This window comes from Dasypus novemcinctus, chromosome 9 (genome assembly GCF_030445035.2).
Source record: "Dasypus novemcinctus isolate mDasNov1 chromosome 9, mDasNov1.1.hap2, whole genome shotgun sequence".
In the NCBI taxonomy this organism is placed as follows: domain Eukaryota; kingdom Metazoa; phylum Chordata; class Mammalia; order Cingulata; family Dasypodidae; genus Dasypus; species Dasypus novemcinctus.
Genome location: NC_080681.1, coordinates 48,704,507 through 48,776,595, shown reverse-complemented (window position 1 = coordinate 48,776,595; position 72,089 = coordinate 48,704,507).

Here is a 72,089-nt window from a genome sequence, read left to right as displayed (position 1 = left end):
AAAAAGTAATTTCAAAACTCTCATCACTTGAGCAATCTTGGGATTCATTAGGGACACAGTGGTTAAATATGCAGCTAAGCAAGGGTAAAGTGCAGCATTACTAGACCTAATTCAGCATCCTTTAGACAACACTCTCTAAGGGTGCTGCTCACTTAATTGTGCTCTTTCTGGGCAATCAGAAGCTTAATTATGATACTTCCATAATGTCCTCTCTGTCCTGTTTTATATCCTGGGGTCCTGTAGCTCTGGACTTCATAAAACCTCTAAAGAGGTTTTTAATGAGAACAGTACATTTTAATCCATATATTATTTAAACATAAATATATGTAATAACTTAAAAATATGTCCTGTAAAGTTCTGATGTTGACTTTTAATTTCTCCTCACTGAGCCTCTAATGACGACTCCTAATAAGCATAGCTGAAGCCTCTGGTCTGACCTGACTTCTGAATTGTTTTGCTGACCATTTTCCCTGCCATTCCTGACCTCATCCCTGCGTGCAGTTTGGTTCTAGTTTCTTAGTCTTTGCACTGCAAATACTAAAGTTAACTTTAAATTCAATCTGTAAAGAATTTTTTTTTCTTTTTTCCTTTCCAAAAGGCTCAGAAAAAACTGGCTGCTTGTACTACTTGTTAAGTGGGAGGCTGTTTTTTGTCTCTGAGTTGGCCGGCCCTACAGCTCTTTCTCTCCAGCCTGCTCCCTGTCATCTGTGTTCCTTCTTCCACACTGAGGTGAGAGGAAGAAGTGATTTGATCCCTGGGGTGGAAGGAACACTTCCTTGTTAGAGATAACTGAAAACAGATTTCCCATTGAGGAGTGCCTTGTCACTTCCTATATAACAACATTAAACATGTATTGAAATAAGGGGCTTGGGATGTTAATGCTAAACCACTTCATACCCCAAATCATCTGGGACAAAGTATGGGTGCTTTGGCCACAGAATGGAGGGAGAGGTGATGACGTCAAAGGAAGCTGTGCAGGAAAATCTGAGATTACTTGTTTGTTTGTTTGTTTTTGATTGACTCAATATTTACTGAACAACACTTTTCTGTAATGAACAATGATAAGAAATGTAAGGAATTAAAAATGTACCAGGCATGAAATTTGTCTTCAGGGAACTAAAAGTCTAAAATGGAAGGGATCAGTCAGGTGCTTTAATAACTAAGGTACAAAGAAGAGACTTGATCAGGTTCATCATTGAGGGAACTTGTTGGTGCCAACTTGGGATTCTAAGAACAGACTTACTGAAAGAGGAGCCTTTGGTTTGGTCTTTAAAGTAAGAATCTGGATGTGAAAAACTCAGGAGGGACCTGAGAGAAGGAGAGGGAGGAATCTGAGGTTCAAACTGGTTTAGTGCTAAAATGGTCTTGCACATACTATGTGGTTCAGTTTACTTAGCATATATGTGTGGAAAGGGGATATTAGAAAATAAGATTTAAGAGATAAGCTCGAGAAAGATTGTATAAGGCTTTGAACACCTGGGAGAGGAATCTAAAGTTTATCTTCTAGGGCCTGCTCACTTCAACTTTAAACCTCTTCTATTAGAATTTCCTGGGATATTTTTAACCATATTCATAGGTCCCACTCTGCATACCCAACTAACTAAATCAGTAACTCTGGATTTGGTACTCTGGATTCTGAGTTTTTAACATATGGACATTATTATTATTCCCACTAAGGATTAAGAACTACTGATCTAGGGAGTATAATATATGCCAACTATATATTGGGGATTTATTGTTAAGCAAGACAACACATTCACTTTTCTGAAGGAATAAAGACATGCAGGCTGCTACAAACCTTAAAACTAAAGGAATGATTATAGTTCACCAGAATAGTCATAATAGTCAGTTAAGGTTTCTGTGCTTCATTTTCTGTGCTTGTATTAGGTGCTCTTGTAGAAATATCAGGAGTCACATGAACTTAAGCATACAATTGCAAGTTTCAAACAATAAATGCCATAGAATTTCAAAGAAGGGTGTCGGGAGGCAGTAAGGGGAGGGCAGGTAGGAGCAGTCCCCTGAGTGGTGGTACTAGGCATTGTGAACTAGTGTTCATTTTGGTGTTCATTTTGGTGAATTCTGAACATTAGACTAAAATTGGGTCAAATAAGAGGCAGGAGGAGGGGTTATTGAGAACCAAGCAAAATGATCAAAACTGTTACCTCCAAGGACAAACATTAAACCACAACACAATGAAAACATTATTAGAGGAAGTTAAAAGAATAGATTTCAGATCTCTTGCAATTTTACTTAGAAGACCCAAGACTGAATTCCATACTAAGTGACCAAGTTGCATATATTTTGCATTGTTGTTTACAGAAAGATCCATCCCCATGAGATGCTAAAAATTCAGACAGTAAGAATGGCATTTTGTTGTACCCATTAGGAGTCCGATATGTATACACTTACAGAAGGAAAATTATCCTTCCTCTGATTTGGAATCAATGATCCTTTTCCTAAGGAAGAGCTTTTAATACACTAGTTTGGACAATAATTCAATTAGCATGGAGTTCTGTATATAAAACAATTTATTTTCACCTAAAATATTTTGAGAGTATGAGCTGTCTTTTCATCAGAATGGTTCCTCGTTTTGAGTGGTACTACAAGTTGATTGCCCTTCCAGGATAAGTTGGCTGAAATGTATACTCCTACGTAATAGAAAGAATTGAATTGTTGGATGGAGTTATTTAGCACAGCCCATTTTAACACCTGAGAAGTCTGCCAAAGACAACAATTTTAGATTCAGTGGCGCTGACGTTAAGCTGTTCTGTCTGACAGTAATTAGTCAAAATATTTTATTGCTTCTTCAGTTTGCTCCTAGTTCATGATATAAAACCATGTCATCACATTGAAAGAGGCTTTTCTTCCTTTTTGCTATGGCAGGTGGGCTTGTATCCAATTCATCTAAAACAGAATCAGTTTATTTAGATGTAAGTTAAAGAGAAGAAAGCCATAGCATAAGCCCATTTTAAAACTGTTTAAAAAATTAGAATATGATCAGTCAATAGACTCTCTACTCCCTTAGCTTCTGGCAACAAGATTGTGATACAGGAATCAATAAATCATACATATTCCAGGTTCAATATTGAGATCAACATTTTGGCCTAAAGCAGTTCCTGCTTGCTTCCTGCCTGTTGCAGAAGCTGACCCGCAGGAAGATGACAACATGTAGACATTGATGTTATTATTCCAAGTTTCTTTGATCATAATTCAACAGCAATTGCCCATGACTTTGGCAAGCATCTATGGAATAAAATGTGAGTAAGAAACCAATGAAGGCTCTGAAGAGTGTTGCACTGTTTTTGACTTGGTGGGTTAAAAGAGGATAGAATGACTGCTAATGTAAAATTATTCCCTGTAATGTACTGCTCTAAGACAGAAGACTGAGAGACAGAGACAAGCTGAGGAAGCATTTTGAATGGATGTGTAGAAAACCAGTTTATATTCAAAGATAAATGAAGAACCCCATTATAAAGGTGGCATAAGCTGCACCTTGAGTTTATCCTGATGGAAGTAGATTTAAAGAATTAGTCTCACAGTTTTTGGGGCCTTCTGTTCAAGACAAAGTTTAAAGCATTTGACAGTTATCATTCTTCTCATGATGTTATTTAGCTTAAACTGAATGATCAAATGTTTATAGCAAGCAGAGTTTTCACATCCAAGAAGAAAATACATCTGAGTTTGCCAAATAAGGGGAAAATATTAAATAGAAAAAAAGTATTTTCTTACCTGGCTATCAATAATAATTGAGATATTCTAATTTCTCTCATAGAAGCACATCATGAATCACCATACTAAAATTTATAGTTATTGTGTAGACCTGGTAGCCTGAAAACTTTCCACTGAGACCCAATAACACTTTTTTTTGTCTTTATTGATTTTTTTAATATTACATTAAAAAATATTAGGTCCCCATATATCCCCAACCACCTTTACCCCACTCCTCCCCCTATAACAACAATCTCCTCCATCATCATGAGACATTCATTGGATTTAGTGAATATATCTCAGAGCACCTCTGCACCTCATGGCCAATGGTCCACATCATAGCCCACACTCTCCCATGTTCCATCCAGTGGGCCATCGGAGGACATACGATGTCCAGTAACTGTCCCGACAGCATCACCTAGGATAAATCCAAGTCCCGAAAATGCCTCCACATCTCATCTCTTCCTCCCATTCCCCACACCCAGCAGCCACCATGGCCATTTTCTCCACACTAATGCCACATTTTCTTCGATTGCTAATCACAATAATTCACGAATAGAATATCAGTAAGTCCACTCTCATCCATATTCTATTCCTCCATCCTGTGGCCCTTGGAATGGTTGTGGCCACTCCACATCTATATCAAGAGGGGGCTTAGATTCCACATGGATGCTGGGTGTAATCCTCCTGCTTTCAGTTGTAGGTACACTTGGCTCCATGGTGTGGTGGTTGACCTTCTTCAACTCCATGTTACCTGAGTGGGGTAAGTCCAACAAACCAGAGTGTAGGAGCTGAAGTCTGTTGAGGCTCAGGGCCTGGCTATCATATGGTCAGTCCAGAGATTCAGATCCCCTGGGTATATATTAAACTGCAGCACCAACTACAGTTCTGGTAAAAGTAACAGAAGAGGCTTGTGAAAAAAGATCACATCTGAGTCCAGCTCCATCACACAGACACACAAACTCCAAAGAAGGGCCAACTGACATGGCACTGAACTCCATCTGCCATGACCATAGAACCTGTGGGTCTCTGTAGCCCTCAGAAGAACCAATCCCAGGGTTGTATCTACTTTATCTGTCTCTGGGACTCTGCTGAGGTATGTATAAGGACAACCCCTCTGATAATTTCCCAGCTCTTTTTGGAGATTCATAGCGGTATAAACTCATTTGTCCTTTCCATTTCTTCCTTGATTCAGGTCAAAAAGCATATTAACTCCTAGTATTATATGTAGACTGAGATATTCTGCTGGTCCGAGTTGACCCTTTTATTCAAGGTCACTTTCTAGTTACATCATCAGCTGGTGCTTGGTAGTAATCCCTCAGCACCAGGGAGGCTCATCCCTGGGAGTCATGTCCCACGCTGGGAGGAAGGCAATGCATTTACATGCTGAGTTTGGCTTTGGGACTGGCCACATTTGAGCAACACGGAGGCTCTCAGGAGGTAACTCTTAGGCACCCTGCAACTCTAGGCCTTGTTCTTATTTCAGGTGTACAGGCTCACAAGCATAGCCATTAGTGTCAAAGGTTCATTGTTGGACCTTCATTCTTTTTTGGTTATTATCATTGCACTTGGGGGATTGTTGCTGTTCCTTTAGGGACTATGATAGAGCTCCCATGGCGAGGAACTCAACACTCCCTCAGTTGTTGTTTATAATTGTATCCACTGTGAAAATATCCCAACAATTTTATGTACCCTGGATATATGCCCTGTAGCCATGTGTCCCCTATCAATAACATCCCACACCAGTATTCCTCCACTGCCATTGTTTAACCTCTCTGTGATCCAAAACTTCCTGAAAAGTGAAGCCCAATATATTGCCAGGTTCCCTTATTTGTAAAATGGAATATAGCAATGAGTTTAAAGGTTAGATATAAAATACATATTAACTTGGAAAAATTAAGGTAAAAATAAATTGGGGTATCAAAAAATTAAAAAATGCAAAAGCTTTGTTTTTGATGTTTTGCCTTCCATCACTGTAATAAGTGTTGCCCTGTATGCAAATTGGCAAGGCAAATACTTCCGTCTTTTCCTCAGTGTCTACGTCCTATCTTTTTCTTTTCTCTTTTCTAATTATTAAGCTTATCTTCAAAAGAGTTTTAGATCACAGTAATTCTTATATACAATATAAAACCTTTTCCCTTTCACAGCAATAGTCTTTTTACATATTCATACTATATTTACTGGAACTGATGTGCAGATATTGAGACAACAGCTTTCAAACAAGGTAAAATTTGTGTTTACATTGTGGTTTATATTTTAGACCAAACAATTTTCTAAATTTTTAATTGTCTTATGTTTTACATTATGATTTACATTTTAGCCTATCAGCCCCTATATATTTTTGGTGTAATTTTACATGTCTTATGTCCATCCTTGCATACTCTTGTGAAACACTTCTGCTACCCACACAGTTACATTGGTTCCATCTATTCAGTACCTTTTTCCCCTCCTCTTAGGGCCCACAGTGACAGTCAATCTTCATTGCTTGAAGGGCCATGTTCAGAGATACTTGCAACAGTGTTGAGGGCTTGACATGCTCAACTGCCCTAATGCCCTGGGAGCCACCATTTCTCTTGAGAGATACAGTTCCCTCTATTTGATGGCATCAGTCCTCCCCAGGATGTGGGTATACCATCACTCTCATTTATATGGGTCTCTATCCAATGGTATAACCCACTCTGGCAAAATGAGCATTCACATATTCCCTAGGAGCCTGTCCTGTGTCAGATTATCCCCTTTAAGCATCTTAAACAGGTAACTTTCCTTATTATATTTTTGAAAAGGTTTTCTCAGCATTATACTCTTAACCAAATACCTGACAATCTCCTATGTTCATATGTTGCCCCACTCTCCTCCCAATTTCTTGGACAATATAACCCATCCTTCCCTTCCTCGGCCCCTCAAGCCTGCAAAGCCCCACCCAAAGGTAACCCTATGCCCCCATTTTATCCTTTCCTTGTACAAATACTTACCTCCTGCTTATCATAGATTTCACCCATGTAGGTGTCAGCTTACATCCTTCCTCTACCCCTCCCAATTTGCTGTCAGCCTATCATCCAGTCTCTAGCTCTCTGAGGCAGCTTGGTTTACTTATTTCATATCATTGAGGTCATGTAGTATTTGTCCTTCAATGCCTGGGTTGCTTCACTCAACATAAGGTTCTCAAGGTTCATCCATGTTATCACATGTGTTTGTAGTGTATTTGTTCTTAAAGCCGAGTAGTATTCCATTGTATGTATATACCACATTTTATGTATCTATTCATCTGTTGATGGGCATTTGGGTTGATTCCAACTTTTTGGCAATAGTGAACAATGCTGCTATGAACATTGGTGTGCATATATCGGTTTGTGTCCTTGTTTTCATTTCTGTTGGGTATATACCCAGCAGTGGAATTGCTGGGTCATATGGCGAGTCTATGGTTAGTTTTTTGAGAAACCGCCAAACTGTCCTCCAGAATGGTTGGATCCTTCTGCATTCCCACCAGCAGTGGATGAGTGTTCCCATTCCTCCACATCCTCTCCAGCATTTGTAGTCTTCTGTTTTTTTCATAGCTGCCAATCTTATGGGAGTAAGATGGTATCTCATTGTAGTTTTGATTTGCATTTCCCCGATAGCTAGAGATTTGGAGCATTTTTTTCATGTGCTTTTTACGCACTTGTATTTCTTCTTTGGAGAAGTGTCTGTTTAAATCTTTTCCCCATTTTTTAAATGGGTTGTTTGTCTTTTTATTTTCAAGATATAGGAGTTCTTTATAGATGCAGGTTATAAGTCTCCTATCTGATATATGGCTACCAAATATTTTCTCCCATTGTGTAGGCTCTCTTTTCACTTTCTTGACAAACTCTTTTGAGGTGCAGAAGGCTTTAATTTCGAGGAGGTCCCATTTATCTATTTGTTCTTTCGCTCCTCATGCTTTTGGTGTGAAGTTCATGAAGGCGTTTCCTATTACAAGGTCTTGTATATACTTCCCTACACTGCTTTCCAAAGTCTTTATGGTCTTGGCTCTTATATTTAGGTCTTTGATCCATCTTGAGTTGATTTTTGTATAAGGTGTGAGATGGTAATCCTCTTTCATTCTTCTACATATGGATATCCAGTTCTCCAGTCACCATTTGTTGAATAGGCCATTCTCTCCCAGTTGAGAGGGTTTGGTGGCTTTATCAAATATTATATGACTATATATATGAGGATCTATATCAGAACTCTCAGTTCGGTTCCATTGGTCTGTGTGTCTCTCCTTGTGCCAATACCATGCTGTTTTCACTACTGTAGCTTTGTAATATGTTTTGAAGTCAGGTAGTGTGATTCCTCCAATTTCATTTTTCTTTTTCAATATGTCTTTGGCTATTCAGGACGTCTTTCCTTTCCAAATAAATTTCATAGTTAGTTTTTCCAGTTCCTTAAAGAATGCTGTGTTGATTTTTATTGGGATTGCATTGAATGTGTAGATCAGTTTTGGTAGGATACACGTCTTAATAATATTTAGTCTTCCTATCCATGAACAGGGAATATTCTTCCATTTATTTAGGTCTTCTTTGATTTCCTTGAACAGTCTTGTGTAGTTCTCTGTGTATAAGTTTTTTACATCTTTAGTTAAATTTATTCCTAGGTATTTGATTTTTTAATTTACTATTGTAAATCGTATTTGTTTCTTGATTTCCTCCTGAACTTGCTCATTATTGGTGTACAGAAATGCTACTGGTTTTTGCACATTGATCTTATAACCTGCGACTTTACTAAACACATTTATAAGTTCTAGAAGCTTTGCTGTAGACCTCTCAGGGTTTTCTATGTATAGGATCATGTCATCTGCAAATAATGAAATTTTGACTTCTTCCTTTCCAATTTGAATGCCTTTTATATCTGCTTCTTGCCTCAGTGCTCGAGCAAGTACTTCTAAGACAATGTTAAAAAAAGGGGGGGGGGGGCGGGAGAGTGGGCATCCTTGTCTTGTTCCTGAACTTAGAGGGAAGGAATTTAGGATTTCACCATTGTAAATGATTTTGGCTGTGGGTTTTTCATATATACTCTTTATCATGTTCAAAAAATGTCCTTGTATTCTGATCTTTTGCAGTGTTTTTATCAAGAAAGGGTGCTGTATTTTGTCAAATGCTTTTTCTGCATCTACAGATATAATCATGTGATTTTTTTCCTTCAATCTGTTTATATGGTGTATTACATTGATTGATTTTCTTATGTTGAACCATCCTTGCATACCCGAAATGAATCCCACTTGGTCATGGTGTATAATTCATTTAATGTGTTGTTGAATATGGTTAGCAAGTACTTTGTTGAGGATTTTTGCGTATAGGTTCATTACAGAAATTGGTCTGTAATATTCCTTTCTTGTGGTGTCTTTGTTTGGCTTTGGTACTAGGGTAATGTTGGCATCATAGAAGGAGTTAGGTAATGTTCCTTCTGTTTAGATTTTTGGAAGAGTTTCAGCAGGATTGGTGTTAGTTCCTTCTGGAATGTTTTGTAGAATTCACCTGTGAAGCCATCTGGCCCTGGGCTCTTCTTAGTTGGGAGGTTTTTAGTGACTGATTCTATCTCTTTATTTGTGAGAGGTTTGTTGAGATCAATTTCTTCTTTCATTAATATAGGTTGTTTATGTGTTTCTAGGAATTTGTCCATTTCCTCTGAATTGTCATTTTTGTTTGAATATAGTTTTTCAAAGAATCCTCTTATGATAGTCTTTATTTCTGTGTGGTCAGTGGTGATATCTCCTTTCTCATTTCTTATTGTGTGTATTTGCATCTTCTCTCTTTTTTTCTTTGTTAGTCTAGCTAAGGGTTTGTCAATTTTTTGATCTTCTCAAAGAACCAGCTCTTGGTCTTGTTTATCTTTTCAAGTGCTTTCTTATTTTCTATTTCATTTAGTTCTGCTCTTACCTTTGTTCTTTCTTTCTTTCTTCTTCCTGAGGGGTTACTTTGTTTTATTTTTACTAATTCCTCCAAATGGGCAGTTAGCTCTTCAATTTTTGCTCTTTCTTCTTTTTTGATGTATGAATTTATGGCTCTAAATTTCCCTCTCAGTACTGCTTTTGCTGCATCCCATAAGTTTTGGTATGTTGTGTTATCATTATCATTAGTTTCAAGGTAGTTATTAATTTCTTTTGAGATTTCCTCTTTGACTCACTGTTTTTTTAAGAGTGTGCTGTTTAATTTCCATATCTTGGTGTGAAATCTGGGCCTCTGGCCCTTACAGATTTCCAGCTTCACTCCACTATGGTCAGAGATATTATTTTGTATGATTTCAATCTTTCTGAATTCATTAAGCCTTTCTTTGTGGCCTAGCATATGGTCTATCTTGGAGAATGATCCATGTGCACTTGAGAAAAATGTATATTCTGCTGTGTTTGGGTGCAATGATCTATATATGTCTATTAGATCCAGCTGCTCTAATATACTATTCAAATATATTGTTTCTCTAGTGATTCTCTTTTGAGATGTTCTGTCCAGAGTTGAAAGTGACATATTAAAATCTCTCATTATAATTGTAGAGGCATCTATTCTTTCACTTAGTTTTTCCAGTGTTTGCCTCACGTATTTGGAGGCACCCTTGTTAAGAGCATAAATATTTATGATTGTTTGTTCTTCTTGAGAGATTGTCCCTTTAATATGTAGTATCCTTCTTTGTCTCTCACAATTGTTTCACCTTTAAAGTCTATTTTATCTGATATTAACATAGCTACTCCTGCCTTTTTTTGGTTATTGTTTGCTTGTAAGATTGTTTTCCAACCATTCACTTTCAACCTCCATGAGTCCCTGAGTCTAAGATGTGCTTCTTCTAGACAGCATATAGATGGGTCGTATTTCCTTATCCAAAGTCCCAGTCTGAATCTTTTGATAGGTGAGTTTAAGCCATTGACATTCAGTGTTATTACTTTCAAGGAATTATTTGTGTTAGCCATATTTTGATTGGACTTGTGTTTGTCATATTTTGTTTGTTTTTTCCCTTCTCTTTTTGTCCTTTTTGTTGCTCTTACACTCTCCTCCAACTCTGCCTGTCCTGTTTTTTCCTTTCTTCCTGCCGAACTCCCTTTAGTATTTCTTGAAGGGGAGGGTTCTTGTTGGCATACTCTTTCAGTTTCTGTTTATCTGTGAATATTTTGAACTCTCCATCATTTTTGAATGCTAGTTTAGCTGGATAGAGTACTCTTGGTTGGAAAATTTTTTTTTTCTTTTAGTACCTTGACTATATCATACCACTGCCTTCTTGCCTCCATGGTTTCAGATGAGAAATCAGCACTTAATCTTATGGAGCCTCCCTTGTATGTGATGGTTTTCTTTTCTCTTTCTGCTTTTAGAATTTTCTCTTTGTCTTGAGCATTGGATAATTTGACAAGTATATGTCTTGGGGTTGGCCTGTTGGGGTTTATGATGTTTGGGGTGTGCTGTTCTTCTTGGATATGTACATCTATCTCAGTAGATTTGGGAAGTTTTCAGCCATTATTTCCTGCAACACTCCTACTGGCCCCTTTCCCTTCTCTTCTCCTTCTGGGATGCCTATAATACGTATGTTTGTGCGTTTTGCATTGTCATTCAGGTCCCTATGTCCTAGCTGGATTTTTTCTATCTTTTTATCGATCAGTTCTACTATCTGTTTGATTTCAGATGTACTGTCTTCCACATCGCTAATTCTCTCCTCTGCCTCTTCTAATCTGCTGCTATTTTTGATTTCTTGAACGGTGGTGTTCATTCCCATCCTATCTGTTATCTTTCTGTGTATGTCTGCAATTTCCTCTCCAAGTGTTTTCTTCATATTGTTAATCTCTTCCTTTACTTCATTAAGTAGGTCTCCAATATATGTTTTGATGTTCTGCTCCCCTTCCTGGTTTTTAGTTTGTTCATTGGATTCCACCATGTTTTCCTGATTATTGGTTTGGTTTCCAGTTTTTTTGTTGCTGTCTGGTCATCATTTTATCTTGACAGGTTTAATCAGTTCCTTAGCCTCTTTGTCTAGTCTTGGGGATTAATTAGTTGTTGTTCTTGCATCAGTGTTATGTCTTCTCTTTGTCGCTTTGTTCTTCTTACTCTAATTTCTTGTTGCTGGCTAAGTTCACTTAGAAGGAAAATATTAGGGCCAGGAAAAGGAAAATGTGTAAGAAAAGAAAATGTGTAAAGTAGTATTGATAATAAATGTTAACAGAGCAAAAATGTGAGATCTGGTAGAATGGATATTAGACTCATGTAAGTTCTGTAGATTTATAGCAGTAAGTAGAGTACCTACAGTGAGATAGTCAACTGAATATGAGAGGAATATAGTATGAATTAAAAAGCCAGTGTTTTCATGAGAGAGGGAAAGAGAAAAAAAGAAAGACAATAATATCAAGAGTGGATAAAAGAGAAAACAGCACAAAGGTATTAGAAATTAAAAGTTAGACAATTTGGGGGGCCAAGGAAAGGGAGATGGAATGTAAGAGAGAGTAGATGATGGAGGATAGCAAGATGTGGGGGAAAGGGGATAGTGTAGGTGGCCAAAATCAATTCACACAGAAACACGGAAATGGAGGATGAGAAAACAGCAAATGTGAAGCGCTCCCTGCAGCACCTATTATATAAATTAAATAAAATAAAATAAGAAGAAAAAGAGAGAAAAGATAAAATGAGAAGAAAAAGGGGGTGGGCAAAGAAAAGGGAGGGAAACAAGCAAGAAAAAGAAAAGAAGAAGAAGAAAAAACCCTAAATAAATGAAAAAGGACCTTGGGGGATAAAATGGGAAAAAAGACCAGGAGATAATGCAATATTATCAACCAAGGCAATACAAAAAAAAGAAAAAAGAGAAAAAAAAAAACACAAACTCTGAGGGCTAGGATAATCAAGGACCTCAGATGGACCTCAGAGCATGATGGATTCAGGGATTGGAAGTCTGTGATATTGCAGACTCAAGAGGTGTGAGTCTCTGGAGTGTGGGCCACCAGGGTTTAGGAGACACAGACCTGGGAACCACGCATCCAGCTAACAGGGAGCCTGGGAGCACCGCAGTGCAACACAGCCTTCAGGGATCCCTGCAGCTGGGTGCCAGCCCTAGGGGGAGGAGTCACACCCACAAACTCTGACCTCTGTGTCAGAAACCCAAAATTCCACCTCTCACAAAAATCTCTTCTGTCACTGTCTCACCAAATCGACTTCCATACACCTCCTACCCTGCAAGCCCCTGAAACAGCCTGTTGCAGGCGCTGCTGCACTACAAACAGTTCAGGGACTGCTGCAGATGGGCCGCCAGCCCTAGGGGGAGGGGCTCCAGCCAGAAGCTCTGACCTCCATGTCAGAAACCCAAAATTCCTCCTCTCACAAGAATCTCCTCCGTCGCTGTCTCACCAAATTGACTTCCAGACACCTCCCACCCTGCAAGCCCCCAAAGCATCCCACTCAGGGCTTGGGAACTCCGCAGTGCAGCAAAGCCTCCAGGAATCACCACCACCGGGCTGCCAGCCCCAGGGGAAAGTGTCCCGCATGCAGCCCTGACCTCCGTGAAAGAGACCCAAAATTATACCTCTTACAAGAATCTCCTCTGTCACTGTCCCACTAAATTGATGTCCAGACACCTCCTGCAAACTCCAGAAACAGCCCGGTCCAGCAGGACTCCAACCCTACTCAGCCGCTTCTTTGCAGGAGAGATTATAAGGGGCACTCACTCAGATACCATCTTGCCCCACCTCTCCATATACTTTCAAATGCATTTTTTATCAGAGTAGTTGTAGTTTTAAAGGAAAATTATGCAGAAAATACAGAGTTCCCATATATTGACCCTTATACACAAAGCTTTCCCTATATTAACATTTTACATTAGTGTTAACTTTGTTACAATTGATGAAACAACATTATTATAAGTATATTATAAACCATAGTCCATAGTTTATATTAGAGTTCAGTTTATGTTATATTAAATTTTTTCTAATAATTTATATACCACCTAAAATTTCCCCTTTTAACCACATTTATTTTACAAATTAATTTTGTTGATACATATTAATAAAGCATAAATCCATCCAAAGTGTATTGATATAATCACATTAGATATATGGTATTAGATATAATCACATAGTTGTACATTCATCACCGCAATCACATTTAGAGTATTTCATTATTCCAGTAATAACTAAAATAATACTAAAAAAACAAAAACCAGACAAACTCATTACCTCTCAATCTCTGTTTCATCTGTCATATATTGCTGCTATTCTGTTTCCTTCTCTCTAGTTCATTTGTATTTATATTTTGTAAAAATAGTCTTCTATTGTTGAGTTGTATGATCTCCTTTTATATTGCATGAATATTAAACATTTAGTTACATTTTAATATATAATTTGGTGTAATTAATTATATTCACAATGTTTTACCATCACAATCCATTACTAAAAATTTTCCATCACCTAAACCAGAAACTTTGTTCCAATTAAGCATTAATTCCATTTAAAAAATATAGTATTTATTCTAGTGTGTGTGAAATGATAGATTTAATTTTGTTTTTGATGTGCCTTTCCCTAATAGCTAATGATGTTAATAATCTTTTAATGTGTTTATTGGACATATGTATATATTCTCTGGAGAATGTCTATTCCAATTTGTTGCCCATTTGTAATTAGAGTTGTTTGCTTTTTTGTTGTTGAGTTGCAGGAGTTCTTTTTATATTCTGGAAATTAAACCCTTGTCAGATATGTGGTCTACAAATATTTTTCTCACATTCTGTAAGGTTTTTTATACTTTCATGATGAAGTGTTTTGATGCACAAAAATTTTAAATTTTGATGAAGTCCCAGTTAACTATTTTTTCTTTTGTTGCTCTTATTTTGACTCTGAAGTATAAGAAACAATTGCCTTACACAAGGTGCTAAAGATGCTGTCCTGTGACTTATTCTAAGAGGTTTTTTTTTTTTGCATGTGGTTGTTTGTTATTCTTACATATAGGTCATCGATCCATTTTGAGTTTTGATATATGGTGTAAGTTAAGGGTCCACCTCTATTCTCTTGTGTATGTATATCCAGTTTTCCCAGCACCATTTGTTGGTAAGACTATTCTTTCCCTGTTGAGTGGGATTGGCACCCTTATCAAAAATCATTTGGGAATAGATATATGGATTGATTTCTGAACTCTCAATTTAATTTCCTTGGCTTATATTTCTCTCCTTATGCAAATGCCATGCTGTTTTGATTGCTCTAGCTTTGTAATAAGTTTTAAGATCAAGGAGCATTAGTCATATAACTTCATTCTTATTTTTCATGATAACTTTGGCTATTTGACTTATACTTACAAATAAATTTGATAATTGGCTTTTCTATTAAGCAAAGAAGGCTGTTGGAATTTTGAATGGGATTGAATATAATCTAAATTACTTTGGGTAAAATTGACATTTTAAGACAATTTAGTCTTCCAAGTCATAATCACAGAATGTCCTTCCATTTATTTAATTCTCTTTGTTTATCTTAGCAATTTTTTTTTCAATTTCCTATGTAATAGACCTTTATATCATGGATAAAATTATTTCTAGATATTTTATTCTTTTGTTGCTCTTATAAATGCTATTTTCCTTTATTGCTCCTTCCAAATATTCACTATTACCATGTAGATGCACTATTTATTTTTGGATGTTCTTCATGTTTGCTGCCACTTTGCTGAATTTAATGGCTCTAGTAGCCTTGTGGAGTTTGCAGGATTTTCTATATAAAGGATCATTTCATCTACAAATACAGAAATTTTTATTTCCAACTTTTCAATATGGGTGCCTTTTATTTCTTTTCTATGCCTAATTTCCTCTGGCAAGAACTTCCAGTATAATATTGAATAACAGTGATAACAAAAGCATCATTGTGTTGTTCTTCGTCTTAGAGGAAAAGCTTTCTGACTTTCATCAAGTTTGATGTTAGCTGTGGGTTTTTTTTTTTTTAACAAGTCAGTTTTACTGATACATCTTAATAAATTCCATCCAAAGAGTGCAGTCAGTGGTATTAGGTATAATCATATAGTTGTGCATCCATCACCCCAATCATTCCCAGAGCATTTACATTATTCCAGTAATAATAACAATAACAATAACAATAAAAAACACAAACCAACCAAACAACAAATAAACAAAAGTCATCACTTCTCAATCTCTCTATGATTCCCCTGCCATACATAGATGCTATTCTGTTTCATTCTCTCTAGATTGTTTTAATATTTTGTAAAAACACAGTCTTGTACATGTACTATCACTCTTATTTGTATTTTACATAAGATTCCACTATGTTATAGAATCCCACGTTATATTTTTTAGCTTTCCTTCTGGTAACGTAAATGTCTTAGGCTTCCCTTTCAACTACTGTCATACTCCCATAGTAGCTCTGCTAGTCGCAAGCACCATGATGTACTCTCACTATTTCTATTCATTTCCAAATATGTAAAAACAACCTTTTAACCAATTCTGCACAGAATAACCATCAGCACCTTTCCATTCTTTACTCTCATTTTATTTTCTAGTGACCTATATTCTAATTATTAATTCCATAGGTTTACATAACATCTTTAGGTCATAAAACACAATCATACAGTAATTTATCCTTTTATATCTGTTTTGCTTCACTCAACATAATGTCCTCCAGGTTCATCCATGTTGTCACTTGATTTATAACTTCACTTCTTACTGCTGCTTAATATTCCATTGTACACACACAACACAATTTGTTTATCCACTCATCAGTTGATGGACATCTGGGTTGTTTCCAAATGTGGTTACCATGAATAATGTTGCTATGAATATCAGTGTGCAGATGTCTATTTGTGTTACTACTCTCTGTTCTTCTGGGTATATACCTAGTAATGGTATTCCCAGGTCACATTGCAAGTATATATTCAACTTCCTTAGGAACTGCCAAACAGTCCTCCACAGTGGCTGTACCATTCTACATTCCCACCAAGCATTCCTATCTCTCTAGATCCTCCCCAACATTTATAGTTTTCCAACTATTTCATAGCGGCCTGTTTAACAGGTGTGAAATTATATCTCATTGCAGTTTTGATTTACATTTTTCTAATCACTAGTGATGTTGAATATTTTTTCATGTGTTTCTTTATCATATGTATTTCTTTTTTGGATAATTGTCTTTTCAAGTCTTTTGCCCAGTTTTTAATTAGATAATTTGTCTTTTTATTGTTCAGTTATTTATAGGAGATTAAATATGATCTCTTGATATATGATCCCTTTATATATCATGGATATTAAACCCTTATCAAATAAGTAATTGCCAAATATTTTCTCTCATTGAGTCGGTTGCTTTTTCACCCTTTTGACAAAGTCCTTAAAGTGCAAAAGTATCTAAATTTGAGGGGGTCCCATTTATCTGTTTTTTCTTTGTTGCTCACACTTTGGGTGTAAAGTTTGAGAAACTATCCCCTATCCTAAGATTTGAAATTGTTTTCCTACATTTTATTCTAGGAGTTTTATAATTGTCGCTTTTATATTTAGGTCATTGATCCAGTTTGAGTTAATTTTATAAGATATGAGATGGGGTTCCCCTTTCTTTCCTTTGGATGTGACTATCCAGTTCTCTCAGCATCATTTGTTGAATAAATTGTTCTGGCCCAGCTGGATGGGCTTAAAAGCCTTGTCAAAAATCACTTGACTGTAGGTGTGAAAGTCTATTTCTGAGTTCTTGATTTGGTTCCATTGGTCACAATCTGTCTGTCTTTATGCCAGTACCATGCTGCTTTTTTACAAGTGAAGTGAAGTATATTTTACCACTGTAGCTAAGTAATATGCTTTAAGGTCAGGAAGTGAGAGTCCCCAACTTAATTCTTTTTTAAGACATTTATGGCTATTCAGGGCCCCTTACCTTTCCAAAGAAATCTGATTATTGGCTTTCCAATTCTGCAAAAAAAGGCTGTTGAGATTTTTATTGGGATTGTGTTAACACTGTAAATAAGATGGGTAGAATTGACACCTCAATGATATTTAGTCTTCCAATCCATAAAAATGGAATGTCTTTCCATTTATGTAAGTCTTCTTCAGTTTCTTTTAGCAATATTTTTTAGTATTCTGATTACAAGTACTTTATGTCATTGGTTAAATTTATTCCTAAATATTTGATTGTTTTAGTCACTATTATAAATGGAATTTTTTCCAGATTTCCTCCTCAGATTGCATATCAGTAATGTATAGAAATGCTACTAATTTTTGCATATTAATCTTTTATCCTGCCATTTGCTGAACTCCTTTATTAATTCTAGTAGCTTTTATGTGGATTTTTCAAGATTTTCTATATATAGGATCATATCATCAGTGAATAGTGAAGGTGTTACTTCTTCCTTTCCTGTTTGGGTGCCTTTTTTTCTTTATCTAGCCTAATTGCTTTAGCTAGACTTTCTAGCACAATATTGAATAATAATGGTGACAGTGGGTATCCTTGTCTTGTCCTGATCTCAGCAGGAAAGCTTCAGTCTTTCACCATTGAGAACAATGCTAGCTGTAGGTTTTTCATATATTCACTTTACCAAATTGAGAAAGCTTTCTTCTATTTCTATCTTTTGGAATATATTTATCAAAACAGTGTGCTATATTTTGTCTAATTCCTTTTCTGCATTGAGATGATCATGTCATTTTTATTCTTCAGTTTATCAATGTGGTTTACTAGCTAATTGATTTTCTTGTTTTGAACTGCCCTTGTATACCTGGGATAAACCTATTTGATTGTGGTGTATAATTCTTTTAAGATGCTTTTGGATTCAGCTTGCAAGTATTTTGTTCAGGAGTTTTGCATCAATATTCATTAGAGATGCTTGTCTGTAATTTTATTTTTATGTAATATCTTTATCTGGTTTTGGTATTAGGATGATGTTGACTTCAGAGGATGAGTTTGGTAGTATTTTTTCCTGTTCAATTTTTTGGAAGAGCTTGAGCAAGTTTGGTGTTAGACCATCTTTGAATGATAGGTGGTTTTCACCTGTGAAGTGATCTTTTCCTGGACTTTTCATCTTTGGAAAGTTTTTAATGATTGTTTCAATCTCTTCATGTGTAATTTTTTTTTTTTTTGGTAGAAATCTTCTATTTCTTCTAGGGTCAATGTAGATGGTTCATGTGTTTCTAAGAATTTGTCAATCTCATCTAGATTATCTAGGTTTTTTTGCATGCAGTTGTTCAGAGTATCCTCTTCTGAAATCTCTTATTTCTGCGGGATCAGTGGTGTATTAGTCAGGGATTTTTTCTGAAACAGAATCAACATGAGATATCTATAAATAGTATGAGATTTATAAGAATCTCTCATATGACCATGGGGATGGAGGTACAAGTTCAGGTTCTCCAGGGAGGCTGCAAACCAGGGGCTCCAATGTAAGTCTAATGAAGGTCCTTGATGAGTTTCCAGGAGATGGTGGCTTTCCAAAGATGAGCTGGGAAATTCTCCCTGAATGTTGAAATCACTTCCCCTTTTGAGGCATTAAATTGATTGGATAAAGCATCAGTCATTGCTGATGGCAGTCTCCCTGGTTAATGTAGATGTAATCAGCCATCTATGCATTAAGCTCACTGATGACTAAAACCCATAATTGTCCTTGTATTACAATTAGCCCAGCACTTGCTTGACAGAATGACTGGACACAATTACCTGGCCAAATTGACACATTAGCCTAACCATCACAGTCCACCCCTTGTCAACTCAGCAACCATACACATTACCTTAAACCATACTTAGTCTCTAAGTAAAAACAATAACAGACATGCATATATATTTTTCCACCTAACACTGTTCAAGTCACCTGCATACAACCGGAAATGCATTACTTCCCTACAGAATAGGGTGCAAGTCTTTGTGTAATATTTACTCCTAAACTTGACAACCTTAAATATTGTGACATGAAACTAATGCAACTTGTCATATGATAAGGGACAAGATTGGGGAAGATAACAAAGAAATTCATTTTGTGTACATATATAATCATACTCATAAAAAAACAAGGAAGAAAAACTCATAACTATTACAGTCTTCATTTCTGTAATTGTGGTTGAAGTTGGGGTGACCGAAATTTTTGTTCCAGAGGATTCTGGGCCATTGTTAGTTCTGCTTGGATCGGGTTGTTGCAATTTTCCATTAACTTTAATCACAGGGCATAGCAGTACTAGGAGATGCCCTAGAGGATCTTCTGCATTCCAGGCAAACTCTTCTTTAACCTCATTATGTAAATGCAGGATCAATCACCCCAGCCAGTATAGTACAAACCACCCCTGCATCTATAAAATCCTTGGTGGCATTAATCTCTGCAGTCCCTCCAGGAATCCAGTATTGCTTTTGAGTTACCATTTTGCTAGGTAGGGGTAGTTCTAGTGACTTCCACTTGGCCTTTCCAACCATAATAGCTCTCACTCTACAAGTCAGGGATCCAATGTGGGGATTCTGCCAGTTACTGAGTATATCTATTCCAATTATGCATTCTGGAACAGGGGAAATAACCATGGAATGGATCCGGGGGCCCACTGGACCCACTGTGAGATGGACCAGAACTAAAACTCCATCAATCACCTGACCTCCATAGCCCTTATTCTGACTGGTAGACCTCAGTGATGTTTTGGGTCTTCTGGAATTAATGTCACTTCTGAGCCAGTGTCTAATAATCCCAGAAATGTCTGTTCATTTCCTTTTCCCCAATGCACAGTTACTCTGGTAAAAGGCTATAGGTCTCCTTGGGGAAAGGTGGAAGGAAGATTAACAGTATAAATTTTTGGCAGTTTAACGAGTTCCTTCCCTAAGGGGACTTGACCTCTTCCTCATTCAAGGGGCTCTGGGTCTGTAAACTGTCTCAAGTTTGGGAATTGATTAAGGGGCCATCATTCTCTGCATCTGTAATTTGAGTTATGGTTTCGTTCATGCAACCAAGAACTCTTCTGCTTATACAGATCCAGAAGAAATTTAGTAGACTTCCCATCTATTTCACTTCTAGGTAGTTCATGATCTATTAGTCAAGGCCCTAACTCTATGTGACTCAGACTATTTTGAGTGCTCCTTTGAATCTGCCTTTCATTGCAGTAGCCATGCCCACCTTGTCTTTGTGATTAACTGCCTATACTTGACCTTTACTGGCCCCAGATGTGATAATCTCTGTAATGTGTTAAGGATTCTGATTCCATTACAGACTTCCCTACAATAATACTGGGATTACAGAGAAGAGCAACCACAGAGCTTTTCAGGGCAGATAGAGTTAGTCTTATAAAGTTATTCCTCACAGTCCTGGTTAAGGGTGTGTACTCTGGGCATTCCTGGGGTGGGTGGGTAGGTCTTAAATGGTAAATCCATTCTAGCGTTCCTATCTCTCTAAGCCTTTGAATTCCCTCGTCTACTGTATACCAGCATAAATCAGGCATCTCAACCTTAGGCATGCTAGGCCATATTTTGGTCCATGTTTCAGTCAGCCACCTGACTTCTTTCTAACCCCTTGCATTGCATGACAGTGTTGAATCCAGAATTTCTGCTTAGTGGGCCCATATCAATAAATTCAGCATGAAATTCAACTTTATATTCCCCTGATTTCTATCTATATAAGTTGGAAAACTCCTGCAGTTCTTTCAGAGTATAGTAAAATTCCTCATGGGTCACACTTTGTATTTCACCTCTGGGGACTTGTGATTTTAGTCTAGTAATAGGTCTTGAAGAGAAGAGGGGTGGTGGGGATGGGACAGGAGAAGGATTAGAAATTTCTTGCAAGCTATTGACCTTGGGGCATTCCTTTATATTTTCTTCTGGTGAGACAGGATTAATCTCTTCAGGTAGGGGTTGGAAGGTATCTGCCTTCCCCAGGACAGGGAGGAGATTGGGTAGTGCATGCTGGAATCAGACTGGTACCTGCCTCAGGGCTGGGAAGAGGTCCAGACTCCCTGGGGCAGGCCAGAGGCTGGACAATACAGGCTTCAGTTTGGCTAGTACCCACCTCAGGGCAGGACTCCCTGGGGAAAGCTGAAGGCTGAGTGATACAAGGTTGACAAAGTGTGGTCTCCACAAGGCAGACCATTGAAGGTTTATCTAGTAAAGTCTTAGCAGAATTTAGGGTTCCAATGGCCCCATCAATATTATCATTAACCCATATGTCTCCATCCCAATTCTTTGGGTTCCATTCCTTTCTAATCATTGCCTTCACTTTAACCATAGTTACACTGTAGAGTTGAGATTTTAGTTTTCATTTCTAACTCTGCTACTTGTACAATAAAAGCCTGAGTTTGGTCCTCAGGTATCTCAAGCCTGTGACTGCTGGAGAAAAGATTTTCTTTCAGAGCTCACATCGAAACTTTCACATCATTCATGCAGTGTATAAGTTTCAAGTTTGAAGCCTTTAGCTCATCCCTTTCTTTGGTAACTGTGTCCAGAGTATCTAGGAGGAGCCAGCCCACATCATTTTACCTTTGACTTACAAAATTCTGTTAAGGTGTTGAAAACACTCTCACCCAGATCCTTGCTTCTTATAAGCATGGAAGTAGGGGAATCCAGTGATGATATTTTGCTTGTCTCCATTGCCAGCTCACTCCATGGACTGTTAGTGGCCTCTTCATTATTGCAAAGGGAGCCATTAGTACCCTTGAGCCCAGTTAGAGTAGAAAGACAATTGCAAAACTCTCAGAATCACCTCAGATATCCCATGTTTAAGATTCTGTTCCTCAGGATCTACTCCCAGTACCAAGCTGTGTTGGTCAGGGGTCTTTTGGGAAACAAAATCAGTAGGAGATATCTCTAAGTAGTATTAGATTTATAAAGTTCTTTCACGTGACTGTGTTGTGCACAAGTCCAGGTTCCACAGGGAGGCTGCAAACCATGGGCTCAGATGAAAGTTGTAACTATTATAAGTGTCGGCGGTGGACTTGGCCCAGTGGTTAGGGCATCTGTCTACCACATGGGAGGTCCATGGTTCAAACCCCGGGCCTCCTTGACCTGTGTGGAGCTGGCCCACATGTAGTGCTGATGCGCGCAAAGAGTGCCGCACCACGCAGTGGTGTCCCCACATAGGGGAGCCCCACGTGCAAGGAATGCGCCCCATAAGGAGAACCGCCCAGCGCGAATGAAAATACAGTCTGCCTAAGAATGGCGCCGCCCACATGGAGAAATGACACAACAAGATGATGCAGACGGGGTTCACTGCCATGTCAGATGGCCCTTCTTTGGAGCTGGTGTTTCTGCGTGATGGAACTGGACTCAGATGGGATCTCTTTTCATAAGACTTTCATACTACTTTACTGGAATTGTAGTTGGTGTTGGGGTTTAAGATATATTTAGGGGATTTGAACCTCTGGACTGACAATATGATAGCCAGGCACTGAGCCTCAACAGACTCCAGCTCCTACAATCGGATTTATTGGACTCACCTCACTCAGCTAAGATGGAGTTGAAGAAGGACAACCACCACACCCTGGAGCCTAGAATGCCTACAACTGAAAGCAGGAGGATTGATCCAGTATCCATGTGGAATCTGAGCCTCCTCCTGACATAGAGGTGCAACGGACACAACCAATCCAAGGCCCACAGAGAAAAGGCGGCATTGGAGTGGGAAAAGTGGACATGGTGGCTGATGGATATGGGAGTGGCAGGAAGAGATGAGATGTGGAGGCGCCTTTGGGACTTGGCGTTGCCCTGGATGGTGCTTCAGGGGCAATCACCAGACACTGTAAATCCTCCCAGGGCCCACTTGATGGAATGTGGGAGAGTATAGGCCATGATGTGGACCATTGACCATGAGGTGCAGAGATGCCCAGAGATGTACTTGCCAGGTGCAATGGATGTGTCATGATGAGGGGAGTGAGTGTTGCTGGTGGGGGGAGTGGTGGGGTGGGGGGGGTGGGGTTGAGTGGGACCTCATATATATATATATTCTTTTTTAATGCAATATTTTTACAAAATCAATTAAAAAAAAAAGATGATGCAGCAAAAAGAAACACAGAATCCCATGCCACAGACAACAACAGAAGCAGACAAAGAAGATGCACCAAAATAGACACACAGAACAGACAACTGGGGTGGGGGGGGAGAGGAGAGAAATAAATAATAAATAAATCTTAAAAAAAAATTGTCAATGTCCCCCCTCTCATTTCTGAATTTATTTATTTTCATCTTCTCACTTTTTCTTTGTCAGCCCAGCTAAGGATTTGTCAGTTTTGTTGATCTTCTCAAAGAACCAACTTAGGTTTGTTGATTCTATTGTTTTTTTCTTCTCAACTTCATTTCTTTCTTTCTTTCTTTTTTAAGATTTTTTTTATTATTTATTTCTCCTCCCCCTCCCACTTGTCTGCTCTCTGTGTCCATTTGCTGTGTGTTCTTCTGTGTCCGCTTGCATTCTCAGTGGCACCAGGAATCTGTGTCTCTTTTTGTCACATCATCTTACTGTGCCAGCTCTCTGTGAGTGTGGCACCACTCCTGGGTGGGCTGCACTTTTCTCATGTGGTGTAGCTCAATGCAGAGCACACTCCTTGCATATGGGGCTCCCCTACATGGGGGACACCCCTGCATGGCACAGCACTCTTTGTGCACAGCACTGCTGCACATGGGCCAGCTCACCACACAGGCCAGGAGGCCCTGGGTTTGGCCCCTGGACCTTCTATAAGGTGGGTAGATGCTGTATCAGTTGAACCATGTCTCCTTCCCACAATTTCATTTATTTCTACTTTGATCCTTTAGTATTTCTTTCCTTCAGCTTGGTTTGGTATTAGTTTGCTATTCTTTTTCTAGTTCTTCCAGGTGTGCATTTAGATCTTCAATTTTAGCTTTCTTCTCTTTCAATGTAAGCATTGAGGGCTATAAATTTCCCTCTCAGCACTACCTTGGTGGTATTCCATAATGTTCCCATTTTCTTTATTCTCAGGAAGAATTCTCTTGCAATTTCTTCTTTGACACACTGATTATTTAAGAGTTTGCTATTTAATCTCAATATGTTTATGAATTTTCTCTTTTTCTATCCATTATTGATTTCCAGCTTCATTCCATTATGATCAGAAGAAGCGTGTAGCATAATTTCAATCTTTTTAAATTTATTGAGACTTGTCTTGTGACCCAGTATATGGTCTATGTTGGAGAAGAATCCATGAGCACTTGAAAAGAATTTATATCCTTCTGCTTGTGTGTGCAATGCTCTATAGATGTCTGTTAGGTCTAACTTATATGTCATATTATACAAACTGTCTATTTCCTTATTTACCCTTGTCCAGATGTCCTATTCAATACTGAGAGTGGTGTATTGAAGTCTCCAACTATTACAGTAGATATATCTATTTCTTCCTTCAGTTTTGCCAGTGTATGTATCTTGGGGCACCCAGGTTAGGTGCATAATTATTTAGTCTAGTTATTTTTTCTTGGTGAATTTCCCCTGTTATTAATATATAGTGACTTTCTTCATACCTTATAACATTTTTGCACTTAAAATCTATTTTGCCTGATATTAGTATCATTGCTCCAGCTCATTATTGGTTATAATTTGCATGGAATATTTTTTTCCAACCTTTCACTTTTAACCTGGTTTTCCCTTATGTCTGACCTGTGTCTCTTGTAAACAACATAGAGATGGCCCATGTTTATTTATGCATTCTATCATTCTATGTTTTTTGATTGGGGAGTTCAAACCATTAACATTCAATGTTATTACTGTAAATGTATTATTTACCTCAGTCATTTTATCCTTTGACTTTCTGTTGTCATAGCATACTATCATCTACCTTTTTACCCTTTAATTTACCCCTCCTAATAATCTTCATCTCTACACTCCATGTATCTTGTGCTTGTTTTTTCCTTTTAGGATGCAGCATTCCCTTAGTATCTCTTGTAATTCTGGTCATTTGGTAACATATTCTATCAGTTTTTGTTTGTCTGTGAAGATTTAGAACTCACCCTCATTTTTGAAGAACAGATTTGACAGATACAGAATTATTGGGGGCAGTTTTACTCTTTCTGTATCTTAAGAACATCATAACACTTTCTTCCCTCCTCCATTGTTTCTAATGAGAGGCCAGCATTTAATCATTTTGAGGTTCCCTTTTATGTGATGCTTTGCTTTTCTCTTCTCCTTTCAGAATCCTCTTTATCTATGGTATTTGTCATTCTGAATAGTAGATACCTCAAGGTAGGTCTATTTGGATTTAATCTGTCTAAAGTGTGTTGGCCTTTTTGGATATTGATATTTCTTTCTTTCATAAGGGTTGGGAAGTTTTCAGTCATTATTTCCTTAAATATTCTTTCTGCCTATTTTCCATTCTCTTCTTCTGGGACACTGATAATGCATATGTCTGTGCATTTTGCATTGTCATTCACTTTTCTGAGACCCTGTTACATTTTTTTTTTCTGAAACTTTTTATTTAGTGTGTGTGTGTTTTTTTTAATTGACTTTGTAATAATATTACATTAAAAATATATATGTGAGGTCCCATTCAACCCCACCCCACCCCTGTTACATTTTATGCATTCTCTTTGTTTCCCCTTCATTTCCAGTTCTGATGTCTCTCTTGGAAATCACTAATTCTGTTTTTGAGCTATTGAAATCTGCTCTTATGTGCCTATAAGGTATTTTTTAATGTCATCCATTGTGTCTTTCATTCCTATAAGGGCTGTTAACTTTACTTTGCAGACTTTCGAATTGTTCTTTATGCTCATCCAGTGTCTTCCTAATATCTTTTATGTCTTTAATCATATTTTCTTTTAATTCTCTAAACTGATTTAGGAGAGTTGTATGATCATCAGTGATTAATTGTCTTAAATCCTCTGTCTCTCCAGGATATTTGGCTTGTTCCTTTGGCTGAGTCATCTCTTCTCATTTCCTTGTATGGCTTATAATTTTTTGCTGATGTCTAGGAATCTGAATATGTTGGTGAATTTACTCTGATGGCCAGTTTCTCCCTTTTGCCCATTGACCCCACACACACTTGTTTTCTTTGATATTTGCTTCAATTTATTCTAAATCTTTAAAATTGCTGAGCTTAAGTTATCAAAATCAGACCAGGGACTCACTAATGGGGAGCAGGTTTTCTCCCAGGATTAACAGTACAGGGAAGACCAAAATCAGTTCTTGTCCATTGCAATTTCCAGACCAGCCTGCTGATGACTCTCACCAGCACACTTTTCCATGGAGATGTTTCAATCTCCATTTTCCTGTGTTTTGTTCTGGCCAAAGCTGAGATTCAAAGCAGGCTTTGCTGGCCAAATTCACTGAAGAAAAGTCCCTGACATCCCCTCCCTTCTCCCTTGTAACAACTGACATGGAAGAAGCAGTCTGTTCCCCTCTTAGTCACCTGCAGTGAGCCAGGTGTTTTACCCAAGCTTAAAATCTTGGGGTAGAGGAGGGGAACCATTCCTGTCCACCATGAGAGTTTGGTAACTCAGGTTTGTTGTTTCAGGTTCTTTGTCTCTCTGATCCCCACCCTCCTGGGAGTTGTGAAGCACTGACCTGGTCTGCTTTCCCCAAAACCACTTCCTTTGGAAAGCTTTTGGCTCTTTCTCTATTGTTTTTGTGAGGCACTTGAGCCTTGATTACCTAATCCAATGTCATTTTCCCACAATTCCAGCTGTGAGTTTTTTATATAAACTCTTTATCATGTTGATTATTAATGCACTATTTTTACTTTATCAATGACCTGTTAAGAGCTTTGATTTCTTCTTCTGTTAGTGTAGGTAGTTTCTGTGTTTCTAGGAATTTGTCCATTTCATCTAGGTAATCTAATATGTTGGCATGTATTTGTACATGGTATACTCTTAAATAATCCTTTTTAAATGACTCTTCATTTCTAATTTATTTGTGTCTTCTCTTTTTTTATTTTGTCAGTCTCTCTTATTTTTTTATTTGTAATAAAGTTTTTTCTCTTTATCTTCTTTAAAATGTTACATTCAAAAAATATAGGAGGTCCCCATATACCCCCTCCCACCCCTCTCACCCCACTCCTTCCACATCAACAAACTGTTTAATCATTGTGGGACATTCATTGCCTTTGGTGAATACATTTTGGAGCACTGCTGCACCACATGGATAATGGTTTACATTGTAGTTTACACTCTCCTCCAGTCCACCCACTGGGCCATGGCAGTACATACAATGTCCAGCATTTATCCCTGCAGTACTACCCAGGACAACTCCAAGTCCTGAAAATGCTCCCACATCATGTCTCTTCTTCCCTGTCCCTACCCTCAGCAGCTACCATGGCCACTTTCTCCACATCAATCCTACAATTTCTTCTATTACTAGTCACAATTGTTCTATAGTAGAATATCAGTAAGCCCACTCTAATCCATACTGTATTCCTCCATCCTGTGGACCCTGGGATGATTATGTCCACTCCACCTCTATATCAAGAGGGGACTTAGATTCTGCATGGATGATGGATGCAGTTCTCTTACTTGCAGGGGTAGGCACTCTTGGCTCCCTGGTGTGGTGGTTGACCTTCTTCACCTCCCTGTTAGCTGGCCAGGATAAGTCCAATAAACCAGAGGGTAGAAGTTGCAAGTCTGCTGAGGCTCAGGCTCTGGCTGTCACATGGACAGTTCAGAGATTCAGGTCTCCTGAGTATACACCAACCCCAGTGCCAAACACAGGTCCAGTAAAAGTGACAGAAGAGGCATGTGTAAAAAGGTCACATCTGAGTCCAACTCCATCTGACCTTGAATAAAAGGGGGAAATGGAAAGGACAAATGAGTTTATATGGCTATGAGTCTCCAAAAAAGGGTCGGGAGGTTCAGAGGAGTTGTGCTTATGCACGCCTCAGCAGAATCAAGTTTTCTTTTAATTTTATTGATTCTTTTCAAAGACCCATCTGTTAGTTTTGTGATTCTCACTATAGTTTTTTAATTCTATATTTCATTTGTCTTCACTCTAATCTTTACTACTTCCTCCCTTCTGCTTACTTTGGATTTAGTTTGCTATTCTTTTTATAAAACATCCACTTGTAAGGTCATGTCTCAAATTTGAGATATTTCATGTTTGTAATGTAAGCATTTAGAGCAATTAAGTTTCCCTCTCAGAACTGCCTTATCTGCAACCCCTAAGTTTTGGTATGTTGTGTTTCCTTTTTCATGTACCTCAAGATTTTTCCTACTTTCTTTTGCGATTTCTTCTTTGACCCACTGGTTGTTTAAGTGTGTGTTGTTTTGTTTCCATATATTTTTTGAAAATTTCCAGTACTTCCTCTGTTATTAATTTCTAGCTTCATTTCATTGTGGTCAGAGAAGTTACAATGTATGAGTTCAATATTTTAAAATATATTGAGACTTATTTGTGATAAACCATATGGTCTAACCTGGAGAATGACCCACATACACTAGAAAAGAATATATATTCTTCTGCTGTTGGGGGAAGTATTCTATATATGTCTGTTAGGTCTAGTAGGTGCATAGTATTGTTCACATCTTCTAATCCTTATTGATATTCTGTAGAAATGTTCAATTCCTTGTGGAAAGTGGTATATTGAGGTCTCCTACTATTAATGCTGAAGTATTCATACATTCAAAACTGTTAGTATTTGCTTCTTATATTTTGAGGTTCTGCTGTTAAATGCATGCATATTTATCTCTATTATTTTTTCTTGCTAAACTGATCCCTTTATCAATATATATTGTTCTGCTTTGTCCCTTGTAACAAATTTTTACTTAAAGTCTGTTTTATCTGATATTAGTATAGCTAGCCTAGTTCTCACTGATTTCTATTTGGATGGAATGTATTATTTCAAACTACATGTGTCTTTGAATTTCAGGTGAGTCTGTTATAAATAGCATATGTTTGGTTCATGGTTTTTAATCTATTTTGTCAACCTCTGCCTATTGACTGGGGAGTTTAATCCATTTATGTTTAAAATAACTACTGGTAGTGAGGGAACTTCCTTTGCCATTTTAGTACTTTGTCTTTAAAAGTCTGTGGCAGTTTGATATTATTTATGAATCCGCAAAAAGGAAAGGATTATCTGTAAATTGATATGTTCATTTGGGTGTGATACCCTTTGACTGCATTAGCTTCAGCTGACTTTTCTTGATTCACTTACCTGTTAAGATTAGGGCTTTGATTTGACCACATCAGTAGGGCATGATTCAGGGTTGAGTCCCTGACCCCTTGGTGAGCTGATATAAAGGGGCATTCACTCAAGAAGACACACAAGAGATAGAGAGCTCCAGAAACACAGCAGAGGAGACAATTTTGATCTTGTGCCCTGGGAAGAGATGAGTCATTTTCCTGATAGTTTGCCACTCTGAGAAAGTCCAGAAAGAAATAAGACTTATGTCAATCTGTAACTGAGAGAGAGGAAGGCCAAATCCTCAGAGATCAGCAACCATCTTGCTTCAACATGTGGCAACTGACTTTTGTGGGAAAACAGCCTTGAGTTGGACTCTTTAGGGCCCTGTGACTGTAAACCTTTACCCCAAATAAATACTCTTTATGAAAGTCAATATATTTCTGGTACTTTGCTTCAGCACCCCTTTGGCTGACTAATACAAAATTTTATACAATTTTTGGTCCCCAATTTTTCTATTAGTGCCTACTTTCTTTTTTTTTTTTTTTTTTTTTTTTGTAGTGTACCATTTTGAGTCTTCTGATTTCTTTCTTTATATACTTTTCAGGTATTTACTTTGTAGCTACCATGGGGTTTAAATTTAACCTCCTAAATCTATAACAATCACATTTTATTTGATACCAACTTCAATAACATGTACATATGCTGTTGCTATATCCTTCTTTCCCCCCACATTTTTGTTTTATTTGATTCAAATTATATCTTTATATATTATATTCCAAAAATATATATGTTTCTTAACTTTGTAAGCATTTACATCTTAGAACCTGTATGAAGTAGAGAGTGGTGTTGCTTACCAAATTCAAGATCATAGTGCTGGCAATTTATAATTATCTATATAGTTACCTTTACCAAAGATCTTTATTTCTCTATGCAGTTTTTTATTGCATTTTTTGAAGATACATAGATCACACACAAAAATGTTACATTAAAAAATATGAGGCTCCCATATACCCCCAACCCACCCACTCCTCCCACATCAACAACCTCTTTCATAATTGTAGCATATTCATTACCTTTGGTGAATACATTTTGGAGTACTACTGCACTGCATGGATAATAGTTTGCATTGTAGTTTACACTCTCCCCCTGTACATTCAGTGGGTTATGGCAGGATATATAATGTCCAGCATCTGTCCCTGCAATATCATATAGGACAACTCCAAGTCCCAAAAATGCCCCCACATCACTTCTCTTCTTCCTTCTCCCTGCCCTCAGCAACTACCGTGGCCACTTTCTCCACATCAATGCTACAATTTCTTCCATTACTAGTCACAATAGTTCCATAGTAGAATATCAGTAAGTCTAATCCATATTTTATACCTCCATCCTGTGGACCCTGTGATGGTGATGTCCATTCCACCTCTATATCAAGAGGGGGCTTAGATCTCACATGGTTGTTGGATGTGATTCTCCTGCATATAGTTGTAGGCACTCTCAGCTCCCTGGTGTGGTGGTTGACCATCTTCACCTCCCTGTTAGCTTATCTGGGTAAGTCCAATGACCTGGAGAGTAGGAGTTACAACTCTGCTGAGGCTCAGGGCCCAGCCGACACATGGCCAGTCCAGAGATTCAAGTCTCCTGAGTATACAACAACTGCAGCACCAACCAGTGTCTGTAAAAATGACAGAAGAGGCATGTGTAGAAAGGTCACATCTGAGTCCAACTCCATCACACTCAGGAACACACATTCCAAAGTAGGGCCCACCGTCAAGGCACTGAACTTCAGAGCCATCTGCCATGACCATAGAACCTGTGTGTCTCCATAGCCCTCAGGAGCACCAGTATGTGGGGTTGTATCTGGTTGGCTGTCTCTGGGATTCTTCTGAGGCATGTGTAAGCATGACACCTTGACCTCCTGACTCCTTTTGAAGACTCTTAGCCATATAAACTCATTTGTCTTTACCAATTCCCCCTTTTATTCAAGGTCTTTCTCTAGTTGCCTCACCAGTTAGTGATTGGTAGTAATCCCTTGGTGCCAGGGAGGCTCATCCCTGGGAGTCATGTCCCATGCAGGGAGGAAGGTAATGCATTTACATGCTGAGTTTGGCTTAGAGAGTGGCCAAATTTGAGCAGTTTTAATCTACTGATGGGTGTCCTTTCTCTAATTCTGAACAACACCCTTAAACATTGCATGTAGGGCAGATTTCCTGGTGACTAACTTCCTCTGCTTTTGTTTATCTGAGAAGGTCTTAATGTCCCTCATTTTTGAAAGACAGTGCAGTCAGATATACAAAATTGTTTTCTTCTAGCACTTCAAAAATGTCATCCCTCTGCCTTCTTACCTCCATGGTTTTGTATGAGAAATTGGCACTTAATTCTACTGTGACTAATTAGTGCATAATATTTTGCTTTTTTCTTGAAGCTTTTGGAACATTCTCTTTATCCTTGGTATTTGACAGTTTTAATGCTATTTGAATGGCATGGGTCTCTTCAAATTTATTCTGGTAGGCTTTCATGTGACTTCTTTAATTTGCATATTCATGTCATTAAATTTGTGAAGTTTTTTTGCTATTATTTCTTTGAGAATTCCTTCTTCCCCATTTTTATTCTCTTTCTGGACTCTCATAATGCTTATTTTGGTAGGTGGGATAGTATCCCCCATGTCTCTGAGGTGCTGTTCACTTTTTATAAAAACTATTTGTTTTGTTTTTTTTTGTTTTTTTTTTGCTCTTTAGCCCACGTCATTTCGATTGTCTTGTATTTGGGATAACTAATTCTTTCTTCTGCCAGATCCAATCTGCTGTTAAACCCTTTAAGAATTTTTTGTTTCAGATATTGTGGCCCTCAACTCCAGTATTTCTGTTTGGTTCCTTTTTAAAATTTCTATCCCTTATTGGGATTCTCATATTATTCCTTCATCATTTTCCTGATACCCTTTATTTCATTCTCTGTGCTTTCTTTTATGTCCTTGAGTATATTGAATATCATTATTTTAAACATCTTTGTCCACTATTTTTATCTTATTCTTTTGGATGTATCATCATTTCCTCTTTGTTTGTCTTGTAATCTTTTCCTGCACACTTTATTATTTTACTATTTTGAAGTGTTTCTTCTTGGTTTATTCACTTGGCTCTCTGTTCCTTAAGTTTGTATCTAACGAGTGATATGACAGAGATTTCCTTGATTGCAAGAGGTTAATACAAACAGAGAAACCAAACCAAAATATAACTTTCAGCCTTTTAAAATCCATTCTGAAATGGCTGCTGTTCTCTTTCAAAGTTTAGTCCTCATCTCAAGAACATCCAGAAGCATAATTGAAGTGCAGGGTCTTTTCTGTGTTATTTGAGTCCTCATTTTGTTCTGGACATCTGCTTGCTAATATGTCGCAGTGTGGGCTCGCCCGGAGGGCCGCTGCAGGGGCAGTGTGGGCTCGGGCGGAGGGCTGCAACACACGGAGGGGCCTTCCGAGAAGGCGCCCCGGGGCCAGCAAGGTGCGGAGGACGTGCGGTAGGAAGAAGACTACCGAGGAGACCAGGATCTGTGCGCAAGTCTGATTTATTCAGGAAGTACAGTGGTTAATATAGGGCGAAGACAGGGGAGGGGCAGGGGGCGTGGCCGGGGGGCAGCAGATGGCTGATAGGTTCATGCAGGGGTGCATCACTGGTTGCGGGCAGAAGACGGGGTAGCCAGGGTTCTCGGCGACAGCGAGGCGGGGCTGTCATGGCGCGGCGGTGGCCCTCGGGGGAGAGGCGGGGTTAGGCCACTGAGGGGGAAGCGGGTGCAGCTGGGCAGAGGGGCGGGCAGTACGCCCGAACCCCAAGCGGAGGGCCTTAACGCCCGTTCCCGCCACCCGGGTCCGACTCGCACCGGCGCCTGGAGACGAGCCGACCCTTGCTGTCGCCGCGCTCCCACATGGTGCCACCCTACATTTCCCCCTTTTCTTTTATTAAGCACCGAAGAAGGTGGAAGAGGAAGGGCCAGCGCTCATTTTGTTGGGGGGGCCTCGCCAGGCAGCACGTTTGAGAAGCCTGTCTTGGGGGGGGTGAAGGTGGGTGGCGGTGGCCGCCAGGCCCTTTCAGCTTGGGCTAGGTGGAGTAGCCGCAGAACTTGTTGGCGGAGAGGGTCGGGTTCGGCATTCAGGGTCATCAAGGCCATCCGAGGGGCGAGGTGTCGCTGGCGACGTTTCTCTCTCCGGGTCAGGCGGTTCGGCGGTGGCGGGCCGGATGAGGCATCCTGGGATCCAGATGGGCTGGGCGGCGTCATCTGGAAAGACACAAGCAAAACCCCTTCCCTGGGCAAGGAGGGGGGCAGGCCCTGACCAGATGTTAGTCTTGGGGTCTTTCCACTGAACAAGGGGGGCCTGTGTGGGCCGGTAGGACGGGCCCCAATGAGCATGTACTGGGGAAAGGCCATCCTCATCAAAGCAGAGGAGGTTGTGGTGGATTAAGGCAGAGGTGACAATTTCTCCAGGTGTGTGGCGGGGATGGTTGCTCCTTTCCTTTTGAATAAGATGCTTGAGGAAGAGATGAGTGCGTTCAACCATGCCTTGACCTTGGGGGTTGAACGGAATTCCAAAGTGATGAGTGATGTTGTATAGCCTCAGGAACGCGGCGAAGGAAGCCCTGCGATATGCTGGTCCATTGTCGGTTTTCAGGTCCCATGGGACTCCCATGAAGAGGATGGCTTGTCTGAGGGCCTGAATGCAGTGCTTGGATGTTTCTCCTGGGAGGGGAATGGCATAGCACAGGTGGGAGAAGGTGTCGATGGCCACATGGAGATACTTGAGCCTGCCGAACTGGGGCACGTGGGTGACATCCATTTGCCACCAGGCATTGGGGCGTGGCCTGTGCAGATTAACTCCTTGCCGCTGTAGCGGCCCAAGGGGCAGAAGGGGTGCACAGGTTCGGCAGCATCTGACCATGTGCTTGCAGGCCTGGATGGAAAGTTCCGGGAACAACTTGTGAAGGCTCCTGGCAGAGAAGTGAAATCGAGAGTGGAGTAGCTTGGCTTGGTTGAGGAGGTCACCAGGTGGAGGGGCGGGCGGTTGGCCTCCCGAGTGCTCTACTGAGGCTGGGAGGGCTTGGACAGCTTGATCGGCGAGGTTATTGAAGGTGGCGATAGGTCCAGGAAGGCCAGAATGGCTCCTCACATGGGCGATGTACCAGGGCACCGTGCGGTTTTCCAAGAGACTCTGGAGAGTTAGGAGTGCTTGGTCGATAGGCCTTTTGACAGGAAAAAACGTGGCGAAAGCCAAGACTTGGCAGACTTGCAAGGTGTACAGGCTGTCAGTGAAGATGTTGAGGGGTCTCTCGGGACAGGCGCGGAGAGCTAGGATGACGGCTTGGAGCTCTCCTACCTGGACAGAGTTCACGTTGATGTGGATGAGTATTTGAGGCTCTGACATACCAGGCGAGTAGATGACAGCTGCGAACTTGTGCTTGGAGGCATCAGTGAAGGCGGTGGTGGCATGTGGGTAGGGGCGGCGAGACGGGAAGGGGTGGTGCGGCGGAGGGATGAAGGATAACTAGGAGATGCCCTGAAGCAGCTGATGGCTGGGGTAGTGGTTGTCAAATTCGCCATGGAAGAGTTCCACAAGGACTTGCATGTCTGGACTGGACAGAAGCAGCGCGGTGGTTTTCTTGGCATCAAGCGGCCACACAATGGTGTCAGGGGGAGTACCATATGTGTGGGTGCATTGCCGGACGAGGTCAATGGCCAAGGAGATCCAGAGGGTGACTTGCGGGCCGATTTTTCTGAGCTTGCTTTTGGCGGTATGGAGCCAGAGAAGGGGCCCCTTCTGCCAGAGGAGCCCGGTGGGCGTACCCGTGGTAGGCAGGATCAGCGCCAAGATGGCTCGGTTGGGGTCGTGATGCTGCAGTTGGCATTTTCGCAGGGCATCATTGACAGCTCGGATGGCCTCCTGCGCAGCCGAGGTAATAGCGATTTTCTTTGTTACGGCCTGCGGAGGGTCTTGGTTGGTTTGCAGGAGGGCGAAGAGGGGTTGTAGTTGAGCGGTGGTGATCGGGAGAGCCGAACGGAGCCAATTGATGTGCCCACAGATTTGCTGTAGCTCTGTCAGAGATAGCTTCTGTGGAATGGCCAGTTGGAGGGCCGCAGGAGTGATGGTGTTGTGGATGTTGAAGCCTAGAAAGGTGAAGGGGAGCTCCATGCATACCTTATCTTGTTGGACTTGTAGGCCAAGGTCGTTGAGATGGCGCAGTAATGCCGTAACGATGGCTTGGAGGCCTCCGGGGGTTTCATGTGCCACGAGAAGGTCGTCCATGTAATGAACAATGTATGCAAAGTTCTTTAATGGCTGAATTGCCTTATTAACATAAAGCTGGCAGATGGCCGGGCTGTTTCGCATCCCTTGCGGGAGGACTCGCCATTGGTAATGCTCAGCTACTTCTTGGTGATTGGTGCATGGGAGCGTGAAGGCAAATTTTGGATGGTCTTTTGGGTGCAGTGGAATGGAGAAAAAACAGTCCTTGATGTCGATGGTGGCGGCGCACCAGTGTCTAGGTATAGCCGTGGGGTGGGGGCACCCCGTTTGGGGGGAGCCCATTGGGCGGATGTGCTTGTTGATCTCACACAGGTCGTGGAGGAGCCGGTACTTGCCTGACTTCTTCTGAATGACGAAGACGGGTGAGTTGTACGGACTGGTGGATGGCTCAATGTGTCCTGGTTCGAGCTGGTCATAGACAAGAGCTCGGAGAACTAACAGTTTCTGGGATGAGATGGGCCACTTCTCCACCCAAATGGGCTCCTCGGTATCCCATTCAAGAGGAGTGGGTGCTGGAGGTGTAATGCGAGCAGTGGAGTATATCATTGGGGGGGAGCCGTGGACAGAATGGCTCCGCAGTTCGAGAGGACATCCCGGCCCCAGAGGATATTGTCGATGCCGGGCAGGACAAGGGGGCGGAAGGTGCCTTGGCGGCCTTCCTTGTCCTTCCAAATAAGATCTCGGCTGGTTTGGAATGAGGGAGCTGTTCCAGTGGCTCCAATGACGCGGGGGGGGGCCGGGGAGCACACCCCAGTTGTGTGCGGCTGTTTCTGGGAAGCAGAATATTTCTGCCCCAGTGTCAAGGATTCCCTCGAACCATTGGCCTTCAACCTCTAACTCCATTATTGGTTTCTTGGTTCCCAGTGGAACGGTCCACATTACGGCAGGGGGTGGTGGCGTGGGTGAGCGGCCTCTTGCTGGCGGGGCTGAGGCCTGCCCCCTCTCGCGTTTAAAGGCTGCCGTTGGCTGTTGGCGGTGTGGCAGTCACGGGCCCAATGGTATCCTTTGCCGCAGCGGGGACATGGGGTGGGAGGCGCGCGTGGTCTGGCTCCTCCGGTGTCTCGAGGTGTGTTCGTGGATGGTCGTGGTCGGGCGGCATGAGGGCATTCGCGGGCAAAATGTCTGGTTTCTCCACATTTGAAGCAGTCGGAGGAGAGGGACATGGCCGTGGCTATGGCCTGAGCCAGCACGGTGGCCTGTGGGTCTATGTGGGAGCAGGCCAGGATCCAGTCATGTACTCCCCTTTCCTTCATTGGTAGGATGGCTTGTCAGCCAGCACTGGTGGCCCCTTCCAGAATGAGTTCCCGGGCGAGGGCTTGTTGCACATGCTTGCCAGGGACCTTGCGTTTGCAGGCCTCCTGAACCCGGGATACGAAGTCGGCGAAGTCTTCGTCTTTTTGTTGGACTAGCTTGGCAAGTGGCTCAGGTCTGGTGGCGGAGCAGCTGCGGAAAGTGCGTAAAGCCAGCTCGCGAAATTGGAGCCAGAACTCGGGGGTGGCGTTGTGATATTGGGCCAGATTGGCGAATTGGCCCGTGCCTGTGTAAGCGTCCGGGGGATGGCGAGCCCTGACACAGGCGTTGTGGGCCACTTGCTTTTCTGCCTCTGATGTAAAGTGAGCACGCCAGTCGATGAATTGGCCGGGGGTTAGAATGGCCCAAGCGAGGGAAACCCAGTCATACGGAACTGCGAGCTGAGTGCTAAGCTCCTCAAGCAAATGTTGGGCGTACGGGCTACCGAGGCCATCCTCTTTAACAGCCTTGCGGAGGTTTTTTATTTCGTCGCTGTAAAGGGGTACCAATCCTGCAGACGGTGCTGCGAGGGGGTAGCATTCAGCGGGTATAAGAGCGGCGTCTGATGCGCGGGGGCCTCTGCCCACGGGGGCCAAGTACCCATGGGCCCTCTGGCGGATGAGGGATCCGCGGCGGGGGGTGCCCAGGGGGTGGGGCGAGAACGTGGCTCGTCCCAAGATGGCGGCGCCTCACAAGATGGCGGACTGCCCTAGGGGGTAGGCAGCTTGTAAGATGGCGGCTGCTCCTCTTCCGGCGGGGGCCAAGATGGCGCCGTGGCTGGAGGGGGCAGGTATAGGGGGAGGGACTTCCCTTTATCCTCCCAAGAAGAAGGCGGAAGTTCGCCATCTTGGGGCGAGGTAGGTGCGTCCGGTTTGGGCGGGCAAGAGTCCAGGGCGTGGTTGAGGCGGCTGGACAAGGACTCGGTGTCGGAATCACTGTCTGACTGAGACCCCTCTCCCTTGCTCTTACCGCAGGTGCAGTGGAAAGCGTCCCGATTGACAGGGGTGCCCTGGATGCACGAGCGAATGGCGATGAGCGTGGGGAGAAGGCTGGGGGGGAAACGCTTGTTCTCATACTCCATAGCCGCTGTGACGTGGTCAGTGAGGTTAGTGTACGTGTCCGGGTCCCACAGCTGGCAAGTGGAGAGCCAGGGGTTGAAAGGCAGCAAAAGGTCCCAGTACGTTTGGAGCTGCTTTACTGAGACATTCATATGATTGGTGTCTAAAAGGCCGGCAAGGGCCCTAACCTGAGGCGCCTGGTGGGAGGAAAGACGGCCACCCATGGCGCCGACGGCGGGGCCTAGCGAAGACGGGGGTCCTTACCTTGCGGGCGAGGCGGGTGGGGGTCCGGCTGGGAAGTTGTTGCCCCCACGTTGGACGCCAAAATGTCGCAGTGTAGGCTCACCCGGAGGGCCGCTGCAGGGGTGGTGTGGGCTTAGGTGGAGGGCTGCAACACATGGAGGGGCCTTCCGATAAGGTGCCCCGGGGCTGGCAAGGTGCGGAGGACGCGCGGTAGGAAGAAGACTACCGAGGAGACCAGGATCTGTGCGCAAGTCTGATTTATTCAGGAAGTACAGCGGTTAATATAGGGCGAAGACAGGGGAGGGGCAGGGGGCGTGGCTGGGGGGCGGCAGATGGCTGATAGGTTCGTGCAGGGGTGCATCACTGGTTGCGGGCAGAAGACGGGGTAGCCAGGGTTCTCGGCGGCAGCGAGGCGGGGCTGTCATGGCGCAGCGGTGGCCCTCGGGGGAGAGGCGGGGTTAGGCCACTGAGGGGGAAGCGGGTGCAGCTGGGCAGAGGGGCGGGCAGTACGCCCGAACCCCAAGCGGAGGGCCTTAACGCCCGTTCCCGCCACCCGGGTCCGACTCGCACTGGCGCCTGGAGACGAGCCGACCCTTGCTGTCGCCACACTCCCACACGGTGCCACCCTACACTAATACCCTTAGGAACTTCCCCAATTATAGGTATTCAAATTACCACTCTATTTCCTTTGAAATAGATTTTACCTCACCCATCCTAGGTGATCTAATGTATTTCTTAAAGTAGTTGCTCCTTTGTCCCATGCTGCTTTTAATTAATTGGTTCTTATCTTGCTTTAGATGTCTGCCAGCTGCTTCACCTGCAGGATCATATTTTGGAAAATGAGCTGGAGAGGAGTTTCCTGGTTCAGTCTTTCAGCCTGCCACCTGATATATTGGCACCAACATAGAGACTCTCAGCATGCACAGAGTGGTTATTCTGCTTCTGTCCAAAAAGGGCCAGGGATTGGCAATAGACTACAGGATAATTCCATACTTTGCCAGGGAGCAAGAGGGTGAGGGACCAGCAAAGGCATATCAAGCTTCTGCTACTGTTTTTAAAGCTGAGTTTTCTTTTCAGCACTCTCAGAGTTGCTGCAACCCTTTAACTGTTTTCTGGAGCTTTGGAAAAGATGACTTTGCCAGTTTTTGCTAGTTGTTAAAAGATTCTGTAGAGGAATAGCACACTGGAGCATCTTTAGCCACTTTCTTGGTTGACTGTAATCCTCCATTGGAGATAAATATCCTTTACACGACTCTACAAAATTTATTATACCTTCTTTGACTGAAAAACTGCCCCATCCCACATGGAGAAGACATTTATAAATGTGGTCTCATTTCACCCTTTCCAACTGTGTTCACACTCCTAAAAGTGAGAAATATTTATAAAAAGCAAAATTCACTCAAGTTATAGAAAAGGAGAATATTCTGAGAGTGGAAAAGCACTTATTGATGTTATTAAGCCTTCAACCATGATAGGGGAGATACACTCAAGCACTGAGCATCAAACAAGAGGCAAAACTGATTTTATGTAGTTTTCACAGTGTTTACTATCTGAAACATGACAAATAACATTAACATGACTGTGGAGTTTTAATTTAGAAGGACTAGAGTTATTTTAATTTTTCCACAATCTTCTTTCTATAGTCACTGCTGTTGGAATGCCAAAACAATTTAAGACCAATGTTACCTACTTCAGGAAGGAAAGTTGAATATATAGTCTCATAGTCTTCATTCATAATCTTCTGTTAAGAAATCTGGGAAGTATGGCTCCCCAGAATTCTCTGTATTTATATGGGGAAAAAGCATCTCACCAGACACTGTTTACACAAGAAGTGCATTTTCCTTAGGATATTGCCACTAAACAGTCATGTGGCTTTGGTATGTTTGACAGTAATCTTTTGAAGCCATAATTTCATCATCTATAACATGAAGAGGTGAGATTAAATTAGTATTATGATTTTTACTTTATCTAATTTTTCCATGGTCTAAATACCACATCATAGCAATAGTATTAACACTTTGGGTCATTCAAACCTCATATCATGTCACTATAGTTTCTGTATTTCATTTGGGCTGAACATAGAAGAATCTAGCTTCCAGATACAGATCACTTGTCTTCAGGATGAATGGCAGATTGGATTTCCAAAGCTTCCATCTTTACTCTCCCTCTTCTCCTTAGGATAAATAGGTGAAGGTAATAATGAAGGACAAAACTGAGGAAAGAAGATATTCATGGTAGCCATAGTGAAATTCCTGTTGCAATATTGAATGTGTCCCAAATGATACTTCCCAATGTACAAGGAGGTTTGAGAATGATATTACCAAATACTTCTGGACTGAAAACAGCCTGATTAATAATATTAACCCTACCTGCTTTACATCCTTGATCTTATCTATAAATATCCCCCAAAATGCAAAACTTCATCACAAAATGCTTTTTCTATCCAACTTGAACTATATCCTTACACAGAACTTCCACATTTCTCTTCTCTGTAATTTCTTACCAACGTAAACTGAGTTCTATACTTTTAATCTGAAATACAGAAGCTATTGGTATGTCAATAAGAATAATTATTCACAAATTGTGAGAATAATGTACATATCAGTTAGGATCCAATCAGTGAAGCAAAAATACTTGTGTAAGTATATATATATGTATATGTGAGTATATTAGCTGCACACATCTGAATATGCACATATATAGGTGCATAAATTTATCAATGTAGCTCTGCTTACATATATTGAGTACACAATAAATAAAAATAAATTGAATATACTATATATAGAAAGAGTGTTTATGAATGTATGTATGAAGGAATATGTTGTAAGGGTTTGACCTTATATGATTGTGGGAGATTGTTAAGCTGTCTCTATAAAGTTGTTGGCTTTGCATCTGGTGCTGGATCTGGAAGTCAATAGAGCAGTTGGTGGGGAACAGAAATGGATGTAAAGTGGGAGGGAGCAAGAACAAGCTAGAGCCTACAAGCACATGTTGTAGCTAATTAGGATAGATTAAAATCCCTGTTATTTTTATTGCCTCTGGATTAAAATCCCTGTCAGTTTCATTGCCTCTGACTTTCTGGTGTGGCTGTTCTGCAGAAAGAGGAGCGCTTCATCATGGAGCTAAGACATATACCTGGCCTAGCTGTCAGAGATGCTAAATGAGACTGGAGGGGGGATTGGAGTAGTTACAGGCATAGTTGCTCCTGCCCCATTCCAAGAATGTGAGCTAGTAATAAGCACTAAAATGTGTTCTACAAAATGGTGTTTCTTCACTTCCACCCTACAAAACACTCAGAAAAATATCTCTTTTGACCCACCCTAAGTGGAAACAAACATGAAAAAATTTTCTAAAAAATACTCAGTCTGGTCAAGCTGACACATTACATATTTCATTGAGTTCTGGTATTACTATATAAGTATTCTTATCTCCATTTTAAAATGATGAACTGTTTAATCATAGATAATACAAACCATCTGACGTAGGGCAGGTACTAAAATTTTAGATCCTGAGTTTTTCTAACTCTAATATGTCTCTTTCATTATGTCATGAAGAGAATGACAATGCTGATGATGTGGTAATGATAGCTAATGTATCATCACAAGCGCTGTTGTGACAGGTACTGTGCTAATTACATTACATGCCCCACTTTATTTAATATTTATATTTCTATGAAGTAGATAGTTATTTTATTACACAGATTAAGAAGAAGAGGTTTTAAGAGATTAAATATGTATGCCTAATATTACAGAAGTAGTAAGTGGTAGAAACATATTATATATCCAAATTATCTAACTTCAAATCCAATGTCCTTAATGGGCATTGTGGTAACACATTGAGGCTTAAAATGCTTTTTTTAAATAAGTTTTCTGTACTTGAAACACCCATGTACAAATATTTAAAATACTAAATCAATGAATATCTATCTACCTACCTACCTACATACCTACCATGTAGGTTAAAAAATACAGAGTATTAGTATCTTAGATGTCCTCTGTGTACCCTTTCTCAAAAATATCACCTACCCTTCTCTGTAGAGGAAACTACATGCACAAATTTTACCCAAATCATTTGTTTTTTTCTTGTAATAAACTTTATTAAACAAGACGTTTTAGATTACAGAAAAGTGGTATCGAAAGTTTAAGGGAGTCCCATATACTCCACTGCTTCCCCTTCTTACATCTCCCCTATTAATCATATCTTTTAACAGTGTGATATATTTGTTACAACTGTTGAATAAATTTTGATGCATTGTTATACACCATGGTCTATAGTTTATACTGTGGCTTACGCTTAATACCAATGCCCAAAAAGTGCCCTATGTTCTACCTATTATTCAATTGCCCTCCCCTCAAAACCTCTGGTAACCTATATCTTTATATAAATGTTAGAGGTTCTTCTGTTACTAAACTATTTATACGTTTACATTGTCCATGTTTGCATTCCCCTTACATTTCTTCATTCATCAGACTTGAGGATTTGGGCATGGTGATATCTGTTCTGCTTCAGATTGAAAGGGTGGTTAAATATTATGGGACAGAAAGAAGGAAATGTTTTGGTTGCAGCGGTAGATACTCTGTATAGAATGAGACATGTCCATCATCACCATTTTGTTTGTTTTCCTGGATAAGTCCGATGAGCTGGAGAATAAGTGTGGGCCACAACTATGATTTGACTTATATCATAAATGGCATATGAGAAAATCAATAATTTAAGTCTCTGAGGCATATATTTAATGGTATAGTGTTAATTATAGGCTCAAATAAGGGGGGTAGAAGAATCATGTGTAGGGAAATTATAATAAGTCTAACTCTGCTACACTCAAGAAAATGGTTGTCATATATTCCAAGGTAAGGACCATTGACAGGATGCTGATTTCATGGGATTGTGAGCCTTGTATATACTGTCCAGATGGACCTAAAGCCCTCAGGAACACCCCTATTTGAGGTCTTGTTTATTGTGGAGTTAGTGAGATCTGCATGAGATATGAAAAAGTTTAACCTCTAGAATGACCTCCTGACACATTTTGAAATTTGTGAGCTGTAACAGCTCTTTTCTATTTAATGTTTCCTCCTTTTGGTCAAGGTCTTTTTACATATGCATTGCTGGTTGGTGCTTGGTACTAATCCCTTTGTGCTAGGAGGCTCATCTCCAGGAGTCATGTCCCATGCTGGATGGGAAGGTAGTACATTTATTTGCTGAGTCTGATTGGAGAGACTACATGTGAGTAACAAGGAGGCTTTCAGGAGGTAACTCTTTAACAACTGTTATTATTAAGTTAAGTTTCAATTTTACAAGAATATGGTGCATAAGTATGTGCATTAATATGAGGGCTTGGCATATTGTTGTATTTTCTTTTAATTATGCACTGTCTTTTTACTCAAGAGATTCTTCTGTATTTAAGAAAGTAGTAGGACTTCCTAGGATGGGAGTTTAATATTTTTGTTTATTGTGGGGTCTCCACCCACTGAGTTAACACCCCATGACAAGATGAACACATTCATATTCCACAGAAGCATGTATCAGATGCACCCTTCTCCACACATGCCCCCACTGCTGACATCCTGCACCAGTGATCCTCCCCTACCATATTTGCCTAAGGCACACTCCCACAATTGTATTCTCAATCACAGACCTCCACCTCCCCAGAGTTCACCTGTTTCTTTCACCAGCCCTTTTCCTGGTTCCATGGATAACCCAAACCATCCCCCAAACCCATTCACCCTCACACTCCAGCACCATTGACTCCACTCACATCCCTACATTAAAATCACCCCCATCACTGCCAAACCACCGTCCATCAACTTTATCATAGATTCTTCTCAGAGATTGAGCATTTTCTCACCTCTCTCTACTCCCTTTCTATCTCCTCATAACCTATTTTCCAAACTCCATCTCTGTGAGTCTGCTCAATATACTTAGCTCATATGAGATTATGCAATGTTTGTCCTTTAGTGATTGACTTACTTCACTCAACATAAGGTCTTCTTACAGTAAGTCATATTCCACTGTGGGTATATACAACATTTTGTTTATCAATTCATCCATTGATGAACTCTTGGGTTGCTTCTAACTTTTGGTGGCAATAGTGAATTATGTCACTATGAACATTGGTATGCATATATATTTTTGTACCCTGATTTCAACTCTTATGGGTATATACCTAGTAGTGGGATTGATGGATCATAAGGCAATTCTTTAGTTAGCTTTCTGAGGAACAGCCAAGCTCTCCTGCACAGTGGCTGCACCATTTTACATTCCCACCAGCAGTGGATTCGTGTTCCCATTCCTCTACATTCTCTCCCATGCTGATAGTTTTCTGTTTGTTTTTTTAATAGCTTACAGTCTACTGCATGTAAGATGTTATTTCATTGTAGTCTTTATTTGCATTTCCCTAATAGCTAGCGATGTTGAGCACCTCTTCATGTGCTTATAGACATTTATATTTCCTCTTTGGCAAAATGTCTGTTCAAGTCTCTTGCCCATTTTTCAAATGGGTTGTCTTTTTATTTTTGAAATGTAAGATTTCTTTGTACATGCTGGATTAGACCCCTATTGGAGAAGTGGTTCCTAAATATTTTGTCCCATTGAGTAGCCTGCCTTTTCACTTTCTTGACAAACTACTTTGAAGTGCAACTTTTTTAATTTTTAGGGGGTCCCATTTATCTATTTTTTCCTTTCACTGCTCTTGATTTGGGTGTAAAGTTTATGAAATTATTTCCTAGTTCTCATAGATGCTTCCCTATTTTATCTTCCAGGAGCTTTATGGTCTTTGCTCTCATATTTAGTTCTTTAATCCATATTGAATTAATTTTTGTATAGGACATGAGATGGTGATTCTCTTTCATTCTTTTGGTATGGATATCCAGTTTTCTCAGCACCATTCATTGAAGAGACCTTTCTCTACCAGTTGAGTGGCTTGGTGGCCTTCTCAAATATTAGTTGACTCTATATGTGTGGGTCTATATCAGAACCTGCAATTTGGTTCCATTGGTCATTTTTCTATTCTTGTGTCATTACCATGCAGTTTTGACTACTGTAGCTTTGTAATTTGCTTTAAAGTCAGGAAGCATGATTCCTCCAATTTTGTTTTTCTTTTTCGAGATGTTTTTGGCTTCTTGTGGCCCCTTACCCTTCCAAATAAATTTTATAATTGGCTTCTCGAGTTCAGTGAAAAATGTTATTGTAACTTTGCATTGAATCTGTAAATCAGTTTGGATAGGATAGACATTGTTTCAGTATGCCAAAGGGCTACTGATGCCAAGTACCAGAAATCTGTTGACTTTTGTAAAGGGTACTCATTTGGAGCAAAAGCTTATAGTCCCAAGGCTGTGGACAGTCCAACTCACAATGCCATAGGAGGCACTTTCATACCAAAGTCAGCTGCTATGTGTTGAAGCAAGATGGCAGGTGATCTCAGCCACATTTCAACCTTCGCCTTTTGACTTCCTCTTCCTCTTGAGGCTCTGTGGGCCCAGCTTCTTCCTGATATTAACTGTAGGGCTGGTGTAGGGCTTGTCTCTAGGGCTTCCTATTTAAGTCTTGGCTTTTTTCCCAATGTCAGTTGTAAGCTCTCAGGCAAATGGTCCATCTTTCCCTGGAGCATTAGCAGTTTGAGTTTTCTTCTTTCTGTCCTATAGCAGATCAAAATGACAAAGTTCTTTCCCCTTTGTGTCTTCTTGTGTCTCTTTGTCCATGTGTGTGTCTGTTTATCTCAGGCCCACCAAGGGGGTAAAAATTCAACCTCAGTCATGCCTAACTGACATGGTCAAATAAAAAAAAAAAACCTTACTCTTAACAGGTAATTTAAGCATGACACTTCAGGTGAATTCAATACAATCAAAGGGTAGCACACCCAGAGGAATAGATTAATTTACAAACATAATCTTTCTCTTTTTGAGTCATGAAATAAACTGCCACAGACATCTTAATAATATTTAGTGTTCCCATCTATGAACATGGAACATAGTTCCATTTATTTAGGTCTTTCTTCATTTCCTTTAACAATGTTGTGTGGTTTCCTGTATACAAGTCCTTTACATCTGTACTTAACTTTATTCCTAGATATTTGATTCTTTTCATTGCTATTATAAGTGGAATTATTTTCTTGACTTCCTCTTCAGATTGCTCATTGTTAGTATACAGAAATACTATTGATTTTTGCGTGTTGCTCTTATATTCCACTACTTTTCTGAACTTGTCTATCAGCTTTAGAAGCTTTGTTGTAGTTTTTTGGGCTTTCTATATAAAGTATCATATCATCTGTAAATAGCGAAAGTTTTACGTCTTCCTTTCCAATTTGGACTCCTTTTATTTCTTTGTCTTGCCTAAGTGCTTAAGTGAGTACTTCTAATACAATGTTAAATAAGATCAGTGGGCATCCTTGTATTGTTCCAGATCTTAGTGGGAGAACCATTAAGCTTTCACCATAGGGTAAGATAGACCTGTGGGTTTTTCATAAACACCTTTATCATGTTGAGAAAGTTTCCTTCTATTCCTTTCTTTAAAAATGTTCTTACCAAGAAAGGACACTGTATCTTGCCAAATGTGTTGTCTGTGTCAATAGTGAAGATCTGGTGATTTTTTTTCTTTCACTCTGTTAATGTAGTGTATTACATTGATCTATTTTCTTATGTCAATCCATCCTTGTACGCCTGGGAAAAAATTCACTTGAATGTGTGTAAATAATTTGATATGTTGTTAGATACAATAAGTATTTTGTTGAGGATTTTTGCATCAAAGTTCATCAGTGAAATTGGTCTGTAGTCTTCTTTTTTGTGGCATCTTTATGTGGATTTTGGTAATATGTGATGTTGGGATCATAATGATTGGGTAATGCTCCTCCACTTCTATTTTTTGGAAGAGTTTAAGCAGGGTTGGTGTTAGTTCTTTCTGGAATGATTGGTAGAAGTCAACCATGGAAGCCATCTCATCCTTGGCTTTTCTTGATTGGTAGGTATTTGATGACTAATTCAATCTCACTACTTGTGATTACTCTGTTGAGTTCTATTTCTTCTTTTGTTAATGTTGGTTGCTTGTGTGTTTCTAGAAATTTGTCCATTTCATCTAAGTTATCCATCTTTTGGCATACTATTTTTCAAAGTATTCTCTTCTTATTGTCTTTATTTCTGTAGGATCAGTGGTAATATACCACTCTCATTTTTTATTTTATTTATTTGCATCTTCTTTCTCTTTCTCTATTAGTCTAGCTAAGGGTTGTCAGTTTTTTTAATCTTCTCAAAGAATGAGCTTATGGTTTTGTGAATTTTTTCTAATGTTTATTCTCAATTTCATTGAATTCTGCTTTGATCTTTGTTATTTTCTTCCTTCTGCTTGCTTTGGGATTTGGTTGTTGTTCTTTTTCTTATTCCTCCATTTGTGCAGTTAGGACTTTGATCTTAGCTTTTTCTTCTTTTTAATATAGGCATTTTAAGGCCAAAATTTTCACTCTCAGGACAATTTTAGCTGTATCCCATACATTTTTATATGTTAGGCTCTCATTTTCATTCATTTATAGGTAGTTACTTATTTCTCTTGCAATTTCCTCCTTGACCCACTGAATGTTTCCAAGTGTTTTGTTTAACTTCCATATATTTGTGCCTAGTTTGGTTCTCTGCATCTTATTAATTTCCAGCTTTATTCCATTGTGGTCAGAGAAATTGCTTTGTATAATTTCAGTCTTTCTAAATTCATTGAGAACTTTTCTGTGGCCTAGTGTGTGGTCAGATCAGGAGAATGATCCATGTGCACTTGAGAAGAATGGTTATCCTTCTGTATTTGGGTATAATGTTCTGTATTTGTCTACTAGGTCTAAGTTCTCTAAAGTATTATTCAAAATCTCCATTTCTTTATTAACTGTATGTCAAGATGTTCTATCTAATGGAGATAATGGTGTTTTAAAGTTCCCTACTAAAATTTAGAGGCATCTATTTCTGCCCTTAGTTTTGCCAATGTTTGCCTCAAGAATTTTGGGGCATCCAGTTAGGAGTGTAAATATTTATGATTGTTCTTCTTCACTGAGCACTCCTTTCATTAATATAAAGAGTCCTTCTTTGTCTTTTACAATAGTTTTTGCATTTAAATTCTATTTTGTCTTATATAACTATAGCTACTCCCAACCTTTTTGGTTATTGTTTGCATGTAAAGTCATTTTCCAAACTTTCATTTACAAACTTCTTTCATCCCTGGGTTTTAAGGTGAGTTTCTTGTAGACAGTGTATACATGGGTCATATTTCCTTATTCATTCTTCCAAGGAGTGTCTTTTCACTGGAGAGTTTAAACCATTATCATTCAATATTATTACTGTCAAGGTAGTACTTACTTTAGCCATTTTTCGATAGTTTTATATATGTCATATTTTGCTTTTATTTTTCTTTTTATCTTTTTAGTTACTCATCCTTCCTACACTGTCCTCCAGCCTTCTCACTCCTTTTTTTTCCACTCAACCTGTAGAACTTCTTTTGGTATTTCTCAAAGTGCAGAACTCCTATTGACAAACACTCTCAATTTCTGTTTATATGAGAATATTTTGATCTCTCCCTCATTTTTGAATACCAGCTTTGCTGGATACAGAATTCTTGGCTGGAAGGTTTTTCCTTTTATCACCTTAACTATGTCATACCACTACTTTCTTGCATCCATGGTTTCAGATAAGTAATCAATACTTAATTTTATCAAGTGTCCCTTATATGTGATGGATCTCTTTTCTCTTGCTGCTTGTCTTGAGCATTTGACAATTTGATAAGTATGTGTCTCTGGGTAGACCTGATAGGATTAATTCTGTTTGGAGTGCACTGTGCTTCCTGGATATGCACATCCATGTGACTCATAAGAGTTGGGAAATTTTCAGCCATTATTTCCTCCAAAACTCCTTCTGTTTCCTTTCCTTTCTCTTATTCCTCAGGGATGTTTATAGTTCATATATTTGTGTGTTTTGTGCTTCCTTTCAATTTCTTGTATCTCTGTTGATTTTCTTTCTTTCTTTTTTTTTTTTTTTTTTTTTGGCTATCTGTTCTACTATCTGTATAATTTCAGAGGTCCTGTATTCAACATCACTAATTTTTCCTTCTGTTCAAATTTGTTGTTATGTGTTTCTAGCATATTTTTAATCTTTCACCATCAGATCTGTTATATTTTATGTGTGCTTACAAATTCTTCTGTGTGTTCTCCCAGATTCATTTGCTTTTGTGTATAGTTTTACCACATATATATTACGTGCTTATATGTAGCTAAATGATATCTAGTTGGCTTAAATTTTTAAGAAATGAATTAGGTTATATTGATTTTTCTGTTACTTTTTTCACTCAGAACTGAGAATTTAAAGTTCAGAGAGTTTGATTCCAATAGCTCTAATTCATTTATTTTCATTGAGTTATAGTTTTCCTTTGATGAATATACCAGTTTATTGATCTATTCTACTCTTAATTGCATTTGGGTTGAATGGGCTTTCTTGCTTCTAGGAACAATGATCCTATGCACAGTTTTTAAAGATGTCTACTGGTACATATTTGCAAGTGTATATGTATGGCACATTCCTTGGATTGTAGAAAATGCATGTTTTTCAAATGCACTAATTAGTAGCAAACTATTTTCCAAAGCGATTGAACAATTTCTTATTTTCAGTGCTTCAGAATTCCCATTATTCTGCATATGTTTTTAGCATGATAATTTTTGGGCCTGCCCCCTGCAGGTTTTGAACCAATTTTTAGTGAGTAAAATAAGGAAAATTTAAAAAGGGAACCTTTCTTTTTTTAAAGTAAGGGATCCAAGAAAAGCTAATATAAAGAGAATGTCTATATGTTCCCTCTAATAAAGTTTCAGTTGGATGCCTGGTAACCTGGTGGATCACTTCTCTAAGAAGAGCTGGGAATCAAACCAGGAACCTCATATATGTAAGGTAGGAATTCTTCCACTGAGCTAACTTGCCATATGATCCAGTGATCCCACTGCTGGGTATATACCTAAAAGAACTGAAAGCAGGGACACAAACAGATATATGCACACCAATGTTCATAGCAGCATTATTCACTATTGCCAAAAGTTGGAGAAAACCCAAATGTCCATCAATAGATGAATGGAAAAACAAATTGTGGTACATACATCCAATGGAATATTATTCAGCTTTAAGAAGGAATGCAGTTCTAATACATGGGATAACATGGATGAATCTTGAAGACTTTATGTTATGTGAAGGAAGCCAGGTACTGAAGGAAAAATATTATATGACCTCACTGATATGAATTAAGCAAATTGAGCAGGCTCACAAAGCTAGGGTTTGGAAGATAGGTTTACAGGAGACAGAAAGAGAGAAGAAGGTTGTGAGTCAATGTCCATATGGACAAAATATGATAAGATGGAAAGGTGTAGTTGTGCAGTAGATGGGCAAACAGTGGTGCAGTGATGTTATTGGGTTGGGTGATGATGATCTGTAAGTGGGTAGGGTGGGGAAGGTGAGTTAGACTGTCCAATGAATTGCAGAAGTGTTGGGGGAGGGAACATATGAATTCTGGGAATTTGTTGGTATGGGTTGAAACTACAATGCTGGAAATGTTCTTTTGGCAAATATGACAAGGGGGGATTACTGGTTTAAGGTGTTGGATGTGGGGGCACATGGGACTGGTTGCACCTGGGCAAGCTTCTAGGAACTGTGTAAGCATTCATCTTGTCATCTTGTCATAGTGTGTTGTATCAGGTGTGGAGACTCACATAATGAGTGGGAAAGTGTTGGAATCCTGCTATGATCTCAAATTGAGGGATGGAAGTCTTTTGAGAGCATAGGCAGTGCCTATTAGGGGAGGACAGGTTAGTACGTCAAGCCCTCAATGTTGTTGCAGGTAATTATGAATCTGTTCCTTCAGTGAGTTAATCTTGGTGATTATTGGGGATCTCAAGGGGAAAGGGATGGAGGAATAGCACAGATGGAACAGGGGACATTCTTGAGGCAATGGAATTCTTCTACATGATCTTGCAAGCATGGATACAGACCACATTAAAATTCATCAAAATCTATAAAAGTGTACAGTCTAAACTGTAAATCACAATGTGAATCATTGACCATGGTTAGTAGCAATGTTTCAATACTTGCACATCAATTGTAACAAATGTACCATCTACATGTGAAATGCGATTAATACAGGAAAGGGGGAAAGGTACAGGACATTGGGTATATGGGAATCACCTATATTCTGTATATGACTTTTCTGTAACCTACAGCTTCTTGGAACAAAATGAAAAATATTAGACTCTGGGTGAATAAAAGGAAACAATTGTCACTCTACATGCAAAACAACAGAGCTTACAGTGATGAAAGACATAATGTTAAAATTTTTTAATTTTGTATTTTTAATTTTATTTTTTATTTTTTATTATTTCAAACTTTTTAAGAAAAAGTTTTTTGTTTTATTCATTATTTTTAAAGCCAACATTATTATATTATTTATCTATTAATTGTATTTTGTTATTTTGTTGGCTTCTACTTTGAAGTGCTGGATCACAGAAGGGTTACAACTGTGGCAAGGGCAGATCTTTGGTATGGGATGTCAGAGAGATGGGATGCATGGGAAGAGGTTCACCTGGGGCATTCCTGTAAGGCATATGAATGTGTTCAAGTGTTCATGGGGCATTGTCAAATGGGTGGAGATCCACACAATAAATAAATAGTTATTGTGTGGATCTCTGCCACATTCTCTAATAGGACAGCAAGAATCCACTGAGTACAAGGGTAGAGACTAGTGAAGGAGGATGGGCCATTGATGGACCCTTGATTGTGATTACTGTTCTTAATGAAGTTACTTCTGAAATTGAAACTTAGCATAATATTAAAGGGTACCTAAGTGTTACCTCCTGAAAGCTTCCTTGTTGCTCAAATGTGGTCTCTCTCTAAGCCAAAACTCAGAGCATAAATGCATTACCTTCCCCGCAGCATGGGACATGACTCCTGGGGATAAGGCTCCCTGGCACCGAGGGATTGCTAGCAAGTACCAACTAGCAAAGCAACTGGAAAAAGTCCTTGACCAAAAGGGGGAAAGGGTAAAGACAAATGAGTTTATATGAGTAAGAGACTTCAAAGTGAGTTGGGAGGTCATTTCAGAGATTATGCTCATGCATATCTTAGTAGGAACTCATGGACTGCCAAAGTAAATATTGCCTCTACTAGCAGGTCTCCTGAGAGTTCTGGAAACATCCAGACACTATAGGCATGGAGACAGCTCAAGAGTTTGGTGCCCTGCCAGTGGGCCCTATGGAATTTATGCTCCTCAGAGTAATAGAGTTGGATTCAGTTGTGTTTTCCTTAGACATGGCACTGTTGCCCCTCTATCTGAACCTATGCTTAGTACTAGAGTTAATAGTTGTATGCCCAAGAGACTTAAATCTTTGCACTACCCATGTGCCACTTGGGTCCTGATGGGGAAGAGAGGGAAAAATAGGTGTAATTTGGGGGCATTTTAGGGATTTGGGAATTACCCTGAAAGATATTTCATTGACAGATGCAGGCCATTGTAGAGCATGTAATAACTTCAAAAATATCAGGGAGAGAGTATAAACTACAGTGTAAACTATAATCATCACTTAGTGGCATTGTCCCAAGATGTGTTCATTGATTGTGATGAATGTACCACAATAATGAAGGATGTTGCTGATGTGGGAAAATGTGGAAGGGCTAAGGAGTGGGGCATATGGGAATCCCCTATATTTTTTGTTAACATTTCTGTAATCTAAATTTCTTTTTAAAAAATGAAAAATAAAAAGTATAAAAATACGATTTTTAAAAACTTTTACATGTTTGTCTATCATGTGGATGTATGTTTTGTAGATTTAAACAGTTGCATTTTTTATGAAACTATTGATAATATTTCCATATATTATTAAAAATTTGTGTTCATCTGTGGAAAAACTCATTTTGTATTCATTTTTCTATAGGACTCTTTGTAAATTTGTTATTGATATATAATACATTGTTATATGTGTTGTAAATATAATTTCCTTGTTCATGAGTTTTTTTCTTCATGGTATCTGTACATGATAAGAATTTCTTAATTTGATAATAATCTGATTTTTCAAAATTTCCTTTATGATTTGTGTATGTATTTAATGTCTTTCTGTTTTAATTGTGACTTCTAGGATTATTCTACTATACAGAGTTTCTAAGAGGCTTATAGTTTTATCTCCAGTTCACCTGAAATTGTGTGATTTTTGAAATAGAAATTCTATTTATTTTTTCCATATTAAAAACCAACTTTTCCATTACCAATTTTTAAGTAGCCCATTCTTATCCTTCTGATCTGCAATGACTGCTCTGACATATATCAAGTTCCCAGATATGTGTGGGTCTTTTTATTGACACTATTCTTTTCAATTCATCAATTTGCCTATATGTGGTCTAACACCATGATGCCTTTATTAATATCAGTTTTGATTTCCTGCCCATCTTATTTTTCCTCTTTGGCTGTGCTTTGGTTGTTTCTTTGCAATACTTGCCATCTGCTTTTCCAGATGATTCTTAGAATTAGCTTGCTGAATTGAACATAAACACACATAAGCACAGAGGAAAAGAGATAGAATTTTATTCTGACTTATTTCAATTATGCTGATTTATAAATGATTTTCATAAAATTTGACATCTTTATAATATTGAGTCATCCTTTTCAAAGCATGTAATATTTCTTCATTTGTTAAAAGTTTATTCATTGTTTAATGTTTTATAATATTTTTACATAAGTTTCACTTCCCTTATTAGAATTGTTCCTACATAATTATTCTTGCTGCTTTAATGAAAGACATAAACAAGTGTAATCTATATTTTAATTTATATATTCCCACTGATTGTTACTAATACAGAAACTCATTTGACTTTTGTATAGTTATTTTATATACTATAAAACTTGTTAATTTTGTCATTATACTCATAATTTATCCATGGATTCTTTTTGCTTACTACATAAACAATGGCATAATAATCAACAAATAAAAGTTTGTTTCTTCCATTTTTCTTATGCATTTTATTTATTTTTCTTATTGTGTTGCTATAGCTAGGCAATAGAGTAAAATACTGAATTGAAAAGATAGATTTTTTTGTGTCTTTTTAATGATCTTACAGTAAATATTTTAAACATTTTAAAATTCATGATAAGGTTGACTTCAGTTATTTTTATAGCTTTAAGGAAGTTTCCCTGTATCCCACAATTCGCTGAATGTTTTTAGCTGTGAACACTATTTCTACTGTTGTTGAGATAGTTTACCCAATGTAATCTATTAGAATGATGAATTATATTTAACAATTTTAAAAAAATATAATATAAAAATAATATAAAATCAACTTTATGGAGTAAACCCTTCTGCTCATGATGTGCTTATTTTAAAAAAATACTTCGTTAGACTTGTTTAGTTAATATTATTTTTAGATTTGGTTTGTCAATATTTTCTTCAGATTTTAGTATTTTCACATTTAGTTATTTGGTCTATGTCTGGTCTCTTAATGTTTATCTTAGCTTTTTTAATACGCATAATTTAAAAATCAGGTCTGGAGAGATTAAAAAAATCCTTATCCACCTCCAAAACCATATAAGAAACAAAAGATTAATTAATCTAATCCTTCTCCAAATTGATATGCTGTTCATATTATTTTAGACATCATTGTTATTACATTTATTTCATACTAGTAATTTTTTAGATTCAGATTGTTTGATTTAAATATTTACCAATATCTTTGCCTAATATTCCTTCTTAGGTCATCTTTCAGGAGTAATTTCCAATGTTATTGAAATAAGTTTGCAGTTTTCTTTGGTGTGCAGCTCTTGTTGGTAAACTCTATCTGGTTTTTGTTTATTTTAAAATGCTTTCAAATATCAATTATTGCTTAAAGTTAACATATTTGGGCATAGTATCCTAGGTGACATTTATTTTCCATTAGCCCATATTATAAACTGCCCTCTGTCTTTCATACTACTTCAGTTTAATTGCTGTTCTTTTTCTTCTGCTTCCTTTAAAGATTTCTCTTTTTCAGTATCATATAGTGTTACCGTGTTGTCCATAGATGTGGAGTTCTTTTTATTAAGAAAGGATTGACAATTTGTAGGGTTTCTGTATCTGAGGATTGTTGTATTTCAACGATGCTGGTAAACTTTTTAGCCTTAATCACTTTAAATAATATTAAATCCCTTTTAATATTTTCTTTATTTTATTCTTTCAAAATTCTGTTCAGACTTATATCTTACTCTCTTCCCTGTTTTAGCTTTTTTAACATATTGTTACTCCTTTTGTTTCTCAGGGCTACATTCTGGATAGTTTATTCAAATATATCTTCCAGTTCTATCATTCTTAAGTTATGTCTAGTTTGCAGTTTAATTCATCAACTCAATTTTTAATTTCAATATAATATTGTTCACCTCTAGAAACTTTATTTGGTATAGTCATTTTCTTATAGTGTTTTTCTATGTTCATATTTTTAAACTTACATTTTATCTCCTAAAATGTATTAAATTTGTTACATATATACTGCATTTGATAATTTTAGTGTGTCCAGTGTTTGAAAGTATAGTTTTGTCATTAGTTGCTATTATAGATTGGATTCTCTAAAAAGAGACACTGATCTCAAAGATATTTATTAATGGTAAATACTGTGAAAGGAAGTTGGGGGAAGCAAGATTAGGATGAGGGAGAACTTGAACTGAAATGCAGGCTCAACAAAAACTTTAGCCACAATGACGGGGTGTTCAGGAGCAAATATTGCCCACTGAAGTTGCCCTGGGCAGAAATGGCTGGGCCATATGCACACTTTGCTCTGTTACCAGAGGTAAACTGCCTCAGGGAGGGCATGGCCTCCAGGCTGCTTTCTGAAGCAGGGGTGGACCCTGAAATAGCTGACAGTTGGAAGCTGGCCTTGTTTGTTGCAGTTAAGCAACGTCCTTTCTTACAGAGATTTCTGGACAGCACATCTCCAAGTCTTGCAGAGTTGTTTTGGGCAACTTGCACTCATGTCCCTTAGTTGCTTTATATTTGTGATTTGACTGTGAACTGTTCAATTTCCTTGTTTTGTTTTTTTTCAATATATTATTTCAGGTATACATAAAATTTGTTTTTCTCCATTGAGGGTTTGTATTTGCTTTGAAGAGTTGCCTGGGTATACTTGAAAACTGGGACCAGCTCGAGGTTTTACAAACCACTTAGTTTCCATGAATTTTAAACACAAAATCATTTGGCGAGACTTGAATTTTGGTTACATATTCTCACAGTAGGTAGGTTTTCTTTATTTTCCCTTCTGAATGGACGATTTATTTCTTGTTCTCATTGCAAGTATTATCCATTAAGATTTCAGATTTTTGTTGGGGTTGTCCTATTAGACTACCCCACCTTTACTGGCCCTAGGTTTTGTCTTCTATGTCAGTGACAGAAATTACGAAAGTAGGAGCTCAAGTCATCTAGGGTTTGTTTGAAATACCTGTTTCCTGTTTTCACATCATTTGTGGTCTCTGTGCATTCCTTTTTTCATGTTAACTCAATGTTGTGTATATTAGTTTTTCCCTTATCATTTTATTTCCAAATTACTTACCCTGGGTAGTTAGTTTACTATAATGCTAGAAACAGTGTCATCTATATAGTCTGTTCAAATATTGGTATCTCTCAGATTTCTACATAAAAAGATACAAGATAATATGTAATTCCAAAGTGTTGAATATGAACTTCCCATAATTTATAACTGAAAGAGTAAAGACCCTACTAGATTTTGATTAAAAGAGCAACTTCCGAATTGTAAAAAAAATATTTTATTTAAAAATTCTAGTACATTATCCACCAGGTCAATACCATTTAGTTTATAAAATTTCCGAGCTTTGACGTATTACAATCCATCTGCCCTACTTTAAGTCTCATCATTTCCAACTGCCCTATTTTAAATCTCATCATTTCCACATATTACCATTGAGACTATTCTCATAAAAGCACTCTTTTCTATAAATTATAAATGTTTTGCTTTTGTTTTCTTAGCAGGGAAATTTTGGAAAAGTCCTTAAGTGAGTTTTTGGAAAGAACCTTATTCAAAATGTAGAATGGCTTTTGTTTGTTTTTACACGTCACAACTATACACATGGCAAAAATCACACCACCACTTCATGAGCTTATACTAATTTTATTAAATAGAGCTATTTGCACAAACTTTCTCATAAGATTCAGAGCTCAAATTTTGCATGAAAGCTATACATTAGCCAAATAACTGTTCTCTAAAAGCAGTAAAGAAAGATAATAGTTACATAAACTGCAAATATGCAACTATTCATTACACCTCTACAGAATGATATTGCCTGAAGAATTCTGTCAGCTTTGCATATCATTTGGTATATAATCAAATCTGTGGAGTCTGTAGATTCTGTATTGTCCTTCTGCACACATATCCTTTTCCTTCCCTCCTAACTATTGACTGACCGTTGTTCTTTTTTCACTGAGATGAGAGTACCAAATATATATTCAGAATTTTTTTCACACTTATAAACTGGAACTAAAACTTAGAAGTCTCAGATTTTTAATTTATTATCTTGGCTGATTTTTCATTAGACTCCTTTCTTCCTTTTTATGAATTGTTTCCGAATATAATTCAGTAGGTAGTCTATTGGCAATTATTTTGGCCTGGTAGTAGAGTATTATTTTAATGCCATGCTCAGTTTTCTTGATCTTATATAAGAAGGGAAAACAGAGGTCACTTATTAGTCGAAGGTCAAGGCAGAGACACCAGGGGCATGTTGCTAAATTTTATGGAGGGTATTATTAGTTTTGAAAAATCACTTAACCTCTGCTTTAGTTTTTCTAGCTATAAAGTAGGGTGTTGAAGAGGTTATACAGTTAATATTTCTAAAGCACTCAAAATGAAAAATTCCATACAGGTGTTAATTATCTTGTCTTATTATTAATAGTAATTTAGGTAACAAATTTTAGAAACGACCATCATTTTGTGTTTTGCAGCCTTGTGTGTTGTTTTCTCAAAACAGCATGCATATTAGTAGAGTTTAGATTCCCAAATTTATAACACATCTCCTTTGTAATCTCTAGAGATAATCATATCTATACAAGTTTAGTTTACATTATGCTAAAAGGAAAAAAGTAAAACATACAAGAAAACTTGCAGATCTGTATTGTCGTAACACACATTGGCTGTGTCTGTGATGCTCATGCATGCTGTGCCAACAAAGAAGGGGTGGGCTGAAGGGATATTACTTTAGGCAAAAAGCTGGGCAGCAACCCTCAGCTTATTTTTAACAAACTGTTTTCATCTGTCGATTCTCTTCCTCAGGACTCTAAAGGTAAAATAAAGTCAAATGGCTTTACCCATCTGGGTCAGCAGTATAAGGAACATTCAGGAAGGTGGTACTACATACAGGGTGCTGACAGCCCATAGATCAAGTAAATGGATGGTTCCTATACATAACTTTGTTCTGGCCATTAAAACAAAGTGGTCATGTTTTGGTGGTATATAATGTTGTGCTTTCTATGTTATCTGAAAAGAAGAAAGACACCTTCTTAGAAACCTTAAAGACTTGTAGAAAATAGGCTATGTGAGTGAGCTTGGAAAGTTCATCAGACACCTGTTATCAGAGAGCTCCTCATTTGTGTATTTTAAGATAGATGTATAAATACTTCTGGAACGTCACCCAAGCCAAATATAGAATTTATACTGTCATTTAAGCATGCATCTATACTCATTTCTGCCTTTCCTGTCCTAATATCATTTATCTGAACCATGCATTTTGATTCCTAAGGATCTATTCTCTACTGTAAATCACTATGCTTGTCCTTATGGAAATTTCAAGGATGGCATGATAAGAATCTTGACTACAGGCATCTTTTTATCTGGAAATGGAGATGTATGTATAAGTAACTGGGAGACTCGTGTTTATTTTCATAAATGACCATATCAGGTAGCTTTTCCTGTGTAATAAATCACCTCAAAATGTAATGACTTAAAACAAAGACCATTTATTTAGCTCACATTTCTTAGAACCAACAATTTTAGGTTGGGCTCAGTTGATTCATATCTGGGGTCTTTCATAGTATATAGTTTGCTTTATACTAGGGACCTCAGTTCTCCTCCACAAGAAGTCCTGTCCTTCATCTGGCTAGCCCACACTTTTTCATGTGGTTGGGGGGCTCTTCAAGAAAATTAGGAGAGAAGAAGTTCCAGTGCTAAATCACATTTCAAACTTCTGAGTATGTCACATTGGCTGATGTCCCATTAGCCAAATCAAGATAAATGGGCAACATGATTCATCTGATGGGAAGAGCTACAATAGGAGGGCATAGATATATGTAGGAAAATAATTTGGGACCATTTTATAATCAACCCAAACACTGCTGGGCAAAAATGGCCACTCCTTGGAACATCAGATGCCACTTCCAAGTATTTTCCAAATCAAATGCATTTCTGAATAAATTAACATCATGTCAGATTCTCCTCTCTGGATTTCCTATCCCATGAGATTGAGAAATTTCTAGGACTTTTATTCATGTCTCAGGGGCCATTTCTTGCTATCTGTAAAATCTCCGTTGGACTCAGAACTAGAGTGTACTTCCTTGAATTTAGACTGTCTCTACATCTGTTTCCTTCAAAAGAGTTATTCTCCATCAATGTTGATCACCTGAAGTTTTAACATGCACAGAGTTTCTATGGCTTGATTGCTGGATTATATCATTGCAAGTTAGGTTTAATAGAGCCATTTTATCTAGTTGCTGTCTCTCTCATTCCTATAGACCTTCTTCAAGTTGCAATATAAAAGGATGTTTAAATCTAAATTTCCAAAATGGTGCCTGTACATTCAATGTTATATCTTTTTATAGTTACTTAAACATTCATATCACCAGAAAACTGTGGTGGTTTGGAACAGCAAAACATGTTGTTAAACTTATCCCATTCCTGTGGGTGTGAATACATTGTAAATAGGATCTTTTGATGAGGTTACTTCAGTTAAGGTGAGGCCCTTCGAGGCCCTTCGCAGTCAGAATGGGTCATAACCCTACTATGGGAGCCCTTTTATAAGGTGGGTGAAATTCAGTCAGACAAGTAAAAGACACAGAAAGCAAAAAGCTGAAATTCAGTGGTACCCAGAAAATAACAGAAAGACCAAATTAGAGGCTGCCATGTCCATTGCCATGTGCCCGAGGAGCCAAGGACCAAGGATAGCTGGCAGCCAGCCCCAGAATGCCAATCTTCAGAAAGAAACCATGATCTAGAGGATGCCATGATTTGGACTTTTTGTTATCCTCAAATAATAAATTCGCATTGTTTGAACTAACCCACTGCATGGTATTTGCTTGTGTAGTCCAGAAAATGAAAACAGATTTTGGCACAAAAATAGTGGGGTGCTGCTATTACAAATACCTAAAAATGTGGAAAAGGCTTTGGAGTTGGGTAATGAGAAGATGAAAGAAGTGTTGATGTGACTGATAGAAAAATCTTAGGTTACTTTGAAGAGGCTGTTGTTAGAATACGGGTGCTAAAGTTACTTCCAATGAGGCCTTAGAAGGAAACAATAAATGTGTCATTGGAAACTGGAGGAAGGGTGATCCTTGTTTTAAAGAGGCAAAGAACTTGGTGTAAGTAAGTTCTGTTGTATGGAAGGCAGAACTTGAAAATGATGAACTGTTATACTTAGCTAAAGAGATTTCCAAGCTAAGTATGGAAGATGGAGCCTAATTTCTCCTTGTAGATTATAATGAAATATGAGAAGAGAGGGATAAGCTAAAAACTGAACTCTTAAGTACAAGTAAACCAGAAAATTGATGGTCTGGACAATTCTGAGTCTATGCCTTTAATGTGCTCTGACACTAGAGCCAGAAGTGGCTCTATCAGGGATTTCCCTGAACTTCTAGATTTGGAAAATAGGGCTGCATATGAGGGTTTAATTAAGTGTGGAACCAGTTTGCGATTTCAGTGGAAGTCAGGATTGGAACTGCAGTTATCCAGGAAGGATCTATGGAAAGTTCTTTTCTCTAAAGGTTTGGATCCCTGTGATGTGTATGCAAAGCTGACAAGGTTTTGCAAATTTGTATGAGGGGAACCACTGCCAACTTAGACTAAAAGTGACAGAGAAGGGATGAATTAAAGGAAGAATGACTTCAAGGGCAGAACCATGGAAGCTGAGGTGGGGACTGAAAATATCTGCTTGGGTCAAGAGAGTTGATCTACCCATGTGTGTGGAATGGGTGGATGCACCTCAGCGCTTGGAGGGGGAGACTTCCAGCTTGTGCAGGAAAAATGCTGCCATCCCAACACTCAAAGTTGGTGAAGTCTGTGCCCCAGGGTTCTTAGAGAGCCTGGCCACTATCCCAGTGATCAGAGAGAGTGGGCCTGTGCCCCAGGATTTAAAGGAAACCTGCCCATCACCCCAATGCTTGGAGAGAGTGAAGTCTGTGCCCTGGCATTTATGTAGAGATTGGCTGCCATACCCATGTTTGGAGAGGATGGGGCCTTTACCTCAGTGTTCAGGGAATGCATGGCTGTTGCATAAGCTCTTAGAAGGGGTGAGGCTGCCACTCCTTTAGGCGTGTAGGACAGAAAGTTGTCCAGATTTGACTTTTGGACCTTGAAATCTAATGGAGTTTGCTTGGCTGGATTTTGGAATTGTTTCAGAACCACAGTCCCTGCTTTCCTTCCAATTTCTCTCAGTTGGGATGTGAATGTTTAGCCTATTCCCATTCCTTCATTGTGTATCAGAAACACATAACTTTTCTATGTTTCCCTGGTCCACAGACAGTGGAATTTTGCCCCAGGAGAGATCACATTGATAACTGAATTTGATGAGACTTTGTACTTAGCACTGTTACTGAAATAACTTAAGGCTTTCGGGATGTTGTGATGGAATGAATGCATTTTGCATGTAGAAAGAAGAACATATCTTTTTGGGGTCTGAAGGGGGAGGTGTAGTGGGATAGAGCCATATATACCCTTGACACACATGTTCTTAAACTTAATCCCATCCTGTGTGTGTGAATCCATTGTAGTAGGACTTTTTGATGAGGTTACTTCAGTTTAAGTGTGAACCCTCTCAGTCAGGATGGGTCTTAATTCTTTTACTGGAGTACTTTATAAGCAGAATGAAATTCAGTCAGTAAATAAATGACTTGGGAAGACAGAAGCTAAAATTCAATGGAAACTCGGAGAGAATGGAGAAACCAAGAGAAGTCACCATGTGCTTTGCCAAGAGGAGGCAAGGACCAAGAATCACCAGCTGCCTGCCTAAAATGCCAGTATTGGGGAAGAAACCATAGTTCTGATGACACCTGGATTTGGACTTTCTATTGGCCTCTGTGGTAGTTTGGAATTGTATGTGCCCCAGAAACTCATGTTCTTATATCTAATCCATTCTTGTGGGTGCAAACCTTTTGTACATAAGACCTTTTGAAAAGGTTACTTTAGTTAAGGTGTGGCCCAGGGTTAGTCTTAATTTTCTTACTGGAGTCCTTTATAAACAGGATAAACACAGAGATTCTGACCATGGAAGCCAGAAGCTGAAATTAATGAAATCCAGAAAGAAGGGAGAGACCAGCAGACACTGCCATGACCGGCAGACACTGCCTTCCCATGTTACAGAAGGGCTGACGACCACAGTGCCATTCTTCAGAAAAAAAGCATCATCTTGACTATGCCTTGATTTGTACATTTTTCTCAGCCTCAAAAATGTATGTTTGTATGTTAATAAATTCCTCTTGTTAAAGCTAACCCATTTTATAGTATCTGCCTTGAGCAGCCTAGCAAACTAAAACAGCCTCTAAACTAATAAATTCCCATTGTTTAAACCAACACATTGCATGTTATTTGTTTTAGTAGCACAGGAAGTCGCAATAAGAATTTTAAGGTCTCAAAAAATACTTGAATGAAAACACACACTCATAAATTACATTCCTGCTTTATGGTAGAAATATCTATAATTTGACACTGACTCAAATTATTCAAATTATGAATACTATGTCCTTTAACATTTTCATCTTATTGTCTTTCTATTCCACTAACAGATTTTCTAAACATTCCTTTATTGTTGCAAGTATCTTAAAAATCCATAGGTTTTTGAAATATGAGTGGATAGTGTCAGATGCAGTCTCTTAATTACCTCATTCTAGTACCAAAACACAATTCAGTTTCTAGTTTTATCCATTTCATACCTGGCTTTTCTATATATTTAGCCTCCCTGCCCATTACCAGCTCTCTATTATCCAGCACATGTCTAGAAATAATCTAATCTCTGGCTTTAGGCTTTCTCTTCTATTCTGACTTTTGAGACTTCCTTGGTTCCTTCAGGCTTATTAAGTCTTTATATTCTTGTTTGGGTATGTTTATGAGATATTGTCCTTAGTTATTTTACCTGGATACCATTTAGCACTCATTCTCTTTTTCTGGGCATCACAGCTACTATTCTCATTTCCATCTGACACTTCAGATCTACAGAACCATTACTGGCTGAGCTATCCCTATGTATTAGTCAGCCAAAGGGATGTTGATAAAAAGTACCAGAGATCTGTTGGCTTTTATAAAGGTATTAATTTGGGTGGTTAGGGTGTCCGTCTACCACATGGGAGGTCCACAGTTCAAACCCCGGGCCTCCTTGACCTGTGTGGAGCTGGCCCATGTGCAGTGCTGATGCGGGCAAGGAGTGCGGTGCCACGCAGGGGTGTCCCCCATGTAGGGGAGCCCCACGTGCAAGGAGTGTGCCCTCTATGGAGAGCCACCCAGCGCGAAAGAAAGTGCAGCCTGCCCAAGAATGGTGCCACACGCACACAGAGCTGACACAACAAGATGATGGAACAAATAGAGACACAGATTCCCGTGCCACTGACAACAACAGAAGTGGACAGAGAAGAAGACGCAGCAAATAGACACATAGAGCAGACAACCGCGGGGAGGGGAGAGAAATAAATAAATCTTTAAAAAAAAGAGCTTATTTTTACAAGGCCCTAAAGAGTTCAACTCAGGGGTTATATCCTCACCAAAATCTGTTGCCATGTGTTGAAGCAAGGTGGTGGGCAATGTCTGCAAAAGTTCAGCCTTCCTCTTTCCTCTTAAGGTTCAGTGGTCCCAGGTTCTTCTGATTTCAGCTGTAGGCTGGAGGGTTCTTTTCTTTCTGGGCTCAGCTGCTCTGTTGTCTTCACAAGGTCAGCTGTAAATCATCAGGCTAATGACTGATCTGTCTTCCTGGGGCCACAGGATCTTCTTCCCTGTCTATGGAGATCCTTCCTTTGTGTATCTTCTGTCTCCTTGAATAAGTATCTGTTTATAATAGCCCACAAAGGGGGCAGGGACTCAAACTCAGTCACCCTAATGATATGGTGAAATCAAAGCCTTAATCTTAACATAATTTAATCAAAGCCATCTCAGCTGAATCTAATACAATCAAAGGGTATCATACCCAGAGAAATGAACCAGTTTGCAAACATAATCATTACCTCTTTTTGGAATTCATAAATAATATCGAACTGCCACATGCTATTTACCTTCCGACTGGAGTAGGGGAATCGGAGACTGTGAGGTACTTGGTACCATGTTATAATAAGAAATATGAAAAGCACTTCAATTGAGCCAAGGCTATGTGTTACTGTCTCTGTCAGTGTATCTTTTAGGTTGCATCATACTTAGGAATAAGCCTGGCCCAAGAGACATACAACAAAGGATTTTGTTTATTAGGTTTGCATCTTCAGGGCTCTGGAGAGTTGATTAAGATTGTAATTCGGTGTCTATTCAGGTCACATATCACTGTATAAAGTTGTGTGTGCAGGCTAAAAATGTTTAGCAGACTCATTTGCTTAAAGAAGGTATGAAGTTATCATTAATAAACAAAATTGTGTCAGAGAAAAAATAAGTAGAGAGGATGGCCTGTGGAAAGCAGCCAGCCACTATTCAGCTCCAATTAATTGTTACATGAGGAAATGCAAAAAGTTACAAGAAGAATATATCTAATTAGCTGATTTTTAAAGAGAGGATAGAAATCTGTAGTTAAAAAGGCTTTAGTCGATTTAAGATATTGTAAGACTATTATTCTGTAACCTCTCATCTAAAATACTAATGGAAGGGAGTGTGATTTTACAGAGATGATTCTCTATTAAATTAGGGATATTAAAATTAAATTACATAGAGTTTACTTAATAGCTTAAGCATGAATAGTTTTAAAAATGTATATAAATGTTACACAATGGAATTTGGTTATTATTGTCAATCCTTTTATAACATAATGGGATAATATTTGGAAAATATTAACCTTATGTAGTTTTTTATGCCCCATACATAATTTTTCCCTATAGACATCTCTTAAGGCCAAAATAAGAGGCTTAACTCTAAGAAAGATGGATATACCAATTAGAGCAGTAAAACCATTACTAGGTTTTGGTGAATTAGTCACTAAAGTCAATAAGATTTTCTGAGTCTTTTTTGAGACAATATTCTGGAAAGCCAGAATATTACTGACAGGAAAGAGGATTTTCTAAATTCCTTAATCTCCTATTAACATATCAAGAGTCAGTTCTAATGGAGTTGAGCTTAAATAGGCAGTTTTTATTCTTAGTCAGGTAAAGAGAAGTAAGGATGTAATGTAAATAGAAATTCCATCTGCCAAAGTATGATATTGGGAGTTGTCTGATTTATAAGCAAGAAATATTTTGCAAAAGAAAGTTTTAAGGAAAGGCATTAGATTCAAGTTTACCATTTCTCCCTCAAAGGGAATCCTCAAGGTGGTATATGAGAGAAATATCTAGATTAAGATGGGGTAACCTGGGAAAAGCCAAAAACCCCCTTCAATGGACCACATCCTATATGGTAAATCATTTGGAAAGGATCAGGCAAATGATCAAAGCATAGCATCTCTATTATCTTTAAATGCATACATACAGAGTTTTTATGCAAAGGACACGGGAGAATCAGAGATTGGCATCTTCTTGAGGTCTGGATGAAGAAATCATAGTGTATGAGGGCTCATGACTAGAGGCAAATGGCTAAGATCTTCAAATTCCATAGCTGGTGTCATCATGGCACTCCTTTTTGCTGCCAGGCATCTTAGAGAGATGGAGGTTGGGTTGGTAAAAATTCTGAAAGGCCAAACCTTTACCCATAAAAGATGGAAACTACCCAAAGAGAATGATTAAAACCTGAAGAGTCAGAGCTATCTTCACTTGGTAATCTTACCTAACAGGTTAGGGGTTTAAGAATCAGATTACATCATTTAACACTGACTGGAAAAAAAGTCTGCAACAGCTCAAATTACAGATTTCAATTGTTGAGTCCTCATTAGTATTTTTTATAGTTCAACATATTCCTGTTCTCAATTGTAAAGAATGTAAGGATGTCTCATTTCTTCAAATATAAACCTCTTGGATGGTAATTGTTCAATATCCTGAGTTTTCTGTTCTCTTTGTCTTTCATTTGCCTCAACATTACCATATGATGAGAGTCAGGGAGCCTGTATCTTTATTGGAAGCATAAAGACTAATTTCATATGTAATACCGATACACAAGTCCCTCTTTAGCATTTCCTTTCACCCTGTGGAAGTGACTCACACATAGTGATTGTGTAAAAAGACTCCTCTAATAGCAGATTAGGAAGTTTCTATTGTATCAGTCCCTAACAATATTATATAAACTATGCTAACAAGACATGTGACTTCAGAGGGTGGGGAGTTGGTGGGGAACAGTAGGATGTTTGGGATGTTTGAGAAGAAGTACCCCTTCAGAACTAGAAAATTGTCATGGTAGAGAAAGAATTTTAGATACCTGGCAAAGTCACCATTAAACGTGACAGACTGTATACATTCTTAAAACTTGAGTGGAGAAAGGAAAAAAAAAACAGTGGGCAAAATATATGAACAGGCAATGTACAGAAAAGAAAATGGCAAAAGATGATAGAGAAAAGAAAGTCTTAGACATTGATGGGGCTAGTGTTGGTACAATCACTCTCAAGAGAAATTTTATTGAAAAATAGTGCATTTGAAAATGTGTATACTCTATGACACAGAATTTCCACTGCTAAGTACAGATATACTCTAAAGATACACACACATGTGAACAGGGAGACATGTACAGCATTGTTTAGTAATTGTTTTTATTAATAAGGAATTGGGTAACAAAATACAGGGTTAAATTTACAAAGGAAAAATTAAAGCTTAAAAACAAACTCTAAAGATATAGAGAGATGGATAGATACATTTTTTCTTTCCATATGTGTGTTTATATGTGTATGAACTTCAACATGGATAGAAACTTTCAGAATGGTACATAGGGTACTCTGTGACACTATTTAGTAATTTAGGAACATGTAAAATGATCCATAATATATATTGTTCATATCTACATGTATAAGTGTATGGAAACCTCTGCTCATGGGTACATATACAGGTGTAGGAAAAATCATAATAGCACTAACCTCTCTGACAGTGAACAAGAAGATATGCTTAGGAATATAAGTGAAAGAGCACTACAACCTTATCTGTATTCTTTCCTTGAATTTGTACTTGAAGCAATTGACAAAATGGCAACAATTGTCATTTCTGGATTGCTAGAAGATAGGTATTCAATATATAATTCTTTTTAATTTCTGTATTTTTAAAAAGTTGATAAGTGATTGGTGAAGCCAAAAATGGCTAATTTTTTTAGCCTTGGAAAAAAGAATAGGATCTGGGTTATATAATTAGTGTCTTCCAGTTCTTTCTAAGGAAAATTAATCTCAAATTATTTTACCAGATGGATAGTAGTAATGAGAATTCTGCTCCTTTTTCCCTTCCTCCAAAGAAACATATCCCTAACTCTTCAAAAAGCATGAGGAAGAAAATAAGGATGGTGGCTTTATTGACATGCCTTATTGCAGATGTGGGTAGCTGCTGGTATTCTCATTGGTCAATAATTAGCTAAAGCAGTTCCTGCAAAAATGAGGCAGGCACTTCCAAGTGACTACGGCTCTGGGTGATATATCCCTGCCAATTGCCATCAAATAGCTTACAAAAAAATTCTCTCTTTTGCTATATTTTAAGAATACACCCTTTCTTACTTTCATGATCTCTATAAATACAAAAAATTAATGCGGATTTTTTGGGTAATATCAGTTTGAGAATTGAGTATGTGTACACACTTTATGTGCTTCTTTAAAATACTTTAGGACTAACTGAGAGGACTAGAGTTCAGTTGCTAAGCCCCATGAGGGCAAGAATAGTGTATGATATCTAGGGAGTAGTTAATAAATATTCATGGAAGAATGGAGGGAAAAAGGTAGGTGAATTTGGTGTGAATAAATGGCTTATTCCAGGTTAGACGTAGTTCTAATGAAATTAAATGCAGTTTAGTTAGCTTCACAGATATGCATTACTTCTTAGTGGTAAATAGTACCACATATGCCAAACAACCAATAATTTGTATGAAGTTGTTCTCAAGGCATGAACCTAGACAAATTTGACCATGAGATTGTTTGAAGAGGACTTGTTGGAGGAGATGGGGAGGAAAGAAAGGGCCGTCGAGGGGCTTCCTTAAGGCTGGTTAATTTGCAATTCTTGCTATATGGTTTATTTTTTATAGTAAGTGGCCATCACCTTATCTTTAACAGAAAAACTGATTTTGATTGCACCCCTGATGTATGCATGTGCATGTATATACATGCATATATTCAAGTTTGAAGTTTTGGGTAAGTGAAGAGGGAAATCCCTTGTAAGCAAATGACACATCTATCTAGGGATGGAGTCTTTTATTATCTTCATGTGACTTATTGTATTTTTCCCATTGTGTTGTACATGAGCATGATGTGAGATGGCTGTCTTCAGGGAATGGAACATTCACAAAGTCAATTTTCACAGCTCTGTTAATTTCTTCATTTTCACTTTTTAATCAACATTATACTTAGGAGAAAAGAATAAGGTTACCAATATCATTTCATTTTCTCTTTTATTATAATTTCTTACTTAGTCTCTAACCTGTTATTAAAATGAACTGAAATTACACATGGATATAACTGAATAGGAAATTTGGGAGTGAAAAATGAATAAAATAAAATTGCTTTTATTTCTTTCTATGTTTTATTTCTCAGAAAGAAGAATATTTTTATATTTATATGTTCTTTATAGCATTCTTTTCTTTCTATTTGCTAAGTTAGTGGACAGGCATGATACTGAGGGCTAAAGAGATAGGCAGTCAAGTGATCAAATTTTTCTATCCAAAATATAGAAATAATCTGAGATTCCTAGTCATCAATTCTGCCTGCTCCAGTGTTATGAGATTTAAAAAGTAACCTACCTTAGTGGTAATGCTTCAATATGTATTCCTCAACTGTAACAAATGTACCACACTAATGAAGGATGTTGTTAATGTGGGAAAGTGTTGGAGAGGGAGCAAGGGGGACATATGGGAACCCCTTGTATTTTTTATGTAGCATTTATATAATCTAAAGTATCTTTAAAAAGCAAACAAACAAACAAATAAATAAATAAATGGTAACCTACCAGTAGAGATGAAAAGCTGAGTGTTAATCTATGCAGAATTGTTAAAAAGGTTACTTGTAATTCTTTGAAAATGAAAAGAAATGGTGAAAGCATATCATAGTGTTTGTAACTAGCAGAGCTATTTTATGAATATGACAGTAGTTAAAAAGGAAAGTCTAAGGTCATGTATATTACTAGAAGGAAAGCTAAAAATTGTAACATGGAACTGTATAAGATAGTAAAACCTTATGTAAAACATGAATATGAGTGATATTGCATATGACTTTTTACAAAATATAAAAACAAATATACTAGAGAAAAGGAAAAATAATAGCAGCTATGTATGTAAGGCATAGAGAGATTGAGAGGTGATGAGTTTTGTTTTTTGTTTATTCTTATTATTGGAATAATGAAAGTGCTCTGAGAGTGAATGGGGTGATGAACAAACATGATTATACCGAATGCCATTGATTGAACTCTTGGATGGATTTATGCTTTATTAACATGTATCAATAAACTAGAAAAAATAAAATTTTAGAAAAGTAACCTCCATTAACAGTGCATGTTCCATATTAACTTTTATATAAATTAAGTTCCCCTTATCATCTGGTTTATTGGTTGCTTGAATTTAGATTTTTCAACTTGTCCTCCTAATTTACCTATAGTGGAACCAAATTTTCTCAGTTATTTTTTTATCAATTCCCTGCATATAGCCAGTCCAGCAAATTCCCTGCTATTGCTCTGTAATGTGGCACATACTTTTAAACTTATATATTCATGCATTAAACTTCACAAGGAAGTGTGTTCATCTCTAGTTTTGTCCATTCAAATAAATTGGGAAATCGTTCACTTTTCAGAAAATTTACCTAGCTGGAATTTGGTGTGACTTTGAAGTTAATCCCTATTTTTCTTTTGGTTATATTTATTGTCTACAAGGAATCTCTGCCATATATGTTATAGAAGGCCTTCATTTATACTTCAAATTCTAAAGAACTACTTCTCTTCTATTATTCATCCACAATGCTGTTTTTTTTTTATATGCATGGAAAGAGGGAAAATACCTACATTTCTTTTAAGCTTTTATTTTAGAAATATTGTTTAGGTTATCAAATTGAGGTAAACTATCCAAATTCAAAAACCGAATTGCTTTCTAGTTGAAATTTATGTCATTTCTTATCAATTCAGTAAAAACAACACTTGCCAGACCTTCATTGTTAGCAAAACAAGTTGTTGATAGTTTAATATCTAAGCAATTTCAAGTTTGTATTTTTGCACCATATAATTTAACTGCCAACAATACAAAAGTAATCCCATTTTGCATAATTTATGGTCTCCAAATATGTTATAGTTTAATTAATTCTTTTTAATCAACATTTTTAAAATATAGAAAGTACAAAAACATAATCATTATTAGACACTGAATACCCAGAAGTAACCATTGCCAACATAACATCATATTTTCTTTAACTCTATTGTTTTTAGTAAAACATTGCAGATAAATGAAATTTCCTTCAAGAAGTACTTATTTAACACTGAAAGTACCAGGCACCTTTCTAGGTGCTAAGGCTACCTTGGTGAATTATTCAGACAAAAACTTCTTTCCTCATGGAACATATACTCCAGTGGGAGGAGGAAAGTTTCAGAAATTAAACAATAAGCATAATAAATACATGAATTATATAATATGCTAGGAGGGTGCAAGTTCTATCATAGAAAAAAATGAGACGGATAGAGAGTGCCAGGATGGGAATGGATTTGCTATTTTAAGTGGGGTGGGAAAGTCATGGTAGGCCCTTATATGGGAGAGAACAAGCCATGGAAAGAGATGGAGAAGAATGTTCTGGGCAAGAGAGAAAAGGCAGCACAATGATCTGCTTGTCGGAGCACCCCTAGAGCAGGAAAGAGGACAGTGTGTCTACTATAAGGGTGACCAGCAGTGGGTAGAGAAATAATAAATTGGACAGAGACGATATGTAAGACTCTGTAGGTCTTGTGAGGAATTTGAATTTTATGCAGAAAAATATGGAATGATATAACCTTAGATTTTAATAGCATCCTTCATACTTCTAGTTCGAATCTCTTTCCTCTTTCCTGAGGCAATCACAATCATGGTTTGTTGAATATACTTTCCATCCTCATTTGTATTGTTTTAACATTTATG